The 72,089-nt window shown below is 42.8% G+C and overlaps 1 protein-coding gene across 1 annotated transcript; it reads left to right on the top strand.

The window, feature by feature from the left end:
- Positions 1–30,060: 30,060 nt before the first annotated feature.
- LOC145400298 (adhesion molecule nephrin-like) lies at positions 30,061–54,399 on the top strand. The gene is made up of 14 exons (XM_080272855.1): positions 30,061–30,188; positions 33,404–33,567; positions 36,987–37,131; positions 40,948–41,099; positions 41,430–41,574; positions 43,369–43,499; positions 46,487–46,646; positions 47,514–47,611; positions 48,083–48,278; positions 49,010–49,160; positions 49,431–49,570; positions 51,384–51,635; positions 52,943–53,055; positions 53,794–54,399. Exons 1-14 carry the CDS (start codon positions 30,065–30,067, stop codon positions 54,397–54,399), a joined length of 2,577 nt encoding a protein of 858 aa, XP_080128981.1. The 5' UTR covers positions 30,061–30,064.
- The last annotated feature ends 17,690 nt before the right edge of the window (positions 54,400–72,089 follow it).

A 72,089-nucleotide genomic window follows, 5' to 3' on the forward strand; every position in this document is an offset into this window, starting at 1 on the left:
TGGGGGAATGGTTTGGCTATGGGTGTACGGGTGGATGTGCAGATGGGAGGCTGGAGATAGATAGATAGATAGACAGACAGATGGATAGACAGAGAGATAGATGGACTGACAGACAGACAAACGGATGGATAGACAGATAGGTAGACGGAAAGATAGATACTTACAGGTAGGTAGATACGTTTATAAGCAGACTCACACTAAGACTCAATATTTACCAGAGCCTCTCACAGCGACTCAGTTACTGAAGTACTGATTATCTTACACTCGTAGTCAGCCAAGTGCCTACCACCACAACAGCAGCCTTCGTTGTAATAGGACTCTCTCTCTCTCTCTCTCTCTCTCTCTCTCTCTCTCTCTCTCTCTCTCTCTCTCTCTCTCAATAAGGATATATGATGATATTCTAACCTTACCACCGGCGAACGATTATATTTGGTACAAGGGAGACAATGTACAAAGGCGTCTTTATAAAATTTCAATTCTACCTACTAACAAGGGAAAATTTTCACCTCAGAGTTGCAGTAAAACTTTTAAAATTGTTAGGGACAGTGGTGCTTTAATTTGTCATAAAAGGAGAAAGGAAAACGTGCAGGAAACAACCACTAAAATAAATCCTACTTAATTCCACGCGCGACACATTAAGTTCTTCCGTAAATAGCAGACCCAGTTATTCTTTCCCTAAGCCTCTCTGGAAACTTAAAATATAATTGAATTGTAAGGCGTTTATATTTAGACTTCATCATCATCATCGTCATCGTCCTCAAATCATCGTAGTAATAATAATAATAATGATACTACTACTACTACTACTACTAATAATAAAATAATAATAATAATGTTAGTCTCTTCATGGTTGAGACATTTGTGATATTCTATTCCAGATAACGTCAAACTTACAATAATAATGGTAGTTTTATTATTATCATTATCACTATTATTATTATTATTATTATTATTATTATTGCTGTTGTGCTTCTTCCTCTTCTTCTTTTATTTCTTCTTCTTCTTATTATTATTATTATTATTATTATTTCAAGTTACATCTGTTCTAGGTCCCCCTGTCAGCAAGCCGTCCCCCATGCATGCAATCTTGCCATTAACTCAAATACTGAAGTAGTGTGTGTGTGTGTGTGTGTGTGTGTGTGTGTGTGTGTGTGTGTGTGTGTGTGTGTGTGAATGCTCTATGTCCCCCTGTCAGCAAGCCGTCCCCCATGCATGCAATCTTGCCATCAACCCAAGTACTGACGTAATGTGTGTGTGTGTGTGTGTGTGTGTGTGTGTGTGTGTGTGTGTGTGTGTGTGTGTGAACCTCTACAGCTCTCACTCAGCAACAGTTGTATCGGTGGGGAAAACATTTAACACACACACACGCACGCACACACACACACACACACACACACACTGTTACATAGCCTATGATTTCATCATCCTTTGTGATTTTTAACGCACAGTTGCTGCATGTTTGATCACGAGCGTGTTCTGCCTCAGTTCCCCCCTTCTACCGTTATAGTAGAGTAAGTCGTTCTCTCTGTTGTCCAGAGCGGGATTGTGAACTCTATGTCCCCATGGCTTTCATTTGCGCGTCCTTCTCACAAGTTTTATCAAGCTCTCCTGGCTCCTATATAATGAGCTCAGTCTCTGCATCATTGCCACTTAGATCTGCTCCTCATTTTGTTCACATCTCTGTCCTCCCCTGTACAGATATTATTATTGTGAGTGCTCAAGAAGTCTCCAACCATCTAGCAGCTGTGTGTAATTTGAGTATAACCGTTGTTGCATTTTGTTCTTGTACTGTATAGCATAAGTTTAATCTGTAGGCCTAGTGAAGTTTGTAATTTATGTAGGGTTCTTTGTCAGTCATTTTTGATAATAGTTTGTATCTGTAATTATTTATCTGGCATTCACTGAGTATTATCTGGTATCTCATTTTATCAGGGCTGACTTAGATAAATTTACTCTTGCTAATTTCGTGTTAATAGAGGCTATTGCAGTTAACCATATATTTAACCTGTTTATTTGCCATTACATTATCTTTATGAGTTCTGAATGTTTTGTTGTTAGTTTGTGCATTAAACTTTAACTTGTAATTTTACCTAACTCTTTTGTTTTGAACCTGGAACTTTACGGGACAGTAGTGACTCTTCGTATTCTCACTTAAAGTGTACGTTATCTTTCTCTGTTCCGTAACATAAATTTGGCGACCTCATATCAGGATATTCAGGATATTATCATAAGGATATTGTTTGATATTTTGTGACTGTGATATATTCATGATGGCTACTATTTCTACACTTGATGAAGCCAAAGATTTTTTGTCAAATGTGCAAACAGTGTGTGATATAGAAAACAGAACAAAGAATGAACTTAAGCTTGTTGCTCAACAATTGGGAATTGCAGTTCACTCTCATCATTCTCAAGATCAAATTGTTGGCATGATTAATAAAAGCTTGTTTAATGTAACTCCTCCAAATGAGCAAACGCAGATTGAATTAGCTAAGTTACAGCTAGCTCTGCAGGAGGCTAAGGCTAAGGAGGCGGAGTCTCGTGTTAAGGAAGCAAATGCTCGTATTGAAGAGGCACAGGTACAGGCTCAGGCACAAATTGAACTTGCCAGGATTCAGGCAGACCATGAGTATCGCATGAGACAAGGTGGAACTGGGTCATCTAGCTCTGATGATTTTGATGTGGCTAAAAATGTTAAACTTGTCCCTCCTTTTAATGAATCTGATTTAACAAAGTATTTTCAGTTGTTTGAGAGGGTAGCTACAGGTTTTAATTGGCCTAAGGAGTATTGGCCAGTACTCCTTCAAACTGTTCTCACCGGTAAAGCTCAAGTAACTTATGCATCTTTGCCTCAGGATCAGTCTGATAATTATGATGTAGTTAAGAGCTTGATTCGTAAGGCCTATGAGCTTGTTCCTGAAGCCTATAGAGTAAAATTTAGGACAACTTACAAGCAAGATAAGCAATCCTATGTTGAGTATGCAAAAATCAAAGAAGATTTGTTGGAGCAGTGGTTAAATTCTAAGAATGTGGATTCTGATTTTGACAAATTTAAGCAGATGATTTTGCTGGAGGACTTCAAAAGGTGTATTTATAAAGATGTAAGCCTATATCTTGATGAGAAAAGAATAGATAATTTGTCTGATGCTGCAGTTTTAGCTGATGAGTATGTTCTCACTCACAAGAGATATTTTAGAGGAAAAAGGAAAGCTGAGAGTCAGTACGTTGCCTCTACTCAGAGTACAGGTAACAGGAAAGAGAATAAGGATGATGTTTCTCAGGAAGTAAATACCAGCTTCACCTCTAGATTTCAGAAAAGTAAATGTACTTATTGTAGTAAGCTTGGTCATACTACGGAGAGATGTTTCAGGAGACAGCGTGATGTGAACAAAAAGGAGTCTTTAAATATTCAGTCAATTGGTCTAGTGTCCACTCTTGAGAGTTCCCAGAATTCTTTAACTGAGTTAACTGAACCTGCTTTGAGGGGTAACTTAAATTCTCATGATGGAGCTCCTCTTTTGAGCAGTAACGTGGGTGACACTCTCAAGAGTTCATGTGCTAATTTCCTGTCTGATGGTTTTGTCAGTCCTCTGGACAGTAATGACAGGAAATCAGTTCAAATATATCGTGATACAGGTGCTTGCCAATCCCTTATGCTGACCAGTGTTCTAGGCTCTAATGTTAATTCCTCTGATGAAACTGTAATCTTACAAGGAGTAGGGAATAATTACTTCTCTGTCCCTCTGTGCAGAGTGAATTTAGAGTCTGGTTTTGTTAATGGTTCTGTTATGGTTGGGTTGGTTGAGACACTCCCAATGTCAGGTGTAACTTTCCTACTTGGAAATGATATTGGTGGAAGTCAAGTGTGTCCAGCTCCTCAGTTGTCTAGTGAGCCAGTGGCTGTGTCCCAGGATTGTGATGTCCCTGATGTGTTCCTTGCATGTGCTGTCACTAGGGCTAAGTCTAAAGTTACTGGTGATTTAGAGGATAATGATGATGATGATGTTATCCTAGCTGACACTTTTCTTGCTAATTTGGACCACTCACCAGATGAGGCAGTACCCCGTAGTGTTGATAATTTGTCTCGTCAAGAGTTGGTTGAGTTGCAGGTTGCTGACCCTGAGTTGAAAGGTCTAGCTAACTCTGCTTACAGTGAAGAAGAGTCAGCCGGTGCTTCTACTTGTTATTATGTAAAGTCAGGAGTACTTATGAGGAAGTGGAGACCCCAACAGCATCAGCCGACTGTGAATGGGAGGTTGTACATCAAGTTGTCATCCCTCGTGTTTGTAGGCAGGATATCATTCGAGTGGCTCATGATTCCAGTTTGGCAGGACACCTTGGAGTGAGGAAGACTGTGGCACGCATTTTGAAACACTTCTACTGGCCAGTTATCTTCAGGGATGTTTCCTGGTATTGTAAGTCTTGTCACACCTGTCAAGTTGTGGGAAAGTGTAATCAGACCGAAAAGGTTGCACCTCTAGTTCCCATTCCTCCTTTTGAGGCGCCTTTCACCCGTGTGTTGGTGGATATTGTGGGCCCTCTTCCTAAGACTTCTTCAGGATTTTCTTATGTGTTGACCATGATTGATATGGCTACTCGTTATCCTGAAGCCATTCCACTTAGAAACATCTCAGCAAAGAACGTGGTTAAGGAAATGCTAGGGTTCTTCACAAAGTTTGGTCTGCCCAAGGAGGTACAGTCAGACCGAGGAAGTAATTTCATGTCAAATGTTTTCAAGCAGTCTCTGAAAGAGTTGGGCATCTCCCAGATCACGTCTTCAGCTTACCATCCCCAGACCCAAGGAGCGTTGGAGAGATATCATCAAACACTCAAATCGATGCTCAAGAAATACTGTTTGGAACATCAGAAAGACTGGGATAAAGGTCTTCCATTCGTTGTGTTTGCTGCAAGAGAATCTCCAAATGAATCACTGGGCTTCTCACCTTTTGAACTACTGTTTGGCCATGAAGTAAGAGGACCCCTTAAGCTACTCAAGGAATGCTGGCTGTCGGAGGAAGATGACGTCAACCTGCTGGAGTATGTGATGAAGTTCAAAGAACGGCTGTCCACTGCTTTACAGCTGGCGAGAGAGAATTTAGGAGCTGCTCAGGAGAAGATGAAGACTTGGTATGATAAGAAGTCCAGGTTACGCCACTTTCAGCCAGGAGATCAGGTTTTGATTCTGCTACCAGTTCATGGGCAACCTCTTCAAGCCAAGTTTAGTGGCCCTTATTTCGTGGAGAAGAAACTCAGTGATGTCAACTATGTCATCGCCACACCAGATCGTAGAAAGAGCAAGCAACTATGTCACATCAACATGCTAAAGTTATATCACAGGCGGGACGAAAATAATCCAGTCTGCACTGTAGCTGTTCCACCCGAGTCTGCAAGTGAAGCTCTCCCATGCAGTATGAGCCTGAGTGATAGTTTGGGGAAGAATCCTGATATCATGAATGATCTCCAGACTAAGCTTTCTCATCTACCACCCAAGGAAAGGCAGGAGTTTTCGGCATTACTGCAGGAGTACCCGCAAGTGTTCCGTGCCACTCCAGGAAGAACCACTGTGTTGATGCATGATGTCGATGTTGGAGACGCAAAGCCAATTAAATTGCCTCCTTACCGTGTGAACCCAGTGAAAGTTCCTCTCATCCAGAAGGAGCTTGGCTACCTGTTGGACCACAAGATGATTGAGCCCTGTCAGAGCGAGCGGAGTTCTCCTGTTACTCCGGTCCCTAAGCCAGGTGGGTCACAGCGGCTTTGCATCGACTACAGACGTGTTAATCAGATAACCAAAACAGACACTTACCCTCTCCCTCGTGTGGAAGATTGCATAGACAAGATCGGAAAGGCTAGGTACATAAGTAAGTTTGATTTGTTAAAGGGATACTGGCAAGTACCTATGACTGAACGTGCTAGGGAGATCTCATGTTTTGTAATATTAGGAAAGACCTTTGCATGGTCTGTAATGCCATATACAGATTGTTTTAGAATAATAAGAAATTTCCTTTGTAAATTTCTTTTTTCTTTGTGGGGAGGTGTTAAATAGCCTATGATTTCATAATCCTTTGTGATTTTTAACGCACAGTTGCTGCATGTTTGATCACGAGCGTGTTCTGCCTCAGTTCCCCCCTTCTACCGTTATAGTAGAGTAAGTCGTTCTCTCTGTTGTCCAGAGCGGGATTGTGAACTCTATGTCCCCATGGCTTTCATTTGCGCGTCCTTCTCACAAGTTTTATCAAGCTCTCCTGGCTCCTATATAATGAGCTCAGTCTCTGCATCATTGCCACTTAGATCTGCTCCTCATTTTGTTCACATCTCTGTCCTCCCCTGTACAGATATTATTATTGTGAGTGCTCAAGAAGTCTCCAACCATCTAGCAGCTGTGTGTAATTTGAGTATAACCGTTGTTGCATTTTGTTCTTGTACTGTATAGCATAAGTTTAATCTGTAGGCCTAGTGAAGTTTGTAATTTATGTAGGGTTCTTTGTCAGTCATTTTTGATAATAGTTTGTATCTGTAATTATTTATCTGGCATTCACTGAGTATTATCTGGTATCTCATTTTATCAGGGCTGACTTAGATAAATTTACTCTTGCTAATTTCGTGTTAATAGAGGCTATTGCAGTTAACCATATATTTAACCTGTTTATTTGCCATTACATTATCTTTATGAGTTCTGAATGTTTTGTTGTTAGTTTGTGCATTAAACTTTAACTTGTAATTTTACCTAACTCTTTTGTTTTGAACCTGGAACTTTACGGGACAGTAGTGACTCTTCGTATTCTCACTTAAAGTGTACGTTATCTTTCTCTGTTCCGTAACAACACACACACACACACACACACACACACACACACACACACACACACACACTAACCACCTGTTCTAAACGTCCTACTGCTCTCATAACACTCACTTCCCCAATGTGTTTATCCATTATTTTTGCGACTCTGGCCAAACACCTAATTACTGCGTTCTTCTCTACCTGTGTGTGTGTGTGTGTGTGTGTGTGTGTGTGTGTGTGTGTTTGGAGGGGGGGTAATTTTGCCACGTTGTTGAGTCGTGTCCTGAAACTGTGTGTTGTAAAATGAATGAATCCTTTATCACTGTTCTTCACTGTTTTAATTTCTTCTTTAATCCGACTTCCATGGTTGCAAACTGGGATTCTGTTGTTCTGTTCCGGCATCTGTCAAAGTGTATTTATTCAGCTCACAAAAACTACCACAACAAAACAGGTCAACCATTGTCCCCATGACCACTATGGCCAAGAACGACGGGCTTGGTATTATATTCTAGCCACATCCAAACCAACATATTTACTTGGAAAACGCCAACAGCAGCTCAAGGGTTAATGTTGCTTGTACTCCCACGTAAGTTGTTGCGTTGATCTGGCTGCATTATGCCGCTCATTCGGTCCTACGTGTATGGTATATTATTTTAACTTAAATTTTGTTACCGCATCTGACTTTAGTTGTCTCCTTCACTGTTAAAGTTAGCGAAGTTTACTACGTTTAGTTATGCTTATACTGACTTAGTTGTCTTAGATTTCGTTGAAAAATTCTTTCATTTCACTCACTTCACGCAGTCTGTCTATCTGTCTGTCTGTCTGTCTCTGTCTGTGTGTCTCTCTCTCTCTCTCTCTCTCTCTCTCCTTCAGTATATATGTATAATTTTCAGTCTTAGTAGCGCACCAGCTATTCAGTTTTTTCATATTTGAATTTTTAGTTACATCTCTTTCTTCCATATTTTCCGCTCCCATATTTATTCATAAAATTTTAAATTATTCTGTGCATATTGTGAATAAACAGCATACGAAGCGAGGGTAAGACGCGCCATATTTTTTGCATAGATAACAATTTCATACTGTATACTTCCGCTCCATTCCCTTCGGCATTTTTCGTGTCTTTTTCCTCCCTCAGTTTTCTGTTCTTTTTCTCCCTCAAACCATGAATGTTTGTATTGTTTTGTACGCTGTCTTTTACTCCACTCCACGTAAGAATTTTCAGTATCTCATTACCCTTTATATCTCTCCTGCTTTTCTCCTTCCTTAGCACTTTTCAACATCCATCCACAGCCGAACTATTACTCGTCAATTTCAGGATTTTCGTCTTCACCTCCTACGTCATATTTCTCCGTATTTCCCCGTTCTTATTTTCCTTTCCTCTCTTCCACTTCCACCCCTCCTGCCTCATTACCTTGTCGCTGGGCAGGTGAGAGAGCAGGTAACTATATTATAAAGCCAATACGGTCCTGAAACTACCTGGCTGGCTATAAACATCCAAGCAGGGAAGGACGAATGAAGGTGAGAGGAAAGGAATAAAGGTGAGGGGAGAGGATTGAGGATGGGAGGATTTAGCGTGAGGGGAAGGGATTGAGGGACGGGAGGACTTAGGGTGATGAGAGGCGACTGAGGGAGGGGAGGACTGTGGGTGAAGGGAGAGGGTTGAGGGAGGGGAGGACTGTGGGTGAAAAAGGGAGAGGATTGAGGGAGGGGAGGACTGTGGGTGAAGGGAGAGGATTGAGGGACGGAAGGACTGTGGGTGAGGGGAGAGGATTAAAGATGAGGGGAGAGGATTGAGGACGGGAGGACTTAGGATGAGGGGAGAGGATTGAGGGAGGGGAGGACTGTGGTTGAGGGGAGAGGATTGAGGATGAGGGGAGAGGATTGAGAGAGAGGATAATTTAGGGTGAGTGGGGAGGATTGAGGGTGAGGGAAGAGGATTGGGGGGGGGAGGAATTAGGGAAAGGGGAGAGAATTGAGGATAAGGGAAGAGGATTGAGAGCGAGGGGAGAAGACTACTGTAGGGGAGAGGATTGAGGATGAGGGGGCAGGACTGCGAGTGAGGGGAGAGGATTAGGATTTAGAGGTGCAAGGAGGGTGCGGGGTGAATGTGAAAGCAGGGTAAGGGGAAGATGTAAGTGAAAACTGAAGAGTAAGGATGAAGGAAAAAGAAGGGATGAAAAACTATTAGAAGAAGAGAGAAGGTGGTGGATGAACGTAAGGTTAGTGTGAAGACAAGATTCTGATGAAAGTTGGAGAGAGTGTGAAAGTCAGAAAGTGTGAAGAATGAAGGGGGTAAGGGGCGAATGAGAAACTAGTGTGAAGGTGAAAGAGTGACTGAGAAAGGGTGATAGATGAAGTGGCAGGGTGTAAGGGGTGAGGTAGGAGTAGGGTGAAGGTGAAATTGAGAGTGAATATAAGAGAAAGGGTGAGAGATGAAGAGTTGTTGTAAGGGTAATTTAGGGATGGAGAGAGAGAGAGAGAGAGAGAGAGAGAGAGAGAGAGAGAGAGAGAGAGAGAGAGAGAGAGAGAGAGAGTCGTGTTTAAAAAGAATGAGAGATAAAGACACAAAGACGCTTAGTAAACATAAATAAGGACATCAATCAGGTATAAGATTTACTGGGTGAAAGTTACGAGCGATGAGGGATGAGGAGGATTAGTAAGGACTGTTGAGCAAGATTGAGAGAGTGAGTGAAAGGGAGAGAAAAGTTGGGTGAATGAATGGGATTAGGGTAAAGGGTGAATGAATGGGATTAGGGTAAAGGGTGAATGTGAGACTAGGGTGAAGGTTAGAGTCAGTGAGAGTTAGGAAGGGTGAAGGATGAAGAGGGAGAGGTGTGTTAAAGGGTGAACGTGAGAATATGAGGGTGAGGTTTAGGTGGAGGCTAGAGAGTGAGAATGAGGGTGAGTGAAAGATAAATGGATAGATAACAAGGCTAGATACATTTGGCCATACATGAACCCGGGACGGTCTGTGAAGTGGAGGTCTTAGTACAATTTCTGACGTTCATGCCTCACGTTTACCTGGTCATTTCAACTAATATTTAACACCTTTCAGTCATGTCAGTGCCTCCCTCAACAAACACGTGATTATGTCAAGGTTATAAGCGTACCAAAATACCAGACCTCTGCTACATACCGATATCGTCCCAGGTTCATATGGTGCCATTTGTACCTAGCTACTGGGGTACTACCATGGACTGTAGTATATTATTTGATCCTATTGGCACGAGAGGTCAACCCAGAAAGGAGTATAATCATGAGAAAAACAAATCTCATTGTACTAAAGGAATTAATGGAGAAATGAGCTGTGAATGAAGACTGCAGTTTACATCTCGGGAAAGGAGAATGATAAGATGCTTGAGAACAGGAGGAGGATTTTTGTATGATGACCGCTCCAGTAGGATTACATTACTTTTTTGTTGTCAGTTTCATTTAATGACGGATTATTTTATGCAGAAAGGGGAGAGAGAGAGACCACATGTAATGAAAGGGTTATAATAAATCTAAAATAACCCTACAGCACGACGTCATCTTATTTACAGGCGGGATCATCTCGAGAAGCGGCCCTGTCTGTCTAACACTAACGCTTTTCGTAAACGAGGTGCTTCACTCCCGTAGACTTTAGTGACTTTCGCTAAGCCGCATATAAAAGGCCTGGCACACGCTGAGATTTCCGCAATTTTAGCGAAACTCCATTCCTGAAACACTTACATCGATCTACAGCAAGACGATTAAGTGTTAGTTTTATTCCTGCTGCAGGCTGATGATTATATCTATCTTTGGGGAGAATTCTTGTTCTAAAATTGAGCAGAATCAGTGCCCATTAACTTTAATTCAACTTCCTTTTAATCGTTATATTCTTATTACCACTAGACGATTTTCCTCAGCTGCTGGGCTTTGTAGTGAAGAGGATATCTACTGTGGGGGGACAGGGTCATGAGGGATGAGGGAGGATACAGGTAAAAATTTGGAGGTGGTGGTGGGGAAGGTGAAGGGTGAGGGGATGGATGTGGAGTGAGGCGCGAGGGGTGAGGGTGGCGTGAGAGGTAAGGGTGAAGGGGAGAAATGAAGGGAGTGTGAGAGCGATGGGTCAGGAGAGGGAACAACATGAGAGGGTGAGAGAAGAGGGCTCGAGGGAAGGCCAGGCCAAGTAAACAGAGGGTCACAGGTCAAAGAGCGAAACAGCAATGGACAAAACAAGGGAAGGAGAGAGAGAGAGAGAGAGAGAGAGAGAGAGAGAGAGAGAGTAGCCTACCTATGTTATTCTCGTCTTTACTAAACTTGTTCTGAGCTAAAAAAAAAAAAAAAATCGAGCAGCCACAAAAAAAAGCGCGTTCAGTGACCTTGTACGCCGGATCCTCAGGAAAAAAAAAAAAAAATCGAAAAAACACGACTAAATGAATGGAAAACAAAATCCAGCAATGTTTCTCAGACCCATGCGAAGTGGCGATATTTAGCAGTGCCCAGGTTTATGGGATAGTTATGTCCCGCGAAATTTTACAAAGAGTCCTCACCATCCACTCACTCGATGTAGTGCTGCTCTCAGACGACTGCCCATTCCTCTTTTCCTTCCTTCCTCTTCTGTCTTTCTTTAATTCTTTCCTTTTCCATCTGTCTATGGGCGACTGTACACTAAGTGCAAGTCAAATGGTTTCCTGTACACCAGGAAACCATTTACTACCCTGGGTGATAACCATATAACCAGCTTATGGCGCCTGAAGGATTAGTGGGTAATTATGGTACTCCTGCCGGATTGAGCAGGTGCAGGTTTATATCCAAGGGGCGGCTGGGGTTTACTGCCCATGTAATGCCACTCAGGGATGAGTGAGGCTGGTCACTCATCTTAAAGGTCAGGACCAACTGGCCTAGCTCCGGGCTCCTAGGCTCCTCATGGAGTAACACTGGGCTAGATGATGATGATGATGATGTTGCTAAGTATCTCGATGGTAACAACCCCCTTCCGAAGCTGACCCCTTAGATTTCAATCCCCCTACATATCTGCAGCTGCTAAATGTAAAATTCTAAACCGTTAGTTAGCACTACCCAACCCCAAAGGAGAGAACGAACCTCGCGATTATGACAACATGGGGTAACGTGTGACGCTGGGCACCTGGCTGACTGACGTAAGATAACTGATCGTTCGGTAATGCAATAACTCTATGCCTGGCCCCTGGGAAGGCCCGACGATAACCATCATACTGAAAAATATAAGGAATGTGACGGAATGCAGAGGCGAGATGGGTGAGATCTGACATGGGCAGCCTATGACCGACTTGTGTGGAGCCACGTGCAAGGGAGTCAGGTGTTTCCGTCTGTTATCACCAAATTTATTTTATCATCATCACCATCATCGATGTCGTCGTCGTCATAAAAGAAGCATTTAGTGCAGGACTGACAATACGAGTAGCCTATCAACAACTATCTAGCTTGTACTTTTCATACTGTTTAGTCACATATGTTGGCGTGTTTACTGCTAATGCCATATTCATGAAACTGGGAATATAAAGGATTAGATATGCCTCTGTTTTTTGAGCAATTTGCGGAACTCTTTGATCATAATACGTGCCTAGCATTAACGTTTGAAAGCGAAGCCAACAGCGTGGGGAAAAAAAAAAAAAAAAAAAAAAGCCTGCCGCTTCCATCCGTGCCCTATCAGGGGCAATTTCAGCGGTTAACAGGTTACAGCATTAACTTATCAGTTGATGACCTTGAGACATATAATCAGATTGAAAAACTTTATCTTCTCATAATCACACATAACTTTTACCTGTTATCTAAAATTTTCTTCCATTTTTTGTAGTCTCGAGGACTTCACTTTATCTCGAGTTTATCAAAACATTTCTCTGAGTTGCTAGGAGGTTGCATTTGGTAGGTTTACCTTATTCTGTATACCGTATTGTTTGTACAGAGGCAGGTATTGTTCCTGTACGAAGTGTACCTCGCGTAATTTTAACGGTAGTGTTATCATACACATCAAATCAGTAGGGAATCGAAGAGCTTATATCATCGGTTCTGCTCTTCATTCTTACACCCTTTCATTATTTCGTATGCAAAGTGCTGAATAATTCTCTCGTGTCTGTCACTATTAGCCTTCTGTGCTCACTGTTTTTCTGAACATTGTGACTCGGATCATCCTTTAATTTCGACGTGATATGCAGCAGCTCACTAATTCTCGCTTTTTGATTGCAACACACTTTGAATTCATTTAACCTTTTGCCTGCAGCATCAAGTGTTTCAGGTGCAACACATGTAGGTGTTTTCAAACGGCCAATAATTACCAATGTACCTGTCATCTTTTTTTAATCATTATTTTTTGTATGCGCAGATGACTCGTTCGCTGATTTTTAAAGCAGAATAAACAACATTCAATTTTGTCCTAGCGTCTGCTCTAACTGACAGGCTGACATTAAGTTGCCTGATCTTCCTCCTACAATGACAACATCCAAGAGACCAACACAAAAACATAAACGAGGCCACGATGCGTTATATGACATCCTCTCAACTCGTCGTCAGTTCGTACCGTACTCGTTTCTCGTCTCAACTTATTACAACCAGACGCTCTCGTTCTCACCTTCCCTGCGCCTTTACTCGCTTTCTTCCCCATTTCCACTTCCAAGTATTTTAAGTTGCCTGGTGACCATTCCAGTATTTCACGCTGGCCTGATGAAAGTGTCTCGCTCCGTGTGTGTGTGTGTGTGTGTGTGTGTGTGTTTACGTACAGCTTCTGAGGTCGTGAGGGGAAAACTGTGGTAGTTATGGAGACGAGGCTGCTGTGCTAAGAAGATGACTCCCAAAGGCTATATGTAATTCTGTAAACAGGAGGTATTTAGCTACGTCATCAGCCATTCAGTATCATATCTTGGTCACTGTATTTTGCTGCTACGCGACTTATATCTTCGAAGCGATCTCTCACAGAGAAGAAGGTAAATTAAAGAACGATCGCTTTACTAAAATATGTTTAGCATTGAATCTGTTGCATAAATGATGGGGAGCAAAATCTTATACTATTTCGAGCAATAAAAAAACATGTATTAAGATGGGTGATATGTTGAAAAAAGCCTGCAACGTGTTTTGATTTCAGGCAGCTCCTCCTGCTCTCAAAAATGCATGTATATATATTTTTCAGAGTTTATAAATCATATATCCCTCGTGCTGCCTGAAAGAGGACATCTTATTATTTAGTATGTAAAGTTTGAGGCCTTAACTCACCTTGGTTTTGGCGCTGTAGATATTTGAAGTTGAGAGAGGGAGGTGCGTAAGCGGTGATGCAGAGAGAGGGGGATGGTGGAGAGGGAGGGGAGTAGAGGAGAGGGAGGAGGGTGGTGGTGGAGAGGGGGGGAAGTGGTGGTGAGAGAGGGTGGTGGTGATGGTGGCGCGTGGTGGTGTGAGAAATGACGGGAGGAATATTACTGTATATCACTTTTTTTCTTCTCACTTCTACAATTCTTTATGGTTCTACTTATTATTTTCTAGTTACTTATTATCTCGCCTTCACTCACTTCACTTATCGTCACTTCTGTCTCTTCTTGGGTATTTACCTGCTTCACTTATTTCACTTATTATTTCTTTGTTTCTACTTGTACTTTTTTCACTTATTTCCGTTTCATTATTTTTATATAGTTTCTCTCCGTCACTTATATAATTACTTCCAGTATTACAAATTCCTATTTTCGTTATTTCTTTGCTTCTACTTATCATGTACATCTGATATCACTTACATTTAGCAGCAGCTGTGGACATGAGCGCAAGAGGCTGGTGTGTGGGTTCACTGGGTCGAAGCGTTGAAGCGGTGAGATGAGCATGTTTCGCTTGTGACGTCCCGCTGTCACTGTACTTAGTTTTTTTTTTTTTTTCCTTGGCACCTGTTCACATTCCTCATCACCTACGTCACTGGAAACATACTCAAGCCTTCTTTTCGCCTCTGAACGCTACCTGAACCTCAAAAATCGGCTAGAGATGCGGGTGAAGACGGTGGATCGACTGGCAACACCTACCACTCACTGAGGCTAAACAAACACTGAGCACGTGGCTAGCAGGCGTCAGAATCTCTACAGGAGCTAGAGCGTGATCACTCCAGTAAGCTACCCGGGAATTTTTAAATGGGCCTGGGTCTCTACAAAGTAACGCTGCAGTCATGACAACTTTCCTTTATTGAGACAGGCCGTATATTATGGGTTAATGCTGTCATTTATTTATTACAGATATATGTTCTTTTTATACGTAACCGTTAGAGCAAGTATTATAAAAGCATCGTGTAAAAATCCGCAACTGAAATGCGATTGCAGGTAACGGTTTAGGTCTCATCCACAATTATGTGCATGTAAACCCATCAAGATATTCACTTATGAAAAACCGACTTTAATAATCCCCAAACTTGCACAACACTGAAATAATTCGCGCATAATTAGCTTTGTGTCAGGGCCGGAAGACTGGTTGCTAAAAATTATACGTATCCTCTTTTACCAACATTACAATCCAGGAAACAGTGGAAGGAGAAGAAAGGCAGGAAGGAAGGAGGATGTATTAGAGGAGAGAGAAGACAAGGACTGGCCATAAAAGGAGGAGAGTAAGACAAAGGATGGGACGGGGGGAAAGAGGAAGCAGGTGAGGGAGGTAAAGAGCGGATGACGTGCCATTTTTGTGCAGTAATCACGAGGTTGCTCTGTAAAACGCCCCTGGAATTGAACATTAATCAACGCAAATAATGAAGCAACAGATTCTGAGTACAAAGAGTGAAGAGCACAGGGGTGAAATAGGTGATTACAGTAACAGAGGGGAGAGAGGTAGTTAATCTTGTAATGACTGATAATATCTCACACAAATAATTAGACTGAAGTATACGGGACGGTGGGAAAGGTAGGAAAGCAGAATGTATAACCTGACACCTGAACTGAAGATGTTACCTGAGATATGACAATTTCGCCTGGACCTTCCTTTATTTACTTATTTTTTTTTTTAACACTAGTCTCGATTATTAATCTGTTTTGCCCTAGGACACATTTAAAAATATATTTGTGCTGTCTCCAAGCCTTTATATTCACACACACACACACACACACACACACACACACACACACACACACACACACACAACACACACACACAAGGTTTATGGTCCCACAACTCTCTTTTATAACTGTACTGAGACTTTTCTAATATTTTGCTTAACACTATTAGTCTGGAATTTTGGAAATTATTTGTGTGGCATATATCCGAAATCAGGATGTGTAATACGGCGCTATCAAGCATGGAAAGAATAGTAGTAGTAGTAGTAGTAGTAGTAGTAGCAGTAGTAGTAGTAGTAGTAGTAGTAGAAGCAGTAGCAGCAGCAGCAGTAGTAGTAGTAGTAGTAGTAGTAGTAGTAGTAGTAGTAGTAGTAGTAAAAGATGATTACAAATTACAGATGTTCATGGCTTTTTCCCCAAGACAAAAATGAGGAAAATGTTACAATTGTTCGATTTTCCAACCTTGTCGCACACATACCTGCTGGATATATAATGTTGATCTTGTTTTCCGTCCCAAGGCTAAAGGTAAGGGAAAGTTGTGTGATAAACTTGGTGAGAGAAGCGCCTAGATACGGAGGAAGGACGAGGGGTTGAGGGAGAAGGAGAGGGGAGAGGAGGAAGGGATAGTGGAAGGGAGACGGGAGAAGGAGGGGGGAGAGAAGGAAGGGAAGGTGGATGGAGAGGAGAAAGGAGGGGTTCTCTTGTGTGTGTGTGTGTGTGTTTTTTTTTTTTATGTGTCCGACTCTGGGCATAGGCTTCACAGCCTGCTCTCAAGGCCCAGTAGTCCTCCTATGTACCACACACCTCTACATGTCACCACTTCGGCGCTAATACCCACCGTCCATATTGAATACATGCTAGGGCTGTCTCATACAGGACTGGTATATTGGTATTAGCGGGGGTATTTTTACAACATGTCGGCGGGTCTTCTGGTAGATCAGTAAAGTCTGATTTTTACGAAATTCAAATCCTTAAATTGTTCCCTGCCCCAGCGGGATTTGAACCCGGGTCCGTTAGGACTACAGGCCACCTCTCTACCGATTGAGCCACTGTTGGAAGAAAGAGGGAGGAGAGGGGAGAAGTTTGCGGCGATGTTGAAATAAAGAGGGAGAGGGAATGGAGAGTGGGGGGGAGAGATCTTTTCGAGTGACCTATGGGAAAGGAGGCGGTGGGGAGGGCTTCTGTTTTGTGGTGTGGAAAGGTATAGTGAAAGAGGAGCAGAGAAGTGTGGGGAGGGGATATCGATGGTGAGGGGTTCGGAGAGGAGAGGACTCAAAGTGGGGGGTTAAACTGAGGAATGTGAAGGGGGAACTGTATGAGAGAAGTTGGGGTTGGGTGTGTGAGGAGGGGGAGAGGGGCAAGGTCTGTGGTGGCGTGGCTCAATCTGTGGCTCTTGCTGTGTGGCTCAACCTTAGTGCAGGATTTATCGGGTCTGGGAGAACAAGCTAAGAACTATCCAGAATAGCACAGTTAAGGTTTCTTTCTAGTCTGATTCCTCTGTACTAAATACCCGTATTTCTCTGCTTTCGCTCGTGTTTGTTCGTTTATGTATTTTTACGATACTTTCCGGAAGTTGAAAATACTGATCTCTGTCTGGTAGAACCGTCAACGGCAGCACCCTCACCCTCTTCCCCAGTATAAAACGAGGTGATCGGAATATTTATAAAGTTATGTTCATACTAGTTTACACAGTATTTTAAGTTACTAATTCTGTTTTGCATTCTTAATCACGATTACGTTTATTTTATGTTTTAGCAAGTAAATGTGACACGTGTTATGTAAGAAAATTTTTAATATAAAGTCCTGTACGCGTTGCAGCCTGCAACCGAAAGATAGTGCACGTAATACATTTTCCATCTCTGCCGCTTACACGTAAATAAGTTTCGGAGATTGCCGTGTATCATGATTTGTTACTTTTCAGTGTCTGGTATATTGGTATAGCTGAAAACAAGAAGGTGTATTACCGGTAGATACTGTAATGTATTCAGTAGAGTTATCACAGCTAAAGAGACAATGTAACTCAGCAAAGTGTGAGAGAGTGGAACCAGTGATGACCAGTCCAACTCCGGGGACTCCACTCAGTTCTAGTTTCATGCCCAGACTAGGCTTATCAGTCACCACTTTGTGTTGATGTGTGGAGAGCAAGCCTCTTAAGAGAAACGATATCTTAACAACCTCGTCCATGAGGCACAGTTCCTTGGGCGGGACTCTCGAACATGTTTACGATCGATTCTCTGTCGTAACTTAGATATGTTTCGGTAGGAAGAAGACGAAAAGACATGGAAGGTTTTCACTCTTTCATTTCCTTCTCCCATAAAAAACAGAACCCAACTAGATAATTCCTCTCGTAACAGAAAGAAAAAGAGACACTGGATAATTATACCGTGTCTTTTCCCTTCCTTTAAATAAAAATCTGAGTTGCGGCGGAGAATCGATGGTAAGATGTTTGAGTGCCACTCCTGGGCTGGAGTTGGTGGCGGCGTCTGGTGTTGGTGTTGAGGCGGCAGACTAATGGTGGGGACGCCAGACACACTTTATGGCCGCACAAAAGGACACTCCACTTAGTTTATTGTGTGTGTGTGTGTGTGTGTGTGTGTGTGTGTGTGTGTGTGTGTGTGTGTGTGTGTGTGTGTGTGTGTGTGTGTGCGTTTATGTCTGTCTTTGCGAGTGTGTAAGACGTACTTTTGTTTCTGTGGCCCGAAGCTTGTCAAAACATGACTCTGGTGAAGTTCAGGCTGAAAATGCCCTTCTCCTGCCGTCCACCATCGTCCTTTCGGGGGATAGGGAGTGAGTTGAAGGACATATACATAACAGGGCAGCTACACTACCCGGTCATTTCAGTGCCACCGCATGAAGGAGTCTCTTTTCGGCAACAAAACGTATCATATTTAAGCCAGTGTAACAAGAGGCAAGCGCTGGTAATTGAAGGAGCCAGAGATGAAGTGCAAATTACAAAGGGTGCAGAAATGAGAAATGTGCGGTTTTCAAGCACTTCTTTATAACAAAACCTTTAGTATATTTGGAAGATGAACTGAAGGCAAGAGTGAGACATGAAAGGAAAGTGGGAGTGACGAGAACTGGAAAAAATGCTTGGGAGTTATGAAGGATTCGTGCGCGCGCGCGCACACACACACACACACACACACACACACACACACACACACACACACACACACACACACACATTAAAGCAGTGAACTGTGGACAGTGCGTGAGGGACATCAATTTCTTCAAAGAAGGGGCGTTTTTTCATTCATTCTTGGTGTCTCCAGACGATTTTATTCATATTGGAAAATTTTCGGTAGGTGGGGGCGCTCACCATCCACTCATTCAATGTAGTGCTACTCTCGGGTGTCTGCCCTGTCCTCTCCTCCATCCTTCTTTCCTTCCATCTTCTGTCTTTCTTTCCTTCATTCTTTCCTCGTCTTTCTGGCTGCGGGTGACTTTACACTCCCTCTTCTGTCTTTCATTCCTTCATTCTTTCCTCTTCCTTCTGCCCGTGGGTGACTCTACACTGAGTGATAAGCCAAATGGGTTCCTGTACACCAGGAAACCATTTACTACGCTGGGTGGTAACCATATAACCAAATTTTGGCGCCTGGTGGTTTAGTGGGTAATTATTGTGCTCCAATCGGATTGAGCTGGTGAAGGTTTATATCCAAGGGATGGTTGGGGTTTATTGCTCACATAATGCCACTCAAGGGATGAGTGAGGTTGGTCACTCTCATCTTAAATGTCAGGACAAACTGCCTAGCCCCGGGCTCCTACGCTCCTCATGAGGCAACGTAGGATTGGATGATGGATGGATGGATGGATGGAAATTTTTCGACTACTCGAACGTATATATAATCTTAATAAACCCCTTCACCATTAAAGATCAATCGTAAGTTGTATAAAATCGTCTTGAGACAGCAAGGGATAAACGTGAGTGAAAACTGTTTAAATACAGATTACGTTCTCTCGTAAATCCCTGAAAGTGACATGGGGACAGAGGAACAAATGAGAGGATTCGTGATTAATGTGTTTGGAGACAACAGACAGGGAGAGACTAGCTAGAAAACTGTATGACAAGGACTGTTTAACTGGCGAGACGACCTACAACGAGGTGGAGAAATAAAGCCGAAAAGTTTATGAAGGAGAGTGGTGTGTTGTGGTAAGAATGGTTATTTACTATGTACGAACTGCAATGAATGAAGTTCTTCCGTTCAGATCACCCTTTACAGGATGCAGCGTTACGTAATTAATTGACAGATGGAGTGTGTAAAATATGCCAAATCTTTTTTGTCAGTGTAGTGTGCAGACAGTGAGAATAGTGAACGATGACCAGAGCAGGCTATGACGCACGGATAGAGCTAAATTTACTACTTGTCTTGATAGGCTATGCAGTCCATATTTGATGCGACATAGCACTCCTCCGTGTCCTGCCGTGTGTGTGTGGACCCCTGTGAGACTGAGATAGACCTTAGATAGATATCTGTGTGGACGCCTGTGAGACTTAGAGCTTAGATACTTATGTGTGTGGACGCCTGTGTGAATAAGTTAGAGTTTAGGTATGTGCCTGAAGAGCTTAGGATTGTAGGTAACTAAGAGATCTGATCAAAGTGGATAAGGTATAGTGCATAACTTTTGGCCTGAAGTAGGAACACGGTATTCCAAAATATCAGTTTATACTTGAGTGGCAATAACAATAAGGAAGACAATAAGGCAGACACAGACAAGCCTAAAATATCTGCAGGATGTAAGTATTCGTAGAGATTTTAATACACACACACACACACACACACACACACACACACACACACACACACACACACACACACACACACTACTGAGTGAAATCATAACAAGTGTGGATGGGGAAGCTAAATTTTATATGACACAGTTCTCATTTATTTTACTGTCAGACTGAGGTGACGGGACAACCAATTCATTCTTCTAGTAATACGGGTCTGTCCTGATTATATCGTGCGATATTTGGGCAAATAAAATACTTAAGACGCAACGACGAATCCCTAGTAACTTATTATGTACGGTGACGAAGATTCTTTAGTCATCGCCACCGTTCTATGTATGTTACTCGGGACCTGTCTTAATCCTTTCTCTTTAAAAGGTCTCCCGTAGGTTGTCTCAACAGTAAACCTATAGCGCAAAACACGTCATCATGTTGAGGGAACTCACAAGTGGCCGTGCACTCCAAGACAGCATCAGTGTTGCTGCACACACCACTCAGGCTGCCACAAGTGTGCACCTTAATGCTGCTTCAGACAGCAACACCCAGACTGCCACAAGTGTACACCTTATTGCTGCTCCAGACTGCAACACCCAGACTACCAAATGCATGGCCACAACTGTGTACCTCAGTGTTGTCGTCTTGTGTTGCCGAGGTTCCCGCAGCGGCCACGGCCTCGGGGGTCCTTAATGAAATGCAAACAGAGCCGCTTAACCTGAATGGCATGCATGAAACTGGCCTGTGGCGGCTCGTTTGTCTTCCTTTTATTCATGCACCGCACACTCTGCTAATAACGTGACAGTGACGACCTGTAGCGTTGACTTAGTGGCCACTTAATGTGTACACAATTAGAATTAGTATCATCATCCAATAAAGCTGACAGTTACTTTAATATTACTATTACTGACCGTCATGTGGTTTAATGTGATCGTCTGCTACTTAAGTTTCAACCAGACAGACTGTTTAAATTCCCATGTTGACTGATCTTGGCTATTATTCTGCATGAGTATCTTTCTCTGGTGTCTATCCTGCAATCTTAAGTTCTGTACCTTCCAACAACTGCATAACTTGGCTATAATTAACCTGCCCAGTAAGATGACGTCAACTATTTTATTCAGCCTGTCGTCTGATGGCTTTAGCCTCTTTGGATGAACCTTTGTCACCGACAATAAAGGCATTACAAGCAATCAAGGGAACACATTGAAGGCCATGACGCCTTTTATTTTTTAACACCAACAGAGGATTTCATTTAGCTGAGAAAGGTCATGGTTAAGTGGTTAATTTAATTCTAGTCTTGTGCCCTGACACTCTTAAATATACCGGCATTTTGAGGCGCCTCGTTGCCCTGCCTGACCTGTGACCTTACATTACTGCGTGTGATAGGTCATCTATAACAGAGTAATGTACAGACGGAAGGAATGATTACTCCCGCTGGACTCTGGGTTACGAGATACAGAACAAAGAATCCCAAAGAATCCCCAGTGAGTTAACATCTTACACTTCTGGTGGCCTTACGTAACTGAAAAACTCCAGCACCTTGTTGGACATTCAGATGTACGGGCCAAATGCACATAAATGGGATGGTGCTTACTTTTGACGACTGTGCAGTGACCTTTCAATCCTCCTTCCTTAATTCTCGTTTCCCTTTCCTTCTATGTATATACAAGAAACAGAGACTAGGCTACTGTAGGCTAGTACTTTTAATGCCAGATATTCAGCCAATATCTCTAGTAACATTCCATGATCAGTAAACCTCGAGGTGCATTTGGGAGACTAGAACCTCTACTGCACATACATGTTAATGATAGTTGTTTTGATGGCTGTGCAGTAACCATTTTCTCTTTCTCCTGCAGCGTGGTTTTCCGAGTGGACGGTGGTGCGAGGCCAGGCCGAGCTGCCGTGTTTGGTGCCCCGGCCCACTGACCCCTCCGACAAGCCTCTCCTGGCACTCTGGTACCGGGAGACGCAGCCCACCGTGCCCATATACAGGTGGGTCCCGCTGTTGTTGTTCTCACCTGACTTTGTATGCGTGGAGTTTTTTTTTTTTTTTTAATGATCTCCAAACCATGACGGAGATGATACTGTATTTGCTTAGGGTCTTTCCTTCTTCCAAGTGTTTTTCATTTTGTTGCAATTCTTTCATTTCTATACTAGTCGACAAAATTTGGTACAGTTGTTCCTTGGGCAATCACCCCGTGGCATCTTCCTTATTTATACTTAGCAAAGCCATTTAAAGGGTGTTATGGAGTCGAAGGTCAATCCTTGCAAACATAAATTGAACGAATTATGGTGAATATTTTCCTTCCTGGCTGATTTCTCCCCTAAAAAAAAAAAAAAATGTTTTACTGGCATACATTATATATTACCGGCATTCTGAATGTTTCCTCTGCTTTATAAACTCAAAAACACAATAAAAGTCTAAATTGTGACGCTCATTCTGCAGAGTGGATTAAGAAAGAAAAAATTGTGTTCTCAGCCTAATTGGTGGCCACTTTGCTCACGGCCATTACACTTCAAAAACTTGTCTAGAAACAGAAGTTGATGAAAATTTGAGCGGTAGTTTGGGACTTTTGGATGTGGGAGCATCTCTGGAAGTAGATCTGTATTTATGTCCCTCACTAACGATTTTGGGATGCAAGGTGCTTCACTCCCGTAGACTCTGGCAACTCGAGCAAAGCAACACACAACTCACCAAGACCATTAATCTAAGGGCCCTGAAGGTTCCGCATGTACTATTTTGTACTTGTTTTTATAACCAACAATTCTGAGGGAAAAAAATAAAAAAAGGAAAGAAAAAAGAAATATCTGGCAATGAATGGCAAGTGAGTCGGAATATTGAGAATGTTTTTGTGTGCCATCTATGACCTTGGATGTAGAAGAAAGATGCAGCGTTAATGTTTTTCCCACCCATATCCCACCATGGTGCGTTGGAATAAGACGCGAATATTTTTAAAAACTGTTGACCCTAAAACATTTTAATCTGACGCATCGCCTGGTCACTGAAAAATGAATCTAGAAAATATTTATCGTTTCTGATGTGTCGAATTTCAAGAGCTGGTTGGCGTGCGTGGAATCTTGGGTTTTCTTGGGTTTGTTTTTACTTTCGCCTCATATTATCTTGAAAATTCGTTCACACCAGTAGTCTTGCATTTCTGTGGCTGGTATGATAAAGATCCGCTTTTCTTATACCCTGGAGTGATCTGGTATTACACTGTCTTACTGGTATTGTACTGAGTCTTTGTGGTATTAGACGCAAAAAGTTCTTGGCTTCATATTTGTAAACACGGTGATTTTCTCTATTAATTTTTCTAAACGTTTTGCGTGCATTAATGAACGTGTGTGTGTGTGTGTGTGTGTGTGTGTGTGTGTGTGTGTGTGTGTGAGAGAGAGAGAGAGAGAGAGAGAGAGAGAGAGAGAGAGAGAGAGAGAGAGAGAGAGTGATGACATAAATCCCAAATAATGGCTCCCCCAAGAGCCACACCTGCTATTTTTTCCCTCCGTCCCAGACACTCCTTTGATATACGCTAATTACTCCCACGCTGGCCCGCTCCCACAGCTACCAGGCCTCTTGCATCGTCTATTTTCTCACACACCATATGCCCCTTTGTGATGCTAATTGTCTCTCTCTGTGTCTCTGTCTCTCTGTCCAGTTCTGACATTGCATTTCCACTTCTGATACCCGTTTGTTTCACTCTGACTTCCCGCTTACATTTCTGATACACAGTGTCTCAAAGGCACCCTTCCCTTGGAACTTCATCTCCTCTTACCTCCTCTTTCACACTAGGATTCCTGTCCCTCACTATTGCTATTTCTGTCCTACAACCATACCTCACCGTGAACCAACTGTCCTTCCAAGTCCGTCTTATACACTGGTCATCTCATTCAAATCATCTACTTCCCTTTTGACAAATGTATCCCTGTCAGTCATTACGCTATCACCTTCATTATCAGCACCCTATCATATATTAGGCTCTACTTGTCTCCTTTCAGATATACCCCCCGATCCCCCTCCCTTCTCTTTACTATTAAACTTATCTGGAAGTGTCCTTGCTGGAAAGGGTAGTAAGATGAATTATTGCTCACCTGTTTAACGACGTGACTGACGGCTTTGTACCAGAATAATTTATCACAGCGTATTTAACCAGTGTAAGCAGATTAATGTATTGACTGTAGTTCGCGTATTTCATGCTGATGGAATAACGACCAGATAATAGATTTTCTCCTTCCTTTCTTAGCTAAAATTGCGATGTTTGAGATGGGTAGTGATTTTGAACGAGGAAGAGACCCAGTGCACTTTTCTTTTAGCTAGCGAATTTAGTGGACAAAGAAGGTTAACCTCTTCACTATAATGACGTCCAGTTGTACAGTTTTGTCAGTATCAAATGATTTTGTTTTGCTTAGGGAACACCGCTTAGAAGAAGTTAGATGTAACCTTGACTATACCTGACCCATCAACTATGACGACGTCGTTTATTATATTTTAAGACGGTGGCGACCACGATACACTCACTTAAAGAAGTGCTGCCTACTTATTCCTACACTACTATCATTCTTTTTTCTGTCCTCCTCTACTTGTATTTCTCCCATCCCTCTTGTCACATTTTATTATTCTTCCTTCCACTTCAGGCGCCTCTACACTGAGTGTCAAACCTACTGTTTCCAGTAACCCAGGACACCATTTCAAAGCTGGGTGGTATCCATATAACTAAATAATGGAGTGATGTGGCGCCAATTGTGGTGCTCCTGTTAACTAGGTGGAGAGACGCAAGTGCGGCGTCCATCTGGAAACCAAACTTCCGCACTGGTCCCCTCGCCTCGCTTTGGTAGGGCTATGTGTACCGCAGGGGAACATCCATTCAATGCACAAGACGGCCCTGCAGGAGTGACTGCTTGCCGCCTGGGATTAGTGGCTCTGCTCGGCCACACAGACAGAGGTTCCTCAACAACAACAACAATTGTTACCACCAATCTGTTTTGATCAGCTCCAGAGAGAAACCTGGTACTGTACGGGTATTTTCATTATAATTATTATCATTATTACTATTACGGCCTTCTGCCCTCTGTACTGTGTTTACCAATGCAGTGTTTTGATGTGAGTAGAGGAGACGCCTTGCTCACTGTCTCCCAGCCCAGCCTGTCAGTAGGGTCGGGTCTTTCATTCACCACCACATCTTTGCTCCTGACTAAACCCCTTCAGTCCCATGAATTTTTCCTCTTGTGTTTCTTCCTCCTGCCAAACAGTTTTTTTTCCCCCACTTAATTACGATTGCTTCTTTCTATTATATTCTTGTTCCTAATTTTGACAGTGATGATGATGACGATGATATGACGTGATGCTTATTAAAGAATTATAAGAAGAGTAGTCAAAATGTAAATGCCTTGCACCAAAAATCCTACGAATATCCAGGGCTTCTGTTGTTTCTCGCTCGCTACGCAAATGAAATCTCTTTTCCTTAAATTTGCTCAGCTCGTTCGGTCCAACTGTGCCGGAAAATCTGCTGCCGTTGTGTGTGGATGCAAAGGAAGGTCTGGGAGGAAAAGGACACGAACTTAGTGGCAGGAAATGTTTTGATGATTAAAAAATTAACTAAGAAATTAATTGGCGTCTACGGGAAGGTCTGGGAGGAAAAGGACACGAATCTGGGGTCAGTAAATGTATTGCTGGTCAAGAAATTAACTAGAAATTAACAAAGAAATTAACTGTTGTCCACAGGAAGGTCTGGGAGGAAGAGGACACGAATTTGGGGTCAGGAAATGTTTCGCTGGAAAAGAAAATAACTAAGAATTTAATTGCTGTTTACAAGAATGCCACAGCACATGTTTTAGTAGCCATGAAAACAAACGATAATACCTGCATGACACTGCGACACAGGACACAAATGATCCTTCCAGCGCCTGAATCTGATCATGGAAAAGGAGGTCTGATTTTAAGCTCCTTCTCCTCCTCTCTTCATTATCATCGTCGTTGTCGTCGTTGTCATCGTCGTCGTCATCATCATCAACATAATTAACTTTCCCACAGTTGTTAATAATGCAAGCAGACACTAAAGCAGACAGAAAACGCATAAGTAAAATAGCCATCACCAAAGAATCAATGAAATCATCCATGAATCTTTTTGGTCACCATTCAAACCCTCGATAACACTCAGATCCATCCCGGAGGGGGGGAAAAAAATCCATATTAAATGTGAACAAATATGAAAATAGTAGACGAGGGAAATTCAGGGTCCGTAAGTTAATGCTCATGATGTATTGTGAAGTGGTAATGCAAAAAAAAAAAAAAAAATAAAAAAAAAAAAATAAAAGTCTACGGAAGCCAAGGACATTGCATCCGAAAATCATTAGTGAGAAAAATGGACAGGGCAGCCTAGCTCCCGTACGTAAATATTCCCCTCTTCTGTGTTTTCCCGCACCAGGAAGTATGGGATTCCAAGGGCAAGTGTCATGATGCTGTGGAGATCCTGTGTCGCGCCGCTCACGTAAATCATCATTCCCTCGTTTTTGAAGACTCCAACAGGCTTGCATGTGTCGACTTTGGTCATCTTATGGCGGCTCTCCATGCTGCTCGATCCCTGGCAGCTTCCCTATTAAGTTTCTTGTCCCTGAGGTACCGCTGAATGGCCTCGTCCCAGGTCATTTCGGTCTACCTCTCGCAACCCTACCCCTAACATTAACTCTTCTCACTTTCTGCACTCAGTTATCATCCCCCATCCTCTCCACATGCCCAAACCATCTCAACCTACCTCTCCTCATCACAACACCAATACATCGCATAAAACATTAGTGTCATCCTCTCACAATCACATCCCTGATTTCACCCCAACAAAAGTGCACAGTATCTCAGAAGTGTATTTATGGTCAGACGCTTTAATCTTGGAAGGGGTGGCCACAAACGAACCTCAATGCCACTCGTCTCCGTCTTCAGGCTGCCCTCTCTTCAACTGCACTGTCTCTCCATTCCATCCCTCCATCTCATCCTCGGTCTCCCCTTCCCATCTCGCCAACCAAGCACAAAACAGTCTCTCAAAGCCAGTCATCTTTCACCAATAAATTAATCGGAAGTCGGAACAGCTTAAACTTCCCTTTGCACACAAGAGCGTGTTGTCTCGCCCTAACTCACGATAATGATGGCTAACAGAAGCTACTCGTAATTCACACCTGGCTTGATTGTTATTTGATTACCTGGTACTATTCATTTTGCGGTGTTGGCATAACTCGCTTACCGAACACTGTTATTACCTTCTTGATGGTGGACTGTTGGATTGATTTGAGTGCTGCTGCAGGGAAATCACTGTGTAGTTTATGGTCTCTCTCTCTCTCTCTCTCTCCTGATAATTATTACTCTTTATTTTTTTAATTCGGTACAGGTGAGAGGAAAGAAAACTAAGTGAAATTTTCCCCCTATTGATACAACCGTAAAATTTACACAGGAAACAGTTCTATATACCATAACTTTTTCACATATTTCCAAAACCTTTAATTTAGTACCATATTATAAAAGTTAGTCGACCATTCACATATTTTTACAGAAATTTGTTGGAACCAGAAAGCATAACCACCGTTTGTATAATATGTTTTCCGATGATATGATTTTCCATCCATGGTTATCTGAGTTTCCATTTTTACCCTTACCATTTTATTTTTGGCCATAGAGTAGAGGAGACAGTTTTATTTATTTTACATCATGCATCCACTCACTGATGTCGCTCTTTATTTATCTACTTATATTTTCATCTATCTGTCTATCTATCTAGCTATCTATCTATTTTTCTATCTGTTTTTTTATTAATTTATTTACTTTTTAATGAAGGTAAACGAATTCCTGATGAAAACTATGAGTGACATATTTTCTAAGTGTGGAAATGCTAATCCCTATGCCTATATTTCCATCTCCATAATACCTTTTCCTGAGCGATTTATTTTGTTTATTACACCTTACTGTCCTCTTCTGTGTTACATAAATCCTTCCAATATGGCCATACTCTGCATAAATAACGTACAAATGGATGTCAACCGGCCACATCCAAAAATAAATCACTACAGAAGAGGTGTTAGGGAGCTTCCTTAACCGACGAGAATAAGAGCCTTGAGCCTGAGGACGTGATTTGCATTTAGTTCTTGCCCCCTCCAGACGATTTTAATCAGCTTAAGATCCCATAGACTGAAGGGGTGAATAAAATCTACATCTTATTCCTTCAATTCGGGAAATTCCTCCTAAGGCGGTAAATTTTCTGCCGGTAACAAGAATGAATAATAATACGGTTTGCCATCGCTGTGAGACTCAATGACGTAAGGTAATTGTGTTGTTTCACAAGTAGTAAAATTCCTATTCTCTGTCTGTCACACACACACACACACACACACACACACACACACACACACACACACACACACACACACGTGACATTAATGTATTCATATCTCTCCCGGTTTGTCTTTCTGCCTTCATGTCTGTATATTAATTATTCTGTCAAGCTGGCTGTTATCTATAGACATATCTGTGTATGTATGCATGTATGTATGTTCACAAGCGAAGGTCGTGCTGCTTACACTAGGTGACATGGAAGGAACTGTCCACACAGAATATCTCCCCAGATGTGCTCCTGTTAATACCGTACAGTTTTCTGCCTGGGACTTTCAATACATCAGCAAGACACAATGGGACACAAGTGGCAAGGAAAGCTAACTGGTTGGCTGCTTCACCACAACAGTCCTTCTAGAAACAGGGCTTGGTACCTTGCAGTTTTTGACCGAGTTAAAAAAAAAAAAAAAAAAATCCACCTTATTCACTTGACTGAGCTCTGTGGAACTTTCGACTGATCCCCAAACAGAATTTTGCAACGAAAGAAGATTTTGACATGGCTGAAAATATCCGCTCTGAAATGATGGGCGTCCTGAAGTTTCAATAAAGAAGAGTTGTAGCGATGCTTTCATCAGTGGTAGGAACTGTCGAACAAGTGTGTGGACGCAGGTGGGAAGCATTTTGGTAGACATTATTGTAAAATGTGTTTAATGTTCCATAAAACGTAATATGCTAATCACTGTCAGAACTTTATGATCACACTTCGTACATCTGTGTAAACAACTTATCTATCAATATACCGGTACTGCTCACTTTGTATCTACCCATCTGTGTTATCGTTATATCTGTTTTAACGTTGTATCTGTCTGTGTTATCGCTAATCCTGTATCTGTTTACCTGTTTACTATATCAGCCAAGCTCTATTTTACTCTAAGCTTTATTTGCAGCTACGACACCCGGAGTGGATCTTGCGATCTAAGGGGTATGGTGGCCAGACAGTCCACCACAGCTCTCGTTCCTATGTATCTAAAAATATTTGTCTCTGTGTTTGCCAGGCTGTTTATCTACCTGTCTATCTATGTCTTTATCGTTCTACCTACATGACTGTTTCTCTCTCTCTCTCTCTCTCTCTTTTTTTTTTTTTTTTTTTTGTCTCCAGTTACGACACCCGAATTGGGCCGTTCAACGAGGGAGTGCGGTGGGCGGACAAGGACCACCTGGGTTCCCGTGCCTTCTTCAGGATAATGTCAGACCCGCCGACCCTGGTGGTGGAGGACGTCAAGGTGGCTGACCAGGCCGTGTACACCTGCAGGGTCGACTACAAGGTCAGGGCATCAGCCATTACCAAGGTCAACCTCACCGTAATAGGTTAGTATCTCGTTCTTAGTCTTTCTAATTCTGGATGGGACTAAAATATTCTTTCGTAGCATGTCATTGGTGGTATCTTTGTACGAAGGGAAGGGTGGCGAGGAAGAGAATTAGTCTGTGGTAACTATGTGCGGTATTGATCGGTAGGGTACGTTCAGAGATGGTATGAAACTCAGAAGGGGAAGACGAAGAGGCAGAGTAGCACTGCATTTATAATTTTGGGAAAAGCTTAGGATAAGATGTATTGGATGGGTCTGTGGCGGGTACTGACCACATTCGGTGTCGGAGATCTTGGCTGAATACGATAAAATACTCTTTCGAAGACTGGCATGCATGTATGATGGTGGGGAAGAAGCACAGTTACACCTTAGCATGTATGGGAGGGTGAGATAGGGATGTGCTAATTCAACAGGGATGGTCAGTGAGTATATGGATATGATAAACAATAGGCGTAGGTACGTTAGATGAACTACAACAGAATGCAACAGATGGAGGACGCTATTAACTAGTCTGGATGCTGAAGATGCAGTTTTTGGTGGCAGAATATGAGGATATTGTCTTACAGTAGAGAACGACTGAAAGAGTGCCTCCTGAAATCATTGAAAGTGAATGTAAAGAAAAACATCAGAATGGTACCTGAAAAGAAAGTATATCACACAGAAAATTTTATAATGGACACAGGATAGTGAGAAGAATCAGGATGAATTAAGGAGATCAAGCGGAAAATGTAAACAATGGTGTGGAAGTGACACCTGAGCAATGAGTGATAATAGGCACTTTAGGTTTGGGGCTGTGGATAATTAATGACATTTTTCAGAACAGCTGCTGGGATAAATTGGATGGTATATAAAGAAAGAAATATTTTGGAAAGGAAAAAAAAGTTAATACGAGTGAGTACGTACGTAGGAGAGAAATACACTGAGCTGTTAGAGACACTTTTAAGGAATGAATATGCAGAAGGGTTTAGTTTTTAATAGTGAGAGTGAAGGACATGATGGAATGGGAAGACTGCTTATGTAATGGAGAAGAAGAGTGAAACGGTACATGCGACAGAGAGTGACGAGAAAAAGAGTGACTGAGAGAGTGAGAGAGGTAGGTTAAAAGACTAGTTTGATGGTGGTTTTGTCACTGCATTCTTAAATCGGGAGATATCGAGGTGGGAGCAAGGCGTCGGTGATTATGCATCCTAACAGTCATCATCATCACCAAATATAATAATAATAATAATAATAATAATAATAATAAATAATAATAATAATAATAATAATAATAATAATAATAAATAATAATAATAATAATAATAATAATAATAATAATAATAATATGAAGATCACAGTCATCAGACCGTAAGAATTAATCAGTCAGTCTCTGTCGTCTTTAATATGAGAAGTCTCTTAATCTGAACAAAAACAACACTAAAATTTAAAAAAGTGGATGTTAAGGTATTTGAGGGACTGAAATTGAAATTATGTGTTTTTCTGCACCTTTATCCAGGTTAATTAACGCCGTGATTCGACAGGTGCGACAGACCTGAAGCTGCCTCACGGGTTCATCACATCTCATTCTCGGCCATCACAGAGGCTCTTCCGGGTTCATTTAGGCCCCCTCAGGTTCAATATCCGGCCTCATCAGCGGCTTTGAGAAGTGTATTATGCCTGCGATCATAACAGAAACGCTACACTCTTTTCACATTAACTTGGTCTAAAATTATCCTCTCTGTCTTGAATGCTTAGTTGGTAATCATGTTCTCTTAAAGGAATTCACTCAGACTTGCCACTTGTTCTTATCAAGTTTGTGTTGTATTGTATCTGGAATTAGTTACACAGATACCGTAATGATATCTTTCACCCTTTGTCAGAATTGCATAATAACATCCCATCTATAACCTAAACGTTTTAACACAATGAACATTATGGAACACTGTATGGGTTTGTGTTGCTTGTTGACTAATCATTAATTCTGCTTGCATTGTTTTAGCTTGTGTACAGTGCATTAACAGTGTGATTAAACTATACATTTAATAACGTTGATATTGTCTGGAGTCCGGGAAAATGTGATTAATTAAAACTGAGGGATCAGTAGCTGATGACAAAACTTTCAAAGTAGTGAACCGATAACCTATGTTACAAAGTTGGAAAACAGTCACAGAATTGGAAAAATGGTTGGTACTGTGTCTGACCTCGTTATTTTGGCCTCAGGCACAGTAATGGCCGGCACACTGAGTACTGAATGACGACATAAGAAGTTTGGACACAGAAAGCGTGGTAATGAATGCTGTATAGATGAGAGAGTCATCCTTAGGATTATCATAATATGTAAAGTGGACTTACGAAGTGAATAACGAAAGCTCTCAGGGAAGGTTATTACCAAGAGGTTCGCAAATAAGTCGGTAACAAGACGTGAGTGAGACTTTACTGTCGTGCAAGACTGCAGGAAACAAGAGAACAGCTGCTAAATCATGTCTTAGTAATAGTGGTTGTTGTTGTAGAGCAACTCCGGTCTGGCCGAGCAGACCTATCAACCGCAGGCGAGCAATCACCTCTACAGGGTTGTCCCGTGCAATGAACCGACGTTTCCATGCGGGAGACAGCACTTCGCCACAGCGAGGCACGAGAATCAGTGTGAAGGTTTGGTTCCTGGATGGGCGCCACATTTGCGTCTCGCCACCAAGCTAACAGGAGCACATTAGTAGGGTCCACAACACCTCGTTATCTGGTTATATGGTTACCACTCAGCGTTGTAAGTGGTTTCCTGGGTTACAGGAAACCATCAGGCTTGTCACTCAGTGTAGAGTCACCTATGGAAGAAGTAGTTACCACTACATTACGTGAGTGGATGATGGTCGCTACCATCTACCACAATCCTGCTTGTTGGTATGCAGTTGATATAAATTCTTACATATCTATCATTTGCCTTTCTCCAAGCCTGGTTTGTCAGTGATTAGTAGTTTCGTCACTTCCCTTACCATCGTCATCATTATCTTTATTTCTGCCTAAAGTTATGCACAACGTAAACTGCTGTTTTTCCACCGTCACATTTTCATACTCTATCCAACTGCATTAACATCATGTCATTTACCTCGCTGACTGCTAAAATATCTCTCAGCTGAGTAAACATCATCTGTTGTGGGCTCAGTTGAGACAGCTAATTATGTATCTGCAGGTGTCTGTCTGTATTTGTACGTTACTTATCCCCGTCTGTCCCCTGTCCCACAGTACCACCGGGTCCGCCCATCATCTACGACGACCGTGGGCGGCAGGTGGACGGGTCTGTGGGGCCGCTGTTTGAGGGGGAGATAACTCACCTGAACTGCGGCTCTTCCGGCGGCTCACCCACGCCCACACTCACCTGGTGGCGCGACGGGGAGCGCCTGCACCAGGTGGGTCTCGAAAAGAGTGGGTTTATTCGACCATATTTACCAGTGGCGCGACGGGAAGCGCCAAGGTGGGTCTCGGAGTGGAAGGGGTTTATACAGGAAAGAAAGGGGGGATTCTGGACGAACACATTTACTGCTAGAAGTGTTCCCGTGGCCGTTCTAAGAGACGGCAGGTAAGGGCATGATTGGGTGTAGGCTGGCGTGTTTGAAGGGCAGGAGGGTAGATTGTATGGACGTAATGTATAGAAAGGATGCATACAGACTGCCAAAGAAAGTTTGTGAACGTGAGATGGAGTGTAGTGCTGGTGGAGGTTGACCTGATGTGGTAAGGAAGAAGACAGAGAAGCAGTATACGGGTGAAAGGCAGAAACAGGAAGAGGAGTATCTGAGAGCGTGAGAGCGGTGTGTGAGGATAAGGTACCCAGGAGGGATTTCTGTTACGGTTATCTCCTTTTGGGATTCCCAGGAGAGAGGAAGGTGTCTGTCTGTCTTATACATACATGAGTACTTGGTGTTTGTCTCGGTATGATGAACCAAATGTTGTATAGTTACCATTGCCCTGTGAGTCATTTCCTTTGCCATGTTATACGGTACGCTGCCATAACACTGGTAATAACACCACCATCCTATTCACCAAGCCAGGATCAAAACACCACCACCACCCTATCCATCATGCCAGGATCAAAACACCACCACCACCCTATCCATCATGCCAGGATCAGAATTAATCGCATCACTGTCTCTAAGTAGCCCATAACTTCCCACCCGTGGTTTATAAGATAAATCAGTGAATGATAACATCTCGTTCAAGTTTCCTCGGGGCAGATCTAGCAAAACTCTACTGACATACACAGCCGCGTTTCACTTACTCACTACCAAATCAGAGATTAAAATGATTTTATCACCACCATTAGCAACAGCTGATCCACTACTGCTACTACTACACTCACCAGTATGATCACTATATCCATCGTCATAACTTCCTAGAACACCACTGGAATTATTTCTTTCATCACAGAATAAACAATTATTTTCTGCAAACCATTACCCATTGTTTTTTTTTTTTTTTTAAATTGTGAAGCCCTTATACCGTCACCATTACCACATACCACTATCACTAACACAGCCATCATTGAAGGATTTAGCATGATTACTGCTGGTTTGTCTACCTGCACTAATCATGCTAAGTGTGCAGGCAGCGAAGGTGGGCATGCTGGCGTGGCTGAACTGGGTTATCCTGCCAAACTTGCTGGTGTTGGACTGCCGGGGAGATGGGTGTTGGACTGACGGGGAGATGACCCTGACAGCTGCTGCCACCATTCGCCTGTCATTGATTTCTGCTTCCCTCTTTGCACCTCACTTGATGCTACCGTTGCTTTACGCCTTTCATTACCCTTCCCTATTACTCTAACTCCTTACCTCTACTTCCTCTGTTTTAGTTCAGTTTCGTGTTCGTGATGACTTATCATACTGGGGCAAGTCGTCACGAACACGGAACTTCCCTAATGGGGTTCCTCAGGGCTCTATTCTTTCACCTACACTCCTTAACCTACACGCATGACATTCCCACACCCTATCCGCCTAGAAACATTGCTTCATATGCCGAGTGCAGATGAAATTACATTAACAACTACACACAACATCGCAGACACAGCATACTCACTACAACAAGACTACCTTAATACACTTCAGACATGAGTCGGAGACCCTCTTCTCTGTTATCTTCTCTGATATCTACTTATTAATGTTATCAATTTTTTGGGGGGTAGTGGTGAAAGACAGAATACCTAGTGCACATTAATAAAGTTACTCACACATTCAAACATTTATAGCGGGACAGGCATCGACAGGTGGCAGGCAGGATTAACCTTTTACTGCCAGTGATCTTTTCAAAGGACATTCGTGCACACAAAATGTCAGAGGAACACTTTTTTTTTTTTTTTTTTTTTTTTTTTTTAACTATTAAAATCACACCACTTAAGCTCGGATGGCAATATTACATGCATGCCATACACTCAGCATCATAATGCACGTTTTCCCTGTGGTGCGTCTATAACTGAACTTGGAGAAATATTCCTGCACTGTAAGCATGTTTTCTACACCCATAAAAATGCCAAGCCTCTTTGTTACGAGAGCTGGTGTTGAATATTGAATCCTTCGTGTTAAGGAACCGATAAAACTGAACTGCTACGCTGCCCAGTTTTACAAATGTCACTCAACTCCCTCCCCAGCTCTGGAATGAGGTTGGTGTGCTGCAGGAAGAGGGCAGCTTTATCACGCAGTCCACTGGCTTCACGTTCAGATGAGCCCAGGGTTGCGACTTATACTTATGCTATTAATGTCACGACAGGTTCCTCCTAATGTGGCAAAAAAAGTCTAGTACATTATAAGAACAATATAAATACTATTGCTCTGATGGGCTTAAGAGAATAGCATTAATTCCTTCACTGAAATAGGGTCTTCTTGAAACTATCTTGTGGTAGTACCTGAATTAGAGACACAACAAAGGGGTTAGCGAGGTAAGGAATATCGCTCTTGCCAATCAGATCACGTAGTTCAGATTTTTTGTGTTTCTTCATTTTTTTATTTTCTGCTCAATCATACGCCACGTCTACCTCATTAACATTAGTTCAGCGCTGCCTTGTTATTAACAGCACTTCAATCTCTGCCTCTCTCATTTCCACCCCTTCCCTCTCCCTCATTAGCGATTTTTCACGTCTCCTTTACAACGTCAGTATATCACTTTTTGGTTGTAATTCTCCCCCTCCCCCCTTCTCTCTCTCTCTCTCTCTTCTCTCTCTCTCTCAAGCTGGACGGAAATAGTCTAGCATTAAGGGGAAAGTTATGTATAAAAGAAGTTTAATAAAAACGGGATGTTAAGGGACGCTCTATAATCCTTAACAATAAGTGGTTATGGTAAGATGTATGTTATCGTCAGGTAGCATAATAACAATAATAATAATAATAATAATAATAATAATAATATGAAAGACGTCACCTTCTTAAATGTTAACCATTCAGTTTATTCCCCCTTTTATTTAATACCAGTCCTGAACACTACACCACCCTCTCTCACATTTAATACCAGCCCTGAACACCAAGCCACCCTCTCTCACATCTAATACCAGTCCTGAACATCAAGCCACTCTCTCTCACATTTTATACCAGCCCTGAACACCAAGCCACCCTCTCTCACATCTAATACCAGTCCTGAACATCAAGACACTCTCTCTCACATTTAATACCAGCCTTGAACACCAAGCCACCCTCTCTCACATCTAATACCAGTCCTGAACATCAAGCCACCCTCTCTCACATTTAATACCAATCCTGAACACTTAGCCACCCTCTCTCACACTTAATACCAGCCCTGAACACCAAGCCACCCTATCTCAAATCCCCACCTTCTGCGCCTCCGTCAGGTTGGTCGTATGGGGGAGAATGGACTTGAGAGCCGCATCACAGTCAACGCCTCCAGAAGGTTACAGGGCGCCACACTCGCCTGCCAAGCCCTCAACAATAATATCACCGAGCCAGCCTCCACCTCCCTCACCCTCGACGTCCTGCGTGAGTCGCCTTCACAATTTTAGTGCAACATTTTAGAACACAACAGAAAGGATGTAGGCGAGGTAACTAGTGGAAACGTAAAATAGGAAACGTCCTCATAATTTACTGGAAACAAATGTCTGCTCGTTTTTTCTCACACAAGAGATAGCAGCCGGACCAAGAAAAATAAGCCATCTCATTCACTCACACTAGATTTTTTCACCTATCATCACTCAAGGACAATCGTGCAGACAACCTGCTTCTCCTTTTTAACCTTTACTAAGAAAAGTTACACACCACGGGAATCACAACAAAGTCAGAGGGTGTCATCCTAAGGTGGTCCGTCTCCCACTCTCCATTTTAAGTAGTGCGGAGGAAGGAGACGTGTCCAAGCCAGTTTCCCTGCACTACTGAGGCGACGATTTTAATCCGGCTAGAGTTGAATGCTTACAGTCAGTTAAGGAGACTCCCACCTGTAGTGAGAGGCTTAATGAAGGCTTGATCTAACAACCCAACCTCGAAGTCGCTCGTAAGCAGGAAAGAATTGTCTGATGTTAACAAGAATGGATATTCACGTCTGTAGATCAAAGTATCTTCCCGTACACAACAAACTTTCCTGTACAGCATACTGAAACTTATATTTAAAATGCTCACAAATAACAGATGAGAAAATGTAGGGCAAAATTTAATGTGACCTCTCCTTTCCTCTCGTGGGATAAGTCCGGAAAGTGTGCAATATTTTAAGCACTTGCACAAGAAAGCTTGGGTGTCACAACAGAAATGCACTGGTTATTCTTCGCTGTAAGAGACGGCAGTAGGGGAAGTGTCACGGAGATAACAAGGCAATTTTCTTGTTTTATTAGTGGAAGACAGGATTCAAGTTCACGTACTGGCAGTCGTAGTTCAATATAACACCGTTTGTATGTTATTCTTTGCCAGTATACGGCCGAAGGGTTGGAGGCTCGAGTCCACCCAAGGGTCAGTGGTAGACATCAGGAAGGGCATCCGGTCATAAAGTGCTACACGATCCAAAATCTAAGTCCTCTACCCAGGGGCAACGCCTTAGCCCTTACCGAAAATAGGTGAGACGGCGTAAAAGAAAAAAAAAAATCGACTAATCACCACAGATGATCAAAACGATATATCCCCTAAGGTTGTGGTAACAAGAATTTGTCCAAGAAAAGTAACATCATAATGAAGGGATTTATGGAGCTTGTTTAAAATCCATCACTACGAGAAATCTCCCCTATGTCGAATAAAGTTGTTTAAGGAGAGCAAGAATGAAATACAAAAACAAGTAAGCCTTCATACAGAATAACTTTATGTATCAGCGAATACCTAAAAGAATAAGTGAACAAATGGGTGTAAAGTACTGGAACATAATCCAATAAGCGTTATCGGCTTCTGGTGCGAGGCATGTCGTTGTCTTAATTCCTGGGATTATGTACGTACGTGAAGGGGATGGCGTAAAAGACTACCAGTGAACTAATTGGACTAGCGGATTTATACCCACATTTGTTTGGAAATGAAGTGTCAGTTTGATAATAGTGGAGAGTTACACCAGAGCCAAGAGCCTGTGATTGGCGCACACACATAGGGAGGCGACTACAAGAATCCCTGTCCTGTTTAATTTTTACCTGCAGTACCATCCTGCGCTACATTGTGAATAATCTGGCTTAAGTAACAGGGAGAAGTAGTTTTTTTCTTTAACAGAGAAAACAGCATCTTGCAACGCAACACTGATAGGCGTTGAACATGAAGGGAGTGAAAAATTTTAAAAGGTATGTTAATTTCCTACCGGACATCGTCGTGTGAATAGGCTAACCAACCTTGAAACGCAAAATGAAACACAAACACACGAATGCCAATACGAATCCGTGTGAATATAGAACAGGCAGCGATATTTTTCCACGTTCGTTCACCTTCCTGAATGAGATGTATCCGTTTTATTAATTATTTTATTTATTTATTTTTGTGGATAAAAGTACATCATTTAATTCAGTTGTGGTATAGAAGGTTTGTTTATACTATCTCGAACTCCACGTAAAAAGAAGGTAATGTACTACTGCTTGAAATATTATAAGTTTTGGTATAGTTGTTTCAATAAAAGTTTTGGTATGACTCGAATGAGACTGATATGTATTAAGCTCTCTGTCAGCAAAATAAGGAGGATTACATTACAATATAAATCACCCTTCCTGATACTGGTTACGTAGACTCGTATAATGTGAAGTGATAAAATATAAAAGCTTTAGAGAATGTACATAGTATCTGATGACTTTATAAAAATGTCATTGTACACTACATAATATGGGATGTAGAAGAGTAATTTCTGTGTATTCCAAGTTTGCTGGAGTCGCATCTTTACAGCGTCATAAAGTATGGGTGGACGGGGTGGCGAGGCAAAATGTACAACTGCCCGGGGTGATTTCTGGCCGACCTGTGGCTCCCCTTTCTGGCGGGTGAGGTATGAGGCTGGGCTGATGGAGGGGACACCATGGAGGGGTATATGACAGGGAGAGAGTGGGGGTGGTGGAGGCGAGACAGAGGGCGCTACACACTGCCATGGAGGGGTATATGACAGGGAGAGAGTAGGGGTGGTGGTGGAGGCGAGACAGAGGGAGCTACACACTGCCATGGAGAGGTAGAAGACAGGGCCAGAGGGGAGCTGAGTCTTCCCCAGTAGAGACCTTGGTAGGCAGAGGTTAAAGCTGGGAGAGGGTGAGATCAGTAAAGGCAGAGACTGGTGGCACAGGGAGAGGCGTAAATCGGTATAAAGTCTATAAATATCGATGGACATTTCGTTGGTAATAGTGTTGTCCAGGAATAAAACGAGAAAATGAGGTCAGGAAAAGCTGTAGACTATCAGGCGGGGAAGAGGTCAATATAGCATGAGGTGAACGTAGAGGAGGAGATTTAAGGATGACCTAAGATGACCCTCTGTGAAGTGGGGAAGAGAAAGAAAAAAAAGTGGAGACAGAAAAGCAAAGAGAGGATAGCTGTGAGATAAGACAGGAAGGAAATAGACTGAAGAATGCCAAGAAAGGGAAAGAGATAATTCAGAGAGGAAAGGTGGGAAACACAGGAGGGGAAACAAGAGGGGAACAGGCAGGAAGGACAGGGAGAGAAAACAGAGTGGAGAGGCCGAGAAAGAGAAAAGGGGGAAGGCAAGGAGAGTTATGGAGTGAGAGTCACGTGAAACAGGGAAGAGAGGCAGGACACGATGGAAAGGATGAAGGGAAAGAAGTCATTAGGGAGAACGTGAAATGTGGAAATTAAAGGCAGGGGAAAAACGGGAAAACGAAGGCGGAAAAGAGACTGACAGAAGGGAAGAAAGACAAACCGAGAAGAAAGGAAGGTCAGTGAAAAATACGAAGACAAACAGGATACGGAACAGAAAGCCAGTGAAAGAAAGCAAGAGACGAACACTGAAGGCAAAGGAAGCAAAATCAGGAAAATGGAGAGTATTTCGTGACCCTAGTTGTTATCTTCCTAGTAAACGGCAGAGACCAGGACAAATAGAAGTGCCGCAGTGTGTGTGGTGTAGTAGTAAAAGGCGAGCCAGTTTGATGAACGTGTGAGATGTGACAGTGTGAAAAAAAGTAATGTGTGGTAGTTTGTGGCGTGGTAGTGTTTGGTACGACAGCGTAAGATTGCGGAAAGTGTTTTACTCTTTGGTGATGATAAAGTGCCATGGCTTTCAACAGGAAACACATATTTTTAACACCCAATATATGTTGTGAATGATGTTATGTTGACGACCATAGAGAAGTGCATAATTTATTCCTCGAAAACCTGCAGACACATTTATACATTTCAATCTTGCTTTTGCCCCAGTCCGACCCCTGTCTGTGGAGATAGTGGGCGGGGTGGGTAGGGTGTCAGCGGGCGTAATGGTGGAGCTCGTGTGTCGGGTGGTGGGGTCACGCCCGCCCGCCCGCATCACCTGGTGGAGGGGCGCCCACAACAACACCCACGTCACCACCACCGTAAGCATACAACGGTCTCTTACATCTGTGTGTATATTCATAAATAAGTGTGTGTGTGTGTGTGTGTGTGTGTGTGTGTGTGTGTGTGTGTGTGTGTGTGTGTGTGTGTGTGTGTGTGTGTGTGTGTGTGTGTGTGTGTGTGTGTGTGTGTGTGTGTGTGTGTGTGTGTGTGTGTGTGTGTGTGTGTGTGTGTGTGTGTGTGTGTGTGTGTGTGTGTGTGTGTGTGTGTGTGTGTGTGTGTGTGTATCATATTATTAAACAGGCCAAACACCTGAAAAAAAGGTACTGTAGTGTTTATGTGTTGTGTATCTCCTCGTTGTGATCCTGAAGGTGCTGAACGGCGGGAACGTGACGACGGGCTCCATCAAATTCTCACCAACGCGACAAGACGACGGTAAGAGGATCCGGTGCAGCGCTTCCAACCCCGAGATCCCTAACTCCGTCCTGGAAGACTCGGGGGTCCTCACCGTACACTGTGAGTTTCCAGCGTATTTACCTTTAATTTACCTTGAGATATAATTCATCTTGAGAAACTCCCCTGGTGATGAGATTAAAAACATATTGCATGAAGGGGTTAAACACACACTCAATTAATCTCTCCATTATGAGGACGTGATAAATGTTAGATTAACCTCCTTTCAGGATTCTGGTGAGACGTTCGATATTGTATTAGGCACTCTAGATGCCTCAGTTATCCTGTTATTGATTCTTTCCCTACTTGTGTTCTTCCATCAAAATTTTCTGTCTGGTTGTACTCTAGCTGTTGTTGTGGACGATAATTGTTATGCTAAACCTTTCAAGAGTAGTATTTCTCTATGCTTCATCCTACCACGAATTCTCCACAACAAACTTACTGCCGCTTCTTTTGATCTCTCTGTCAATAACCTTCCCGCATGACGGTGGGTACACTACACCCGTCTACCCTTATACACTTGACCTATTTCTGGCCATGTTTATATTCTGTTAAGTTGACCGGCATTTTCCGTCCTTCATGTTCATAGCTGATAGACTCTGGAATTATCTTCTTCAGTCTGTCTTTCTGTCTGTCTGTAATTTATGTATCCAACCATTCCGAAATGAACGAGACTAAATTTTCACTTTTTTGTTCAATTTTTGGAAAGGACAGTGTCTCAAGGCTCCCAGTATTTCGTTATTTCTTTTTGGCATATAAATTTGTTGCTCTCACCCGTCGATTTAAACCTGATTAGAGGAGGGTTTCCGCTGAGCCGGGCTAGAGACTTCCATTCCTCCTCTCTCCATCTGGTGTAAGTTGTGTATAGTGTTGACGCCGCCAGCCGTGAGGGAGTTGGGACGAGATTGTGTGAAAGGCTGGCAGAGCGGCTTGACGGAGATGAAAGGAGACAAGTTGGGTCCGCAGTGAATGGAGGGTCGAGGGTGTGAGGATTAGACGGAGAGAGGATTAGGCGCGGCCAGAGAGGATTGGATGAGGGAGGAAAATATTAGACGGAGCGGAAGGATCAATGAGGAGAGAGTGACTGGATGAGATTTTAGCAGAATAAAGAAATGGTCAGGATGATTGAAGGAGCGACGCTGACGGGAGATGATTAACATGTGAAAAGTATAGTTTGAGGGTATTAAAACTGAATTAGGGAGGACTGCATGAAGAGCGGATAATGTGTGACGGAATGGAAATGAAGGTAAATGGAGTTTATATATAGCGGGAAGACTAGGTATTGAGAATCATAATTAGATGGGAGGGTGATCAGTCTGTGAATGAATATGGCTGTCTGAAAGAAAGTGGTTTAAAATACGAGAAAGGTGGCCATGGAAACAGTGTAACTATTGTGAACCGGTAGCATTTCTCACCTGTATTTCCACCTTCACCTTTAATAGTTTTCAGCACCTGCATCACTAAAGCAGCATCATTATTTTATGGGAACGTTCTGCCACTGTTGTTTGGTCTGTTTTTTTTTTTTTTTTTGTTCTTTTTCCAGTTTTGTGAATTGGATAATAAATAATACATAATCATTCCTCTTCTACCTTTCCTATAAATATTTCCAATCTTGTTCTCTCAAACAAGCGAGGTGTTCCATCTCCTCCCGGCTGGGTTTCTGCCAAAGTGTGTGGTGGATGGAGGGGGGTCTTCCTGTTTTCTCTCCTTTTCTCACAAACTTTGGTTAGATCTTATTTTTTATTTTTTTTTTATTTTTTTTTTTAACAGAAAATCTTGTCTTCTGTATTTCCTATTCTCTCTCTTCACAAGTTTTCTCTCTCTCACCACTCCCTCGCTCTCTCCCTCTGCCCCCAGACAAGCCAGAGGTGGAACTGGCGTTTGGTCGAGCGCTGGACCCGAGATCAATCAAGGAGGGAGACGATGTTTACTTCGACTGCACCGTTCATGCCAACCCGCCCGTCCACAGAGTCTCCTGGTTCCACAATGTGAGTCAAGATCATCGCACCACACTTACCACACCTTCTAAAACTACCACAACTACCACAAATACAAAGCCTGTCTCTCTTCGTATCGCGTTTTCAATCTTTATCACTATTACACTTTTTTATGTATACCTTAAGGATGCCCTGCCTTCTACAGAGCCATTTAGTTTCATAATGTGAGTCCCCATCATTTTACCACAGCTACGAAACCTTCCACACCTTACATGACTGCTAAACCTGCCACTAACATCGCTGCCAGCATTGTTGTACTTATTCCCATTCAGCTAGTATCACACGTCAACCCGCCCATCCCAAGATTCTCCCGGTCCTACAGTGTAAGGACTAATTTCTGTTCCATCGATCACATTCTCCACTTACCTCTGCGTAACCTCCCACAGCAACCACAACTACCACTCCTCGTACCATCTCCCTCACAACTTTCCTATCCTTGACGTCTCCTGACATCATAATCCTGGTTCTAGTTTGCTCCTCTCAAATAACATACCTTACCCAACGTTTACCACTATCATTTTTCCTTTATTTTTCTTTATCACTACGACATTTTCTGTGCCACGCGAGTCTCCTGTATCCACTGCATTGTGTTTTCCTCCTCTGAACACAACTACTACTGTTACCAAAGTTTTAATGCCACTGTGGAATATTACACATCTCTTCTTTACTTAACCTTTCATTTTCAACCTCTTCCTCTTTTCCATTGCTATACCTACCACAATTATCACTCCATCAACTAATACCACAACAACCAGAACTACCACACCTGCGACTACTAGTGATTACAATTGCCACACGTCATGCCCAATTAATACTACTACAACTTCCACATACTAAATTCCTACAACCGTCAAGCTTATTACAACCATCACAGGTTATACATCAATTTAGTAACAGTATTATCGCCCTGCCTATGTTACGATACCATTAACGTTGACATTCCATATCTCAACACAGATAGCCTACCATCCCTAGCACAGCCGCCTCTGATAAAGTACCTAACTCAGCTTCAACACTATCTCAAATCAGCCCGAGAACTACCATACAACCACAGCTTCTATCAATACCACCATATCATTACCACAGTACCAGACCCATAGCGCTACCACAAGACCACCAACAGTACAAACACTAGCTTACTACCACAAGTACCATCATTTATAGCCAACCATAACTTTCACGCTTGCAGAACCACCACTACTACCACACCCATACCATACCGCTGCCACACAACCACCACTCACACTTAAAGAACTACCACTACTACCACCGCTGTCACACAACCACCACTCTCACACTAGAAGTACCGCAACTACCACCACCACCACACCAAAGGACAGCCAGAGAATGTACCACAGCCTCTGCCTTTTCATTTAATTCCTCTCTTCCCTTTCATGTCGAAATAAGATTCCCTCTCTCCTCACACCAACACCTCGGGTCCACATTTACGTTTGTCTGTCAATTTTTGCCCCTCAACCCACTCACGTTCCTCCCCATTACATATTCATCCCCAGAAACATACAGTATTCAACTCTACCCTCCACATATTTTTTTTAAGGGCAGTCATTCACACCTCCACGTATCAACCTGCACATACAAACACACTCACGTTTAGAACAAAATTACAACGTTCGAAAAGTTATAGATATTCCTCTCACCAGACATACTGTGTCAGAAAAGATTCATGTATATATTTTCAAGTGACTTGGAGATCTAGTTGTGAGAGGAAAGAATCTGGGTGAAGGTCAAGTGCAGCTCTTCAAGTCCTCAAAAACAGGATGGAGGTTATTATCCGTCCCTGCCCCGGAGGCGCCCGGGGACGGGTATTGTTTTCACTCGGTTTGTCCGTTTATTTGTCTGTTTGTCTGTCTGCCTGTCTGTCTGTTAACAACTTTACGCGAAAACTACTGGAGCCATTTTGACTAAAATTTCAGGGATGAAGTTCTATGACCTTCTGATCACCTGATCAAGTTTTGGGCCAAAATGGGCAAAGGCTCAGGTTGTAGGGCCATAAAATATGAAAAAAAAAAAAAAAAAAAAAAAAAAACTTTTTCACAATAACTCCTTTCAAATTCGTCATACCGACATGAAACCAAATCCTAAAGTTGCATCCTTCAAATCTGCATCCTATAACATGCCTCATTACAACAGGAGGGTCACCCCCAAGTTAGCGGTAGGTGGGTCAGTGTCAGGTGGATCGGACCTAAAATTTCAAATGGGCATAAAATCGTCAATTTTCACCAGATTTACTCCAAATTTGACGTGTGACATATTTGACAAGATATCCTGTTGTGTTTAGACGTCATCACTAAAATGACTGCCGGGGACGGGTTTGCTGGGCCTTGACATCGCTTCTTGTTCCATCATGCAATGCCACGAGGGGCGTAGGTCGATCATCTGTATACCCTTGGATGTTTCTCCCTTCCATCATCTAATCCTTTTTTGTTCCATCAAAATCGTCGGGACCCGGGGCTAGGCTACACACTACCAATAAGTATAGCAAGGGTGACCAGGCTCACCTGCCCCTGAGTGGCATTATGTGAGCAATAAACCTGAACCAAGCTTCACACTGAAACCTTTACAGGCTCCATTCGGTTGAAGTGCCTTAATCCACGATACCACCATGCGTCATCTGGTTATATGGTTACCACCCAGCGCAGCAAATGGATTCCTTGAAGCTGATTACAGGAAACCATTTGGCTTGTCACCCAGTACAGAGTCACCTAATGGCGGCACTATATAGAGTGAGTAGATGGTGTTCCAGACTAAAATTACTTACCCCCGAGGGACCCGTTAGTATGGGGTAAAATGGGACTGTGTGTGTGTGTGTGTGTGTGTGTGTGTGTGTGTGTGTGTGTGAGAGAGAGAGAGAGAGAGAGAGAGAGAGAGAGAGAGAGAGAGAGAGAGAGAGAATCATGAGACTGAGCAACATACATCAATAACAAAAGTCGTCACAGTACGCCTTTGTAACGATGCAGGGTGAAGCACTGGAGAGCAACCGTAGCGCAGGCCTTCTCATCTCGGAGCAGAGTCTAGTGCTTCAGAAGGTGAGGCGAGAGCGAGCTGGCGTATATACGTGTGACGCCCACAACCTGGAGGGCCGGGGCGTCAGCAACCCTGTCACCCTCAACGTTATGTGTGAGTAACCGTGTCATGTATCAGTGCTAGGGTCAAGTGTCAGGGCCAAATTCAGCAGAGGTATTGTGTCGTAATCTTGTTTAATCAGTGTCATGTGTCTGGATGAGCATTCGTTCTTGTGCCAGCATAACGTGTATTAATGTTAAAATGTCAGGATCATGTGAATCAGTGTTATATGTTTGTGGATAAGTCGGACTTACGTGTGTATTAGCGCCACGTGTCAAAAAATGGCCTTATGTGCCCGTCATGCGTTAGTGTTCTACGTGGATGTCAGTGTCTTTTGGGAATCAGTGTTATGTATGTGTCATGTGTGCGCTGGTATCACGCGTCCTTGTCATGTATTTGTATTGGTTTTGTATACGTATTTCAGAATCAAGAGTGTCTCTCCCCACCCAAATATTTCCTAGTCTGAAAGTATTAAGTAGCAGGATGTGTATTGGATTAGCTCAGCATATAAAGTTAAATTACTTCATATCTACACCATATGAGAACTGTGAACGTGCAGTTAATTAATCATTACCAGCTAATTACAAGTCAGTGACCTCGGCATGGTGTAATTGAGTAAGGTACAAACGTAAGATGAAGTTTAATTAAAACATAATTGCTGGGTGTCCTACATTAGTCACAGCGTCAGATGTTGCATGAGATACCGGCAGTTGTTGGTTGGTTGTAGAACACTTGACCATTGACGAATAGCATGGCCGATAACCTTATTATAAAAAATTCTTGTATCTTCCAAGGCGATTCATGAGAAGAGATTTATTTGGCAGTGATGAAGTTAGCGAGATTTATGGTATATGCTGGAAATATTACAATAGTCACGTAAAATGGGAACAGTGGTAATACGATTTAGTGTTTCCCCGACAGTCGCCCCCGTCTGCAGTACCCCAGGCAGGAAGACCCAGGGCGTGGCCAAGACGGAGAGTGCCCAGGTGGTGTGCCAGGTTAATGCTTTCCCACCCCAGGTTAGTGCCAGGTCATGGCCATCCTAAACTAGGTCTTTTATATTATTTCCTTCCCATACCAAGTCGGTGTTTTCCACTCCCAGGTCAGTATCAGGTAAGTACTTCCCACTCAGGTCAGTGTCTACTCATTGAGGTCAGTGCCAGGTAAGTAGTTCTCACTCGTCAGCCTCACCCAAGCCGTTGCCAGGTCAGTGCGTTCTCATCCCAGGTCAGTTTCTACTTTCATGAATTAGTTTGTGACGTAGCAACTCACCATTTTGACAATCTCTTGAAAATCTAGTTCACTATATCATTTAACTTCTAACAATGTAGTCATTATTAGTTACTTTCCGTTCGCTAAATAATTAAAAATACTTTCTTACCTTTTCCTTACCCAACCCTCATCTTTTTCTTCTATACACGGAATGTTTCTTATTGCAGACAAAAGGTCGTTTTTCCTCTCACGTTCTACCTTCTCTTATACTTGTGTAGGTTAATTTCACTTGGCGCTTCAACGGGTCTTCTGAGGGCGAGTCTCTTCCCCTTCACGCCATCAAGAGCCAGGGCACCTCGTCCCACCTTAACTACACGGCCTCTAGGGAGCAGGACTACGGCACGCTGCTTTGCTGGGCCGCCAACGTGATAGGCATTCAGAAGGAACCATGCGTAATACACCTCATCCCAGCAGGTTAGACAATGGCGTGGGTGTTTGTCAGTGCGAGAAGAACAGTGGGTAAACAAAAAGTAGGTAAACAGTAAACAGAGGATAAAGAAAAGTTGTGATGTGCGTTTATGAAGAGGGTATAAGAGGTTGGGCGAGGTATAGGAAGTAAATATGTAGCAGACTGTGTAGAGAATATGATGTGTTTATGAAGGGAGTGTGAATGTACGAGGAACAATAGATTAAGTACTTCAAAAGACGTACCGTGCGAAGAGAATGTAAGAGACGATGCAATATTTGAAAGTAGTTGTAGAATGGGGCTTTAGTTAAAAATGTATACGACATGTACCGCTATATATTACCGCTCGGAAAAAAAAGAAAAGAAAAAAAGTGAAGGTTACCTATCATATAAACAAATGAAAAAAAGTTAAACCCCCCACCCCCCGAAAAAGGGTCATGCTGTTTAGTAAGAAACTCTCTGCTAAGCTTGGGTACGGTACATTTAAAGGTTTGTTCTTTGAATTAGTATAAACCTGAATAACGTTTTTTTGAGTCTGAGCAACAGAACCGTGGGGTGACACGGAGGACAGATTTATGCTTTACACTTGATGGTCTTCTTAGCTTACATTTAGCGATATCTCTGTCCTAACTGTTTTCATACGCCAAACGGTTTTGATATCTCCATGCTTTTACCCTACCCCCATCAGGTCCATATTCCCTTATTCTCACCCTGTTCTCCCCTCCTATTCCCCCACCAGGCCCCCCCGAGGCTCCCCGCAACTGCTCCATCACCAACCAGACGAGCGACGCGCTGGTGGTGGCGTGTTGGCCTGGACCAGACGGAGGCCTCCCGCAGCACTTTGTTATGGAGGCGTGGCATGAGGGGGTGCTTCTCTCAAACACATCCAGGTACTCTTAAATAATTACAGAAGAATATTTAAACAAGTAAACAGTACAGAAACAAATAAAAACAAATAATGTAAAGATATCATTGTTTTCGTCATAAGCATTCTGACACAGGACGCACGGCTTTGAAGCACCGTACTGATATGTGTAAATATATACCTTCACATTAGATTGCAGTGTATTTCATTTATGTAAACTAATTTGTCACTAGCCAGAATTTTTAGTTACTCAGAATGACTGCATGTAGAAGACATATATTGATGTGCGGTACAGTCTGGCGCCAGAGTTCGTGGTGCGGGGACTGGAGCCAGGGATGGGCGTCACACTCAAGGTCCGTGCCACCAACTCCCGCGGTCAGAGCGCCTCCGTCAGTCTGGACGCCGACGTCATGAAGGTGGCAGAGAAACGCATGGGTGAGTCAGTGTATAGGCACGCCAGGGGTTATTGTTGGGACAGAGGAAATGGATATCGAGTAAATATACTTCAGAGATCTTAGGATGATATCTAAAACTTGGACTGATAATATACGCAGCCGAGAAAATCTTCGAAGTTGTCGGTTGCCTCCGAGTCGCAAGTTGGCTTATTCAAAGCGGATCATGACGTCAATAAACAGAATTGTCGGCTCAGTAATTCATTTAGTCGCAGTGGCAAAATGATTAGGCTACTATATTTTCATATAATAAAACTAACAAAACTATGCTAATTATATTTTATCGGAAGTGTAGGTTAAACCATCTCCCGCTCCCCCCCCCCCCTTCTTTTTCAGTGGTGCCAATCGTGAATCTCGCTGACAATCTTGATTTTTCCAGTTTTTAAGTTCACTTCATGTCGTTCTATAAGCAGACACGACCTAAAGAGAGTTGTATGTCTAGTTCATGGCATAAGTTACGCCATTACCTCCGCCAACGAAGTTGGACTGAGGTGTATGTATTCCCCCGTCTGTCAGTCTGTTTGTATACAAGGTATTTCAAAATTGTTATCGGATTTCAGTGAGATCTGACGGATATACTGTATGTGCAGTAGATCAAGGAAAAATTGGTCAGATTTTGAGGTGGATCCAGATCCGGATGCAGGAATGAATTAAATATTTTTATTTTTATTGTGGGTGGTATGCGCTCCGAGATTGAGATTGTTACAGAGAGAGAGAGAGAGAGAGAGAGAGAGAGAGAGAGAGAGAGAGAGAGAGAGAGAGAGAGAGAGAGAGAGAGATTTAACTAACTAGTGAGGCCGTAAAGTATTGGACTAGTTGTAAAGAGGAAATGCAGCAGTCTATCATTTATTTTATTGGCACTGGCAGAGATATGCCCTGTCTGGGAGCTTTCTACTTCTGCTTTAATTTGTTTATGAAGATACCTATTAACTATGGGTAATTATACTGCCTGACGACCACTTCAGTTACGTGCTCTAACAGACTTCTCACACTAGGCTAACTGACCGATAATACTCTGGCTGGGATTAATTGCTTCTCCTGATTACTGCCTCTTCTCGTCGTAATTGCCGCTGCCCAATGAGGCATGTGATGGGGACGCTTTACACAGACTCGATAATGAACTGAAGCCATCACCACGAACCTCATTGATCCCTCCAATTACAGATTATTATTATCTGCAGTTCAGAAATGTTGCCTCATTAATTTCTTGAGGTCCTTCGTCATCCGTTATGATACTTGATTTATGTAAGAAAATCCTCAGCAGTCAGATGGTCATGTATCATGTTCTTTACTGCCTGGATATGCTGTACATTTATGATTTCTGCAAGGATGGAACTCAGAGTGCCGTTTTTTCCCGACCATTCAGTCATAGAGCTTACAGTCCCTTCTGCCCTAATTAACTCAGGAATTGGCCCTAAGACACTACAGGTTTTCTACATCTAGGCGTTAAAGGATTGACACTGCTAACCCCTTCGCTTCAAGATGTCATTCAAACATTTCAATCTGTTTTTAATACTCGTAAGTATATTATTCTATCGATAAGCCAAATGGACAAGGTTAGAGAAATCGTCTGTCACTAGCAAGAGTATTTGTGTGTGTGTGTGTGTGTGTGTGTGTGTGTGTGTGTGTGTGTGTGTGTGTGTGTGTGTGTGTGTGTGTGTGTGTGTGTGTGTGTGTGTGTGTGTGTGTGTGTGTGTGTGTGTGTGTGTGTGTGTGTGTGTGTGTTTTTCTCTCCTCATCCTATCCATGTCAGATCTCACTCCACATTTTCTCCCTTCCCCTGCCTCACCCCATAGGTCCCCCCGAGGAAGGCGTGCTGGTGCCCCCTGTGATAGGCGGGGTGGTGGGCGGGGTGGTGGGCGTGCTGGCCCTGGTGGTGGCTGGGCTGGTCCTTGCCCACTACGCCCATCACTCACGCCCACACAACATCCCCGCCAAGGACAGGTCCCCGCCCACACTGACCAATGTGTATGTGGGTGGCAGCGAAGACGAATGTAGCCACGACTCACACTCCGGCAATCCTGATGTCATTAAGGGTACAGGTGAGTGTGAGTGTATCATTAAAGGCAGAGGTGATGTCATTAAGGGTACCTTTGAGTGAGTGTATCATTAAAGGCAGAGGTGATGTCATTAAGGATACAGGTGAGAGTGAGTGTATCATTAAAGGCAGAGGTGATGTCATTAAGGGTACAGGTGAGTGTGAGTGTATCATTAAAGGCAGAGGTGATGTCATTAAGGGTACAGGTGAGTGAGTGTATCATTAAAGGCAGAGGTGATGTCATTAAGGGTACAGGTGAGTGAGTGTATCATTAAAGGCAGAGGTGATGTCATTAAGGGTACAGGTGAGTGAGAGAGTATCATTAAAGGCAGAGGTGATGTCATTAAGGGTACAGGTGAGTGAGTGTATCATTAAAGGCAGAGGTGATGTCATTAAGGGTACAGGTGAGTGAGAGTATCATTAAAGGCAGAGGTGATGTCATTAAGGGTACAGGTGAGTGAGAGAGTATCATTAATGGCAGAGGTGATGTCATTAAGGGTACAGGTGAGTGAGAGTATCATTAAAGGCAGAGGTGATGTCATTAAGGGTACAGGTGAGTGAGAGAGTATCATGAAAGGCAGAGGTGATGTCATTAAGGGTACAGGTGAGTGAGAGTATCATTAAAGGCAGAGGTGATGTCATTAAGGGTACAGGTGAGTGAAAGAGTATCATTAAAGGCAGAGGTGATGTCATTAAGGGCGTCTTTCTTCAGTTTATTTTTGTTTCCTTCAGACAGACTTATTCAGATTACGCGAGACTTTTTCAAACGTAAGTGATAACATTATAGCAATGGGAAAAGGCTGCTCCACTGCAGCTGCTACTCCAGCTTGACAGACCTCACTTGCTAGAATAAATGCAAGGGAGGCGGTCAGAGATCAAGTGTGGTGGCGTGAAGGGATCAAGGGGCTGCATGATTCCCTGACTGCCTGACTGAAGCAAATGCTGAGGTTGCCGCTGCAGCTGAGACCTGATGTGACCCTGGATAGTACCGCAACATAATGCATCACATCACTTTCTAATTTTCCACACAATTATCAAAAAAGGTATCCCAATACGCAAGACAACTGTAAGCTCCTGCCATGGGGGTAATGAGGGAGTTGCTTCTTTGATCGATATATCGCAAAGCCGCTCCAAACGACATAATGTGATCCTTTAAAAAATATTTCTAACCTATACCTAGCAGACTTTGAGAAACATCTGAAAAGAGGAAACATCATTCTCTTATTAACGTTCTTTGGCTCCTTACTCCTGACTTCTTTCAAGCTAAGAAAATCTCCCACAGCAAATTATTTAATAGTGTGCTGTTTGTGTGTGTAGGTGAGGACGGAGGTAGTGAGGGTGGCGGTGGTGCGCGGTGTGTGGAGGCGGTGGCCTTACTGCAGGGCAACACTGTGGCAGGAGTTACTACCACACTGCCTCACACCCCTAAGGTAGGTAACCTCTTCCCCCCATCCCCCTCTCTCTCATACATTTATTACAGTACACAAGTATATACATATATAAAAGTATACGTACTACATAAACACACATTTTATATATACCGATAAATACAAAGATAGATAGATAAATAGAAAGACAGTGACAGATAGACAGACAGACTGATTGATTAGGATGTGAACGAATAAACAGATATGTATGCATACATTTAAGTGCGAGAGAATGGCTATAATTAGGAGCAGTGAATGTGACAATGAAAGTGAGTGACAGTACGTGTAAATGAAAGGCTGAATGACAGAAAGAATAAAGGTGAGGGAGTGACAGATATTCTGAATGAGCATGAGAGAAAGAATGAGAGAAGTATAAGTGAAAGTGTAAGTCAGAATTAAGTCAGAATATGAGTGTGTGAATATAAGAATATGATAAACTGCGACAATGAGTGAAAGGGGATGGTGAACGCGAGGGTGTTAAAGACAGTGGAAGCGAGATAAGGCGAAGAAGAATGGATGTCAGGTCAGTGTGTGTGTGTGTGTGTGTGTGTGTGTGTGTGTGTGTGTGTGTGTGTGTGTGTGTGTGTGTGTGTGTGTGTGTGTGTGTGTGTGTGTGTGTGTGTGTGTGTGTGTGTGTGTGTGTGTGTGTGTGTGTGTGTGTGTGTGTTGGTACTACATCTTTATCTGACAGTTTTATCACCTTCTCCCATTAACGTGTATCAATGTGTTGCTGTCTTTCAGGTAGGGGAAGAGGAGGGGGCAGTGGGGTCTGAAGTGCCCCATATTACGTCTAGAAGAGAAGAGGAGACGTCCCTTTACCCCGACTACATCCCACCTCCCTACCTCGCTCATCCCACTCATCTCCCTCACCCAGCACACATCACTCACCTCACCCACCCCTCACAGCCCATCCATCCCACTCATCCCAGCCACCACGCCCATCCCCCTCACCCTTACCACACAGTTCATCCCCCTCACTTATCCCACTCAAGCCACCACCTTAGTCATCCCTCTCATTCCATCTATCCTGCTCACTCCTCCTCAGCGTCCCATCCCCCTCACCATGCCTTCGCTACCCACATTCATCAAGGCGTCTTGGATCCCGGCGACCTGGGCCCGTCACAGTATTGTCTAAAAACCACGACTTCCCTGCATGACTTAGCGGGCGCGATACCTCCCGCACGCGGCCACACGTCCACCCTTGCCCCCTCCACACAGCACGGGGAGGGCGTGAGTGTGTACGGCACGCTAAGAAGGGGTGGGGAGAGGGCCAGGGAAGGTGGACCCCCGCATCCTAGGGCCGTTGGTACCTTCCTAGCTACCAGTCACCAGGAAAGTGCTGTCTGATGCTCCAGTCTTCAGTGTACCCTCGCCCACACGTCTCTTTCTCATCTCTGACTCTGACATGTCTATTTCCCATGTGGCTTGTCGTTTCATATGCCTCTCTGATGGCTTACTATTTCCATTACCTCTCAGTTTTGTTTCTTTCTGATATTCCTCTCTCTCTCTCTCTCTCTCTCTCTCTCTCTCACCGAAATGCATCTCTTCCTCTCACTAATATTTCTCCTTACTTGATGCATCTCTCACGCTTACTGTCATGTTTCTCTCCCTCTCATTTTGATGTAATTTTCATCCTCCACTCAGACCAATCTCTTTTCACCAATCATTCTTCTCTCTCTGAAGCTGACCTTCTTCCTTGCCTTTTTTTCCTGTCATTTTCCACTTCATATTTTCTCCCCTGAAGCACCAGGATTGGAACACTTTTATGCGCGTCCTGCAGTGACTGTATCGGGGCTTTACATCAAGTGACAGATACGTGGACAGAATAAAAATATATATATATAAATAGAAATCTCCTGCGCCTTGAGCGAGAGGTCACCTGCGTGTCATTTGAAAAGGAATGACATAGAGAATCCACTTTGCCTCTCAGGGAACTATTATAAAAGTGTTTAGAGGAATAAAGGTCGCCATTTATAGTTATATGGCTCAGCGTTTCAGTGCCACGTACGAGTATGGTCTCATTTTGGTTTGAATTATTATTAACGTGTCTTCTCCACGAACCAACGTGACTAGTTAACAGTTAATGTAACTTACTGGGAAGCAATGGAGAAAAAAACTTTACGCTTATATTGGTGTTGTAACGGGAAGTGATACAAATGAACACCTAGCCACAATATAGTGAGTTATCTGGTGTGCTATGGTGGCAGGGTGTTGTCAGTGTGCCGTGTCAAAGGGTGCCACCGTCATCACTTCCACCCCGGTGCTCCATCAGGCTCGCTGGACAAGCTGCGCATTTCGGTTCGCTCTCATCTCGGGAGGATTTGCCAGGAAAGCTGTCAATGTACAACGTGTGTGAAGGACTGTATGTGTATTGCTAAAAAAAAAAATAACATCAGTTGCTCCTGAGCTTCATATACGGAAATGACAGTGTTAATGCAATAATAGTGGACTGCCAATGAATATGTGGTGGGAGACAAAGCAGCAATTCAGCCAACTCGAGCAACTCTGAGTTACACATCATTTCAAGCTACAGTACGAACTCTGTCCTTATGATACCCTCTGTTATGGAAGTAGTGGATTTAATGTACCCTATAATTATCATTTATTGAAATCAGTTAAGAATGTTCTCTAATTGGACTAGAACAATGGCGGCTGGTAAATTTTGACACGTCTGGGTTCAGAATTAAGGACGTGAGATTCTAGTCCAGCCAGTGTTGCTACTGCTGGTTAATCGCACCATATATACTCGGCGCCAGCCAACCGGTCCGTAGCTTTACATCGTCACAAAGTAAGTTCATTGTTATTTATTGGCAAGTTTCACAGTGACTTTGCATGGGTCTTCGATGGAGGCTGAGAGGAGGCGACTGTACGGACAAGTTGCCTGGCGCGGACAACAGAAAAGTCTGACTGGATTCTTACACAGTGTTCAAGACGGTGTAAAGGAATTATTAACTTAATCTTAACAATTTCGTTTTCTTCCTTCTCTCTCTCCCCCTGCATTTTTCTTTATCACCTATTTTTCCTCCTTTTCTTTTCTCTTTTAATAAATATCCTTTTTTTTTTTTATGAAACTTGCTTTATCGCCTTTACGTAAGGTAGTTTTTAAGACGATTTTTTTTTTTTTCCTCGAGTGAAATATTTAGAGTGGAGGAAACTGTTCACTAAGGCTGAAATAGTTCCACTGCTGTTCTTTAGGCAGCGATCACAGGCAGCTTCCAAGGGTTCCGTGTGTGGGGAGAGTATTCATTCCCAGCCATCGGGGTTAATTGTCGCGGAACATTCAAGACACACAACACCCTTAATTTTCACATAAACACTTAACACTGAATGGACATTGTGACCACGTTATACACCCGAAAAAATAATAAGACTTAGGAATATATCACCCGCACGAGACACGAGATGCAAAATAGCGAGTCAAAATTGAGGTTTAGGTAAGGGAAGACACCCATATTACAATAATGGAGTGACCAGTCTTTAGAAACAAATTATCCCCTAACATTTTACAGAAAGAACGATGGTGGAACAGCTCACTAAAACTCTTCTTGAACTATTATGTATGTATGTAAATTTATGTACTGTACAGTGTATATACAGATACGTTTATATTTGGTACTTCAGGCTTTAATTTAATAGGTTTACTGTTTGTTTTGATGATGAATTTACAACTTATTTTTTTTTCTGAATCTATGCCATCACTATCGATTTTGAAGGAGTGAAAATGTGTAAAGTGACGAGCCGGCCGATATTTTTTATTCAGGTTGTGATGGATGCTAACCACTTCACTAAGAGGAGTCTCCACTGAGCTAAATATAATCGTCTTGTTGTTGACCTTGCACAAATGACAGTGTTCCTAATCTGTTCCTTCGAGGGTCCTCTCCTAAGTGTAATATTATTGTGGAGCGATGGCAGGACTGAAAATGAGAAGAACTGAAGTACTGGATAGATGTGGGTTCATTCATATGTGGCTTCGCTAGAGTGAAACATCCTGACGGAGCTAAGTATAGGGGACCGGGGACCAGCCTGTACTTCCAAACCTAACGACACCTGCCGTCGTGGGCGTGTAGCTTATTAAGGTATGAGCATCACGGTTACCAGGACAAGAGACACTAGGCCTACGGTCCCGGGGGAGCCTGGATGAAGTCATTAGCCTCTTCAATACGAAAGGTTGAATGAAATCAAATGGCAGCAGCAAGAATGAAATAAGGCAATCATCTTAATGAAAGATCTTTGTAAACTGACCGGAATCGTCTATTCATAGAAAATATAGCTGAATATGTCTTACTGATTGTGGAATGATTACTGAATTCTTCAGGACACAAAGTCAAGTTTCCTGATCGTAATTAGTGTTTCTTTAACTATGCTGTCATCAGCAGTCTTTTTCATCTCAATACAGATTCCAAAAACTATACCTCACAGTTACAAAACTACCGATTAACAAGGCTGGTCTGTTTCCTTGGTCACTGATGCTGGAGTAACCAAAAGAAGGGTCAAGTAAAAAGATTCGTGCGAGGTCAGATTTTTATGGCAACAAAGCCAAGGATTGTGTGCTCTTTGAGGTTAGATTTTCACTGGCTTAAGAGGCCTCCCAGCATCCCTTCCTTAGCAGCTGAAATTACTTATGATTAATGTTTTGTATCAACACTGTCTAAGTGATTAATTAATGAAATATTATTAATGTCCCATTTGCTGAGAAAACTTGATAAAGAGGTGGTGCTATGGGGCGTCCGTGGCACAGAAGAATAAGGTCCCTGCCCCTGGTTGGGATTTTCTAATGTCGCATTCCTCGGTTTCAAAAATCAATGTTCACTGTCTCGTTACTTATCGTAAGGAGGTGGAACGATATTATTGACGGCAACTGTACATATTATACACGAGAATGTTAAGATGAATTATATTTATACATATAAAATGGTTGCTAGGGAAGTGGTAGTAGTGAGGATCCTAAAAACATAAAGAAGTGATTGCTAGGGAAGAGGTGCTAGGGAGGCTCCTAAACCCAAACCCACAAATACAAATGAGACTGCCAGGAAAGAGGTGCAAAGGAGCCTCCTAAAAACACAAATACAAGTGACTGCTAGGGAAAGGGTGCTTGGGAGCCTCTTAAAAACATAAATACAAAAGTGACTGCCGGGGAGAAGATACTAGGGAGCCTCCTAAACCCAAACCCACACAAGGATGGCGTAAATTGCTCATGCATGGATCAGCGAGAATTATTACTGTTTATAATTGTATATTTCGAAAGGCTGATGATAGTGTATGTGCTGTATTATGTTGGTTAGTGTTTTATTGGTGTATTTACATAGTTTATGTAAATATATACACGTTCCACAGCTGCACAATGTCGACCATAGAACCTGGATTTACCGACAGAACATATTCGTGTTGTGATACTGAACATTTGTAAACATTCAGTAGCTGCAACTTGGTAGGTTCAAACAATCTATAAATCTATTTAGCATTTTGTACATCTTAATATATTTGTGAAAGTATTTTTATAATAAACTAACGCAAGATGATGTACATTATTTAACCTCCATTACTGAACAACATAAATTTGTGATCAGGTTATTATTTCTGCTTACTCTCTCTCCCTGTCCCTGGCTGAAAGGAAGTTACGGCCATGGTAACACAAAGAAGGATGAACTATGGCTGGCTGTTCAAAGGTTCTGTAGCCTGCAAAAGGATCATTAACCCTATCGGTATCAAAAGTTACCCCTTATCTTATCAGTGCGTTTGTGAGGTAGCCACGAAGATAAGTAGTTAATGCTCCAAGTCTAGATAAGGAGAGACAGTGACAAACCGAACAGTACCGCCACACGCCAACAGAAACAAGTACCTTCCCAATTCCGTCTGAAGGATAATCACAACTTGCAAAATACAATGAAACCCCCATCTCTAGTAGGATGTGTTTCGGATGGTTCGATTTTTCCGCTTTGTTTTCGTTAAATTTTGGGAAGATACTTGTGCCTCTCTGTGCATTCACACGCCAGGTAAACGAAAGGGGATGGCAGGAGAGTCAACGTTTATTTAGCCTGACTGTCTTACCACTACGAAGCGACCAGTATTTCAAAGGTAATAACGTTACCTGTCACCGGGATATAAACAGACCATCCAGTATAAACCTATTGTCAGAGGCCAATGAGGCGTCGAGTGTTTTAAGAATCAATAACTCGCCCAGACACTAAGAAAACCATTACGTCAGGAAATATGCCTTCCCTCTTAACCGAACCTGAAGATCGCTCTTTCCGGGACTCGTGGAGGCGGCACGTAGAGGTAATCAATGAAGACCAGACTCACTCCAGTATAACACCTCACAAAGTTCAGTTTTTACGGAGGGAGAGTTCCGTATTTTAATCAGCTATACATTTTCATTCTGCACTTCTCCACCTCACACTGTCCACCTTCGATGTTTTTTTTTATTTTTCCATTTTAGTCATTTACAAGGTAGGCTATTCTCGTATTTACATCAACTCTTCAGTATGATGACATCTTTTATATTTCCTTATGGTTACTGCTAATTGTTCATACTCATCTTGGGATTCTCTCTCTCTCTCTCTCTCTCTCTCTCCCCTAATAGCACTGTATGATGTTCAGTTACAAAGACGTTTATAAGTGAACACAATTACATTACCAATAAAATTACCACTTAGAAGATGTACTAGGGAGGAGAAAGTAATATGGGTTTAGTAGTTAGTTCTTTTGTTCCCCACCATTCCTTCTGAAATAATGAAACGGTGTGTGTCATGAATGTGGGTGCCCTGAAAGATTACGAGGGAGTGAGGTGGGGGAGGAGGAGAAGGAGGCCGAGGATGAAAAGGGACAGGTAGTGAGGTATACAGTATGAGGTAGAATGGTGTGAGTTGGAGAAAGGGTAGCCTGATGGTGTACGATAGCAGGGCATGGAGGTGAATCGCTTGTGGCCACACCTTCCCACCCTCTTAGAAAAAGGCGTTTGGATATAGATACACAGATATAGATAGATAGATAGATACAGACACAGACAGAAAAATAGATATACTGCTCACACGACAATCCTAATGATGGAAATAGAATGCATATCACAATAACTTTAATAATAGCTTAGTCTGTCATATGAAGCAAACGTAAACATTAACTCTGAAATGCAGGTAATGCTGAGTGTTATCTTTTCTGGCACAAAACTTTTTACTGACGATGATGTACTGCTCAAGACAAATATAATGCGATAGTTTCATTCAACCAGTTTGCTGTGACGATTTTTGCATACGTTTAAGTGTTTAGGTGATTATTAAATGAAAGGTGTAGTGTTGCGCTGAGTTGTGCTTAGTTCCAGAAGAACAGATACGATTTTTATGAGATATATGCACCTCTCCTAAATTTGCTGCTTCCCTACATTTACACTCCCACACTTACATCGTCTACATACTTGCATTTCCCACACCTATAACTCACTCACATCTGCATTTTCTCCCTTCCTCCACACCTGTACCTCCAGCAGACCTGCATCCCTACATCTGCAGTCTCACCTCCCACACCCAAACCTTTCAGGTCTACCTCCTCTCTCACACGCGCGTTCCCCTTCTCCCTGCCTTCCCCACACCTACACCATCTCACGCCCTGGCATTCCCCTCATCTCTGCCTTCCCCACCCCTACACCATCTCACGCCCTGGTATTTCTCTCCTTCCTGCCTTCCCCATACCTACACTATTTCATACCCTGACATTCCTCTCATCTCTCCCTTCCCCACACCCACACCAGCTCACACATGCACCTTCCTCTCCTCCTTGCCGCCTCCACAGCTACGCCATTCCCAAACCTGCAATAATTACCGGGATGACTGCAGGTGTGCTGGGGGAAGAGCAGTGTCTAGGCCAAACACCCCCCCGAGACCGTGTTCAGTGAGCCCTGGTGAAATATAAGGCTAGGGTCTCTTGTTTTGTCAATGCACACACTCCTCGCCTCCCTATCCCTCCCCCCACACCATCACACACACACACACACACACACACACACACACACACACACACACACACACACACACACACACACACACACACCTCATGCAAACATTCAAAGTGGACTCTCTCTCTTTCTCTCTCTCTTTCTTAGGAAGCCCGACTAGAGGAAAATCCAAGACGACAAGTGGATGGGAATGGAGTCAATGGGGAGGACGGGTTAGACGGCCTCACCACTCCACACCACTGGGATCACACACACACACACACACACACACACACACACACACACACACACACACACACACACACACACACACACACACAGTGGGGAAGAAGTGTGATGCAATTGTGTGACATTTCCCCAGGTTAAGGTGACGCAACATTGCACACTCACCTGGACTCAAAACCGATACAGCATTGATTGTGACGCTTTGCACAACATAATGTTGATTTTCTTTCACCTGTTCCAGTATCCAGAAACGCTGATTTAGACACTTATTCAGACACTGATTTAGACGCTGATTTCGACACTGATTTCGACATTGATTTAGATTCTGATTTAGACACTGATTTAGACACTGATTTAGACACTGATTTAGATACTGATTTGGACACTGATTTAGATACTGATTTAGATACTGATTTAGACACTGATTTGGACATTGATTTGGACACTGATTTAGATACTGATTTATACACTGATTTACGCAGTGATTTGGCCACTGATTTAGACATAAACATTGATTTAGACAATGATTTGGACACTGATTTAGACAATGATTTAGATGCTGATTTAGACGATGATTTAGATGCTGATTTAGACACTGATTTAGATACTGACTTAGACAATACTTCAGACACTGATTTAGACACTAGCCTACCATCACAGATGTTTACCTTCATTACTCACGAATGGGATTACCTCCAAATGAATGAATACATATTTTTGAGATTCTTTCGCCCAGATATATGTTTCAGCTGGTGTCTGTATTCTTCTTTAGTACAATGACACATTTTATATTTCATTCTTGCTAGCGTCACTTCTATTCAATCTACAAAAGGCGTCCCGTGGTGAAAGTGTTAAAAATGTTCACTGCTAACCTAGCGAGGCCTGGGGGGGGGGAGCTAGGTTTACAATGGAAGACTTGAGAGGTAAGATGGGACTGAAGTGTATTGGTGTTGTGAGAGGAGAGGTGGACTGAGATGGTTTGGGAATGTGGAGAGGATGGGGGATGATAATTGGGTGCAGAAGATGAGAAGTGTTAATACTGGAGGTGGGGTTACGAGAGGGACAAAAAAAAAGACCTGGGACGAGGTCACTGAGTGTGACCTTAGGGATAAGGGACTGAGTAGAGAAGCTGCCAGAGATCGAGCAGCACGGACAGCCGCCATTAGGTGACCAAGGCCGATGCATGCAGGCATGTTGGAGCCTTCAAAAACGGAAACGAAAAGAAACGAAACTAACCCATTCAGTATATCGACGTCTTTTGGATATCATATTTGCTACAACTCAAAGATTTTTTTTTGCAGTTTACTCAAGACCCTTTGCCGTGAATGGAGTTAACCAAGCACAGAGGAACTTCCCGGAACCTACAACAGTCCTCGCTGTCACTCAGTCTGGTTAGTTTAATTGCCAGTCAGCTCGAGCACAACATTCGCTGTCAAGGTTGAGCAAGAGGACGAACCGCCAGAGCCAAGTAGTAAAGGTAGAAATTGATGTAAGAAAGCAATGTGCACGATGGAATGAAGAGTATTATTATACGACCTTTTATTTCTGTGTGCTTGCGTACGCGTGTGTGTTGTTAACATGTCACAGTGAGTTATACGTTGACTGAAAATATTTCCAAAGATTCCTTCACTTCCATGATGTCGCTACTCTTACTGTTACGAACCTGCCCGACTTTGTTTTTCACCTTAGGGAAGACCTTTCACACTGAGAAGGGTATGGAGAGTATCCAGCTGAACCACAAACACAAGGCGCAAAACATCCCCAGTCCACTTCACTACCACGGCAAGACTATAACGGCTTCCAACGACTTTGCTCCCTTGGTGCCTCTCACAAGCTGGAGAGTTCTGCTTAAACTGCTCAAGTGAAAGAAAATGTTGTTTGTTGCTCTCGCCGGGACAACACGCGGCCTGGCCTGTTCTTGTCGGGCACTTTCAGTGTCTTAATAATAATTGAAAAACACGCCTCACCTGCCCACTGGCATCCGGTTCACCAGCCTGTAGGAAGTATTATATTTTTAGAAATCTGATAATCTTTCATTGCCCTCTGTACCATAGACAACACTGTCATCTTAAAATTTATCTAAATATCTTACGAAACAAAAAAGAGGACAAATATGAGCACATATATCTCCAGTTACGCAATTTCTGCTTCTAGGTTACAGACGACTTCTACCCTAACTTACGTTTCTCTTTATTTCTTCATATGCCACGCCCTATGCCTCATTATTGTTCGTCACTGTTGAAGTTTTTATTTTATTTAATATATATATAGTTCATCTTAGCAACAGAATTACTCCACCAGGCCAATGTTCAGGGAGCAACATATTCAGACGAGGCAAGTCACTGTAGATGGTTTCTGTTGTGGGGTGGATTTGAGAGAGTCTGAATGGTAAGTGAATGAAAGTCTGGTTCATTTCACTGACTATTCTGTTTACGATTTCGCTGTGTTTTCCTGTTAATTTCTAAATTTCGCCCTCCCTACTTCTAACAGCAGGGAATATGATGACGATGGCGATGATGATGATGAATACTGTATATGAGCTTATGGCATTTTTTTGGTGGGAAGTCACTTACGGTATTTTGTAACCATCAGGTCAGCTTGTATCAATCTGTCTCCTCACTGCCTTCTGCTGCTCTCTCTTCAAGCTTATTTACACCTCTCCCTGCCTCATGCCTCGCTTTCTTACTTTCTGTTTTCCTTCCCTCCCACTCGCTCTTATCTTTCATGTTATTATATCATTTTTTTCCTCCTATTTCCTCTCTCTTTCACCGATATGGCCCAAAACCAGAGGTCTCCTGAGAGTATCTTGTCTATGATCATCGGGTGTGACTAACTGATGTAATGGACCACAGTTTTCAATGGCAGGTTTTTACCAGAGTGCCCGACCTTTTGCCCTTTTAGGAGTCTTTTTTCGTTGCAGAGGTTAAGGGACTGTTGGACGCGAATTTTGGGTTTGGGGTTATCAAAAATGGTTACATAAGTAGTCTCTCCCATACCCTCTAACCTACGGATCAGAAAGGTACATTCAAATTCAAAAGACGTGCGACATCGCCCTGGTTTCCCACGCCATAACAAGGTGGCGCTCACATCGCTGCCATACAGTGTTAGTGAGACAAAGGGGTATAAGATAGGGCTCAGAGGATGGAGACTGGGGATGGGGTAGTGGACGATAGGTAGTAGGGGGGACTGCCTCTCTAAGCGACATTACTTCATCCTAGTCGCATGCACAGGCTGCTTAACATCCAGCCAGTCATTGTGTTATAATTTACAAGAAGGTGTTGGGACAAGGGTGGGTTATACTTACTGGAGGTCCAAACTTGTGCCCCATCTTACCTCAGTGTTGGTAGCTGGGAGTAGTTTGGTTTTGACTAATATTCTGATGTACCCTGAAACAAGCATAAAAATGGTGTATGGTTAATCAGTGAAGTGAACCTGACACCAACTCTCTCTAGATGACTGCAGCTTAGATATTAGTAGATCATAATTATATACAAACAAATGTTCTCATAGTACGTGTGTGTGTGTGTGTGTGTGTGTGTGTGTGTGTGTGTGTGTGTGTGTGTGTGTGTGTGTGTGTGTGTGTGTGCGATTTTCGTGCATTTGCATTTATTTTTATCCTTTTTTATGAATCCTGGCCATCTATTCTATGGTTCGACTTAACAACTGGGAACAATGAAGGTTCTAGCAATACTGAGCTCGATCAGCGTACATGAAAAAATGCGCTGAAAAATATTCATGGATTAAAGCCTTGATATTAATATTTTTCTACGAAACTCTGTACAGAATTTTCGTTTTCCTCATCCCCACCCCCCGTTTTTTTTATTTCTCTTTCTTCATGTAGTGAGGAATAAAGTGATGATGATGATGATGATGATGATGATGATGATGATGATGACGATGACTGAGTGACTGACTGACTGCTTGACTGACATGATGATGATGATGATGATGATGATGATGATGATGATGATGATGACGACGACGACGACGACGACGACGACGACGACCATGATGACGCTGCTGATGAGGAGCATGATAGTGACGTTGCTGACACTCGACGCATAACAGGAAACCAAACCCTCGCCGTGAACCCCACGCGATTTAATAATATCGCAAATGTCTCTCAAAGGAAGCAGCGGTGGATGGTGAAACTTACACTGCTTCCACTCCCGGCCAGTGAACTGGACAGCTGAAAAAAAAAAACTGCGTATCTGAAAATGTAATCTAATTCACTCAATTCCGCCTGATAGCAATCGCCCCTTTACGTTTTATATATATGGCAAAAGATTTTTTTTCTCTGGGAATGCGTACGTTATAGGGGTATGGAGAGTACTGGATAGATAGATACGTGGATAGATTGATAGATAGATAGACTGACAGATACAGTAGATGGACAGATAGATTGAGTTTTATTGATGCACATAACAATACTGATAGACAGACTTAAGGTGTGTGTGTGTGTGTGTGTGTGTGTGTGTGTGTGTGTGTGTGTGTGTGTGTGTGTGTGTGTGTGTGTGTGTGTGTGTGTGTGTGTGTGTGTGTGTGCCGTAAATCTCAATACTGTAAGGGACTTCATTAAACGTTATTCAACCTAGCCAAGATAGGAACCACAACTACTATCACTGCTCCTAGTATCCTCCCCTTCTTAGATCCAGCCCCTTATCCACGTCTTAACAAAGCTCCCCAACACCTTTTCCTAAGTGATTTATTGCGCTTATTACACTTCACTGTCCTATTCTATGTTATATAATTCCCTCCAGCATCGCCACACACTGCATAAATAACGTGCAAAAGGATATTACCCAGCCATATCCAAAATTAAATCGCTAAGGAAGAGGGGCTTGAGAACTTCCTTATCCGAAGAAAACAGTGTCCCCGGCCTCCTCTCACATAAAGCCTTGAATTCCACTCCCCAGGCACATACACAGTAAAGCAGGAAGGACGGGGAAAGACCTAACCTAATCTAAGTTAACCTGAATTATCCTACCGTTATCTAACAATTCTAATTCATTCTGGCTAAACACAGCTCCATCTAACCTAATTTGGTCTTATCTGATTTAATATAACAACCCACCACTCTGGCCTAGCTTAACCTAGCCTAAAGTAACCTAATGTAACCTAACCTTTACAGACGCAGCCTCCCTCCCACTCTGCATAATATATTCAACACCATTTACCAGACAGAAACACGGAAAAAACAGACAGGAGTAGGCGAGACGGACAATACAACCCTGAGAATAAACATTACCACTTAATTTTCATATATCCAAAGCCGATATTCACTTAAGTGAACTAAAAACAACAAAACGAATCAAGCCAATAGTGGTTTAGGTCAGTCTATTACCAGTTTAATACCTTGCAGGCTCGTAAAGATTCAACCGATTGATGTTGGTTGTAAATACCCGAGTGACACCAGTATCACTTCCATGTCTTTTGCAGCTCAATCGTGTTACTGTCAGACGATTGACGTTAGTGGGATGGAGTGGGTTAGTTTGGGTCGAGTGGGGTGGGGTGGGGTGGGGTGGGGTCGAGTGGGGTGGGGTGGGGAAAGAAGGCTAGGAGGAAGGTCCACATATTAAATGGAATTGTACAGTCCATCCAGTTTAGAGTTTACTGACTGGCTTCATGTTTCGAGCAATATCTTTAAAAACCCAAATTTCGTCCAATAATTTCTTCGGTACCTAGATACGTTATATCTCTTATACCAAGTTCCATCCAGTGAGACATAAACAGAGAACTATCACGTTGCTGGAAACTTACTGCCTGTAGAAGAGGAACTGGATGAATTACACGGTTCATGCTCAGAGTTACATGGTGGGATTTTTTACTTCATCTTTCATTTGACAGGCACTATAAATACCCTCGTCTATGTCATATCTGAAGAAAGATCTATCAGTTGGATTAGGAAGCTTGCATGTACTTATTTCCAGTCAATTAATTTGTATATTATGCACTGACATCTTCCAGAAAAGCATTATTTCTGTTTTTATATCAAAACTGTTTGCACGTGTAACAAGCAACAAAATATTATTCCTTCAGTGGGTATTATGACATTTAGGTCTTTTTGTTCTACTGCCAGACAATTGTTCATACCTTAAGGGAGACCTATGACGTAGTAGAGGAAGAATTAAGCTACCACAACCACCACCACCACAACCACCACCACCACAGCCTCTGAACAACTGCCACATAACAAAACTTGGCGGCCTCAGCGTCACACAGACTCGCATATTTCCCTCAGGGCCATCCCTGAATTTAAGATTCTAAAAATTCTTGCATGGGAGTTTTTGGTGGTCATTTTTACTGGAGGCTCGCTCCGCAGCGGCACTGTTTTTCAGACAGAATTTTCAAGAAATGAATAAATAAATGAAATGACCTAAACACTTCCTTTGAGAACGTCAGCCTGCCCTCTCTCTCTCTGTCATAATAAATAAATGAATTGGCCAAAAAACTTCCTTAAAGATCATTTCTATTCTCTCTCTCTCTCTCTCTCTCTTTCTCTCTCTCTCTCACACACACACACACACACACACACACACACACACACACACACACACACACACACACACACACACTCCCAGGACATCAACCTGGCTCAAAGAATGTGAATGTCTGCTGGTGGACACCGAATATGTGTGTGTAAAGTTGCGCTACAAAATGCTTGTTAGCGTTTGAAGTTTCGCTAAATACACACATACACAGCCTCAACGAAAACAGAATAGTTGGTAGACAGACTGCTACAGAGAGACAGACTGATACAGGCAGACAGACAGACAATGCCGAGTTCATTTTGATGTAACACAATAGCTAACAATATTCTGAAAGCATTTTAACAACAGGTATAAATTACAACACTGTAATATGAAGTCCACTAAAATAATAAACCTTTTACCAGCTTTTATCCCAAACACAATACTGAAACACTATCACTTCAGCAAAACACCTTGTTATATCCAGTGTGTAACATCACCCACGTTGGCATACAGACACGGAAATGGAGGCAGGGGCGTGCTGCATTGGTTAGCATACCAAACACGAAACTGGAAGAATCCCAGTTCGATTTTCGGCCCGGTCAGACTGTTGGCCGCAGTTTATTTTTAGAGGGTCGGTCCCCCCCTCACCAAATAAACAATTCTCAGAAAGAGTGAAAGAAGGGCAGGTATGACTTTGATATATTAGTACATATTGTATAATGGATTCTCCTCCGCAATGCGACATTCAGGGAACCCTCCTGCCTCAAAAGAAAACCTATCGACAAACTGATGAAAGTGAGCAAATGGTTCGTCTGGTTCTTTGAAAATGTCCTCCATCATATAAATTTTCCAACTCTTTTTGGGGGGAAGGCCAGTCCCCTCCAAAACTTATAGAGGATATAAAATAGTGGAAGGAGGGCAGGTACTGTTTTGACATTTTAAAACATGTAGAATGGGCTCCGATCCGCTAACTACTACTACTGCTACTACTACAATTACTACTACTATTACTACTATTATTCACTGAGTTATCCTGGTATATCATCCCTTCACACAGACCACAACTGTGATCAGTACTGTTGCTTTTACACTGTGATACTTGCTTCTTTTATGGCGCAATAATATTATTTTGTAATTCTTTCAGATCTCAACGCATTTCTCACGACTGGATATGTTTTTTTTTTTTTTTTTCCAGAATGCACAGGAATAAACCGCACATCAAATTCCCCTCATATCATATACCCTTCGCCTCGTAATATATACTCCTCCCTTCCTCTTAGATATGCCTTCACCCTTACATAATTCTTCCCACATTATATTCCTCTCTCTCTCTCTCTCTCTCTCTCTCTCTCTCTCTCTCTCATCTTCTTCCTCCTCTCATCATACCCAGTCTCCCCCTCCCTTCGTCTGATCCATCCTTTATTCCTCTTTTCTTTCCCCTCCCTCTTCCTCTCTTCCCCCTCTACCGTTCTTTTTCCTTTTCCCCTCTCTTCCCTCTTCCTCTCTCTTTTGCATATCTCCCTCCTCCGTCTCCCTCTTCCCCCTCCCTCTCCCGCTCCCTTCTCTCCATTTGCCCTTCCCTGCCCCTCTCCTTGCCTACCCTCCCCTCTCTTCCTGTCCCCGCTGTGTGAGTGCCATGGGCGGCGTGTCAAGGGAGGTCGCGAGGTCGGCCACACCAATTTGGGACAAGCAATAAAGTTTGTGTGGGAGCCAATTATCGACATTCACAAGGCTACAGGGTGTTGGGAGGGGCCCTGAATTCAATTTATATCCTGGATACAAAGTCATTTGGTGAGAGAAGGCGCTGTCTTGGCTTGTAAATTGGCCATTACCGCGACGCTGTGCCATGCAAGCAAATGAGGCGGCAAGGAAGAGAGTTATCACCACCACCGTCACCCCCTCGCACCCCTCCCGCCACACACACAAACAAACCCAACTTTAAAACTTTCACTTTAGCGAATAGCCCTCGCCATCTGCGCTCTAGTACTACAATAAATTTCAGGGCAGATCGTGTACTTTGGGAAATAGGGTTGCGTGATTCTTATCAGAATTATCACTTAATCGGTTTAAGCAAACAAATCAAAATGCACTAGCTTTAATCATATAAGTTCAGCAATGCAGGCAAGTGCAAGTGCAATAAGATATCTTGTACAAATATTTGGTAAATAATATTAATCTTTTATCATCAGTGGTCCTTGGTGTGCCAAATACCGCGAGACGGGAGGGTCGACGCCCCCCACGCCCCCCATTAAGTCCGTGTCTGTTCAGCTGTTTGGAGTGTTTACTACCATGATATCATCTTCCAGTTTCCTTGCTTTCACCAGACGATTTCATTAATATAATTATGACAGACCGGTATTTCATTATTGCTACTAAAATGGAACCCTCCCACTAAATTATCGTTCCTGTCGAGGTACGATTGAATTCAACATATTCCCTAGCAATATGGCTTCAGTTCATTTCGGCAACCACCAGGCGTTCCAGGTCACCGTTTCTGCAGTTCAGGTCACCGTATCTGCAGTATATCTTATCCCTGTATCACTCCTGCCAAGCAAGAGGGTATAATTTTCGGAAACTCGCCTTTTACCGTTGAGTGAGATTCGGCCTGTCTGTGAGTCTGTGCCTTAACTCCTAGACTGTTTGATGAATCTGAATAAAACATCTCATGGGGGTTCCTGCGGCTGCTCCAAAGGGTCTGCCACTACATACAATTTCCCAACCAAGATTTTTAGAGGGGGTCAGCCGCCCCCCATGAAACAAAAAAAAAACATATAAAAAACAGTGAAAAGATGGCAGATATGGCTTGTATATCTTAGTACATGCTGTGCAATGGACTCTCACCCGTAATGCGATATTCAGGGAGGGTGACCCTCCCCACTAATTCCTGGGGGAGCCAACCCCCTTTCCCCAAAATTAAAACCATCAGAAATAGGTGAAGTGAACACATGAATTTCAACGACACTTTTCAGGACAGCTCGTCAGGTACCTTGATAACGCCTTGCAATATATTAAAAAATTCCACTATTATTTATAGAGGAGTTAGCCCCCTCAAAAACTTATAAAGAACACAAAATAACAAATCCGAAGTACTTTCTCATTCCGTCACTCTGCCACTTGAAATGCGCTGCGAAAGGACGAAAATCTCTGCCAAGTTAGGTGAATGAAGAACAGGGGTTTGTATGGGAGTAAACTGATTGGGAGGAAGAAGGAGGGAGAGACTCTGTGGCTCTGCGCTACAGTGAATCTAAACTAGTCTTTGTTTTTTCATCTGACTGAACTGGGCAACTCGCACAACTTGGACACTAAGTCGTGGTTGTATGACATTTGAAAAGCCTTAGTTATGAGGTAGGAATGAGCCTCCTTAGTTAATAGTCAAAGTCATCCTCCAGTTAGACTACACAAGTCGTGGTTGCATGAAATTTGAAAAGCCTTAGTTATGAGGTAGAAAACAGCCTCCTTGGTTACTAGTCAAAGTTATCCTCCAATTCCACCTGGCCATGAACTGAGCAGAAGGGGGTTTAATACCTTCGCTTAGTGGAAATACACCGACGACAGAAAGAAGAGGAGAAGAGGTTGTGTGTGAAAGGCAGGCTGGCGAGGGCCTGGGAGGGGTAAGGGGAGGGTCAGATATTGGCTCACTGGACAGGTTCGACGGGGCAGAAATTTATGAGGCTCATTATCGTGTTCCCTGACGTGGCTGGAGGCAGACTGGGCAGCTGGAACAGTGTTTATGAAAAATATTACTTCTGGCCTTTGGTTCTTCGTCTGCTTTGTTTTCGTTATCGCTGCTGGGTATGTAACTATCGCTTGGTTAGTCTGTCACTCATTTTTTTAAGGAATTTAATTATTTCTAGTCTGCATTTGTCTGTTTTAAGAATGTAATTTAAATTGGTAACCTTAAATCATTAAATGACACCCCTGGCTGCTTTAACTGACTGAAATTATTTGCTGTCGGGATTGTAGGGGTGAGAACTGAAGCAGAGGGAAGGATAATTCTGTCATCACATTTAGAGTGAATAAACTAAAAGAGACTATTTCTCTTTTTTTTCCTGTAACTCATCAGAATAAAAAACCAACAGACCATGAGGAGTGAAGTACATGAGGAATGACTTAATACAGTTTGCTATCAGTGCATGTTACCAACGTTAAAGACTCAACAAATGTAAGAGAAAGGGTAATGAACTGCTCCCCAGCCCGACCTGCTGCCACCCGCCCCAGAAGGCCATGACAGCCGGAAAACTAATTAGTAAAAAGTTCGACAAAACTGTCTGGCCTCTTTATTAATAGTTTTTTTTTTTTTTTTTTTTTTTTTTTTTTGGGGGGGGGGAAAGTGAGCAACAAACTCTGATTCTTAAATTCTCAAATATTCCCAAACATATATCCCTACCTTACAT

The sequence above is a fragment of the Coenobita brevimanus genome, chromosome 51, assembly GCF_032717465.1.
Source record: "Coenobita brevimanus isolate Jiangsu-jjx chromosome 51, ASM3271746v2, whole genome shotgun sequence".
Taxonomy (NCBI): domain Eukaryota; kingdom Metazoa; phylum Arthropoda; class Malacostraca; order Decapoda; family Coenobitidae; genus Coenobita; species Coenobita brevimanus.

Coding starts and splice junctions, on each gene's coding strand:
- LOC145400298 (XM_080272855.1), top strand. CDS start 30,065: ATGTCAGACCCGCCGACCCTGGTGGTGGAGGACGTCAAGGTGGCTGAC. Junction 41,100..41,429: donor ACACCCACGTCACCACCACC/GTAAGCATACAA, acceptor GTGATCCTGAAG/GTGCTGAACGGCGGGAACGT. Junction 49,571..51,383: donor GGTGGCAGAGAAACGCATGG/GTGAGTCAGTGT, acceptor CTCACCCCATAG/GTCCCCCCGAGGAAGGCGTG.